Consider the following 72,089-nt stretch of genomic DNA (forward strand, 5'->3'; position numbering starts at 1 on the left):
AAGTTACCATTGGGCCAATAGAAACAGTGAAAAGACATGGAAAAATCCATTACAAGCCCCTGCATTTACTAATCTAACAGATTTATCCTTTAATTCACTCGTGTGGCATAGATCTTGAAAATCAACGAGTGGATTAGGATTTCTATATAGAGATGAACATAATAGATTTTCAAATTACTACTCTCTTTATTGAACTATTATGCTACTAAATTGAATAGTGTTTTCAAAGCTCTCACAGTTGCAAAGTTCTACTCTCTGCACTGCTTTCAATTTTAAGATTTCAATTCATCTATGTCTCAGATAAATGGCAGCTAGATTCTTTGGATTTGATGGACTGAATGAAATTAGGTCAACATTATAGACACCTCACTCCATTTCTTTGACATGAAAGATTTTCAAAGGAGGTTGAGGACGGAGCCAATTCACCCTATAACAGAAAAGCTTCGAGGAAGCGGGCTAATGGAGACAGCTAGATTTTTTGTGGTAGTTCAAGCTCCTAATTGATTGTTGAATGCATAAGTCATTACAATCTGGACACTAAACAAATTTTGCTGCCTGATCATACAGTGTTAATCTTGATTGACAGGCAAATTGTAGTAAATTGCCTCTAGATTCCAAAGCGAGAAGAGTTTTTCAAATTGACAATAGGAGGAGCCATGTCTGAGTTCTCTTTGAATAAAATGGTGTGGTGAATGGAAAGTATGAGGTCCTAGTTCCAAAAGCCACAAGGAGCTAAAAGTAAGGTTCCTAAGACTCTTTTCGGCACTGATCTCAAGCCAAAGATCGTAGATATTATGGTTCTTTTGCATTGATTGAAAGGTGAGGTAGAAGCGCTCAACTTTGTTGAACAGTATTTCTTTTTAGTAAAAATCATCTGTTCATATACACATTATGTTGATTGGCCATATGAGGTAAGTGAGCATCTGTCCAGAGCCCTCAGTGCTGCAAAATTCTATAATACCTTCTACATGTCTTCTTTCCTTATTTATATGTTAGCTTCTCTATAATTGTGGCTAGGCCTTCCCAGAATAGAGAACTTCCCTGATGATGTGAAAAGTTATGAATTTTATCCATGCTTAAAATTACAGAATAGACATGTAAAATATGTTAGAGTTAATGACTCGTTTACAATGAGGATTTGCAAGGAACTCCAAGGATGCTCAAAGAGGAGGTTCAACCCAGAAGTGATGGTCACCATCAGTCAGTTTGGTAGCTACTTTATTCAATTCTTATCCTTTTTGTATTTGTGTCTTGCAGCTTTCGACAGATTTCCTTTGAAGCTTCCCAGATACCCTAGTGACATGATTGTGCTGGCAAAGATTGTGAGACAAGCAACTCGGTGATGAGGTTTGTGTAGTTACTTGTAATGATAAAAATTGAAAGGTTTCAAAAGGTTCCCTTGTAGTATCAAAAGGTGTGAAAGTAGGCACCTTATATCTTTGTACATTTCATATTGTTCCTTCTACTTTGATTGTTTCGGAAAAAAATGAATGTTTAGGAACAGTCACTGCAATTGAGCAGTGAGAACAAACAAATGTTGTAAATTTTGATACAGCGCTATGGAACCATAGACTTGGGCACATGAGTGAGAAAGGTATGAAATTACTTCATTCAAAGAAAGTTTTACCAAGTCTAAAATGAGTTAATGTGGATTTCTATGAAAGTTATGTGTATGGAAAACAAAAGAGAGTGAGTTTTGTGAAGAGTGGAAAGGAAAAGAAAAATGAGAAATTAGAGTTTGTGCATACAGATGTATGGGGACCAACTCAGGTATCTTCCCTTGGTGGCTCTCATTGTTATGTTACATTTATTGATGATGCAACTAGAAAAGTATGGATTAATTTCCTTAGACAAAAATCTAATGTATTTCAAACTTTTAAGAAATGGAAATGCTTGGTTGAGAATGAGACTAGTAAAAGCTAAAATGTATTGTATATGAGCAATGTTAGTATGCTAATAGAAACCAAATTTAAATAAAGCTTCTACAAACTAAACAAAATTCATAAACTTCAAGATAGACTAAGATGAACTCTCAATTGAGAATATGAGCCATTAATGGGCTCTCTCAATGAGAAGCTCTCTTGTTGAGTAGCTTTGTCTAAATAGATAAGATGTATGCTCAAGCTTTATGCTTTAAAAAGGGCTTCAAATGGAGTTGAAATTTGGGTGTGAGCGTATGGTTTTGATGTAAAATGGCTTCTTAAAATGGAATTATGACTTTACTTTATGGATTGTGTTATTTTTCAAAGGGGAAGGATCCAATTTATAGGCAAGAGGCTTGAGGGATTGAGGGCTAAGACGCAAGGATGGGAAAAAGCTCATGGAGGGCTCAGATTGCATGAGAAGAGAGCACATGGATTGTGCTTCCTTATAGCCAATCAGGGAGTGACACATGTCACAGGGTGAGAGGATGGAGGAAAGGGGAAGGATGAGTCAACAAAGGAGGCTCAAAGGATAAAATCTTCATAAAGACCCTCATAATGGCTTGTAAGAGCAATAAAAGGGCTTGGAAGAGTCATTTATGGCCTAGTGGGCTTCATAAAGTTTTATGGTTGAGATATTTTGAGGGAGATGAGAGCAATTTCGACTTGGGCTTGATTAGGAAGGTTTTAAGCTTGCTTAGGATTGTGAAAATGATTAGAGGATGGATTAGGATGGTTTAGGATTAGCTTAGGGATAGGCAAGTGGATGGCATTTAATGAGGGTGGGTGAAGGAGGAGATATTTGTTAACTTTGGCTTGGGTTAGTAAGTCTTAACCCATTTTTAGGGAATGTGACAAGGTTAGGAGGGGATTAGGATTAGGTTTAAAGAAATCTTCTAGAAGACTCTAGACTTTGGATGAGGATAAAGACTTTCTAGAATAGTCTAGAATTTCCTAGGATAAGGATGAAGACTTTCTAGAAGAGTCTAGAACTTCTTAGGATGAGGATAAATTAGACTTTTAGGAAATAAATAAAGTCTTATTTATTTCAAGGGTTTGGGTTGAGGAGATATTTATTAAAACTTTTTTAATAAACATGAGGATTAATATTTAATCTTAATTAAATATTTTGAGTTGGGATTAGGGGTAGGAAATGATGGGATTAGCCTTTAATCAAAATTAAAGAAGGATTAGAAGATTTTGGAAGAGGTTAGTGGTCTTAAGGAAATTGGCTAAGTTTTGGGCAAAAAATAAATTTTTTTATTTATTTTGGGTTTTTTGGTCAATTTATTAATTAAATAATTAATAAATAAGGAAATAATGTTTAAATAAGATTTAAACATTTTTGGAAGGGATTTCTTAATTAAATATTTTTAATTAAGATAAAGGGATTTAATGGCATAAAAATAAATTAAATAATTAAATAATTAATTAATTAATAAATGATGATGTCATTAGGACTTTTTCAGAAAATAAAAATACTTTATTTTCTGAAGGTTTTTAGGTGTCTACATGTATTAGATCTAATAATGGTGGTGAGTATTGCAGTCATGAATTTGAATATTAGTATTGTATATTTTATTAATAGAGGTCCCTCTAATCCTTTGGGTTGTGGTATTCCAGAGGAGCATGGACTGGTAAGAAGGTGAGCTATTCTTTTCTCAAAAGCTTTGGTTGTGAAGCATTTGCACATATAGATTCTAAAAATAGAACCAAGCTCAAAGCTAAGTCAAAGAAATGTGTATTTATTGGATATGGAATTTGACGAATTTGGTTATAGGCAAAAAAAGATTAAAATTGTAAAATTATAAGTAGGGATGTCATATTCAATGAGAAAGTGTTATACAAAGATTTGTTGTAGCAGCATGAGAAGAAAGAAAATGATTATGTAGTATTGAATGATACTCCAAAAGGTGATGTTCCAACAGTTCCTCATGATTTGCAACAACCACAAAAATAAATACCACACACCTTAGTGAACGTTAGATGGTCAACAAGGCTAAGTAGACTTCTACAAAGATTTTATCCTTCTTTGTATTCTATTTTACTTACTAATGTTGGTGACCCTAAATGTTATGATGAAGTTGTGCAAGTGGATAAAAATATTCAATGGGAATCTAGTGCAATGAAAGAAGAAGTGGACTCTTTGTTGAAAAATAAGACATGGGATTTATGCAAGTTGCATGTAGATAAAAGGGCTTTACAAAATAAATGGGTTTATAGGTTTAAAGAAGAGGATGGAGGTAAGAAAAGATTTAAAGCCAAGTTAGTTGTAAAAGGATTTGCATAGAAAAATGGCATTGATTTTGAAGATATATTTTCTCCTCTTGTTAAAATAACTTCTATTTGTACTATTTTAAGTGTTGTGGCTACTGAAGATTTACATTTGGTGTAGCTTGATGTTAAAATAGACTTTCTTCGTGGTCATTTGAATGAAGAGATATATATGGCACAACCACAAGGATTTGAGGTCCAAGGTAAGGAGAATCTAGTGTGTAGATTAAAGAAAAAATTATATGAATTAAAGCAAGCACCTCGACAATGGTATCTGAAATTTGGCAATTTTATGCATGAGCATGGATATAGCAAGTGTCATTCAAATCATTGTGTTTACTTTAAGAGGTTAGCTGATGACAGCGACATTATTTTATGTTTATATGTTGATGATATGCTTGTAGTTGGGTCTAACATGGATCACATTAAGGGGATGAAATTTTAGTTAGCACTTTCATTTGCTATGAAGGATTTGGGGGCAACAAAACAAATCCTTGGTATGAAAATTTGTAGAGATAGGAAGATCCAAAAAGTGACATTATCTCAAGCTGATTATATTGCGAAGGTGTTGCAATGTTTCTCTATGGAGAATGCTAAAGTTGTCAGCACACTTTACCTGGTCATTTGAAGTTGACTAAGGAGATCTATCCAAAGACACAATAAGAAGAGGAAAAGATGTCCAAGGTAACCTATGCTTCAGTTGAAGGAAGCTTGATGTATGCTACGGTATGTACTAGGCCATATATTGCACATGTATTTGGAGTTGTTAGTGGGTATATGAGTCATCCAGGGCATGAGCATTGGAATGTAATTAAATGGATTCTAAAACATTTAAGAGAAATATCCAGTAAGTGTTTACATTTTGGGGAATCTACTGCTGATTTACAGAGCTATGATGAGTCAAATTTGGCAGGGGATATTGATACTAGGCAGAGTACTATAGGTTATGTATTTATTGTTGGTGGGATTGTAGTGAGCTAGGTTTCTCAATTGTAGAATGTTAATGCTTTATCCACTATAGAGGTAGAGTATGTCGTTGCTACAAAGGAAACCAAAGAGATGATATGGCTTTAGTTCTTCATGGAAGAATTGGGACACCCACAGATGGATTACTTGTTTATAGATAACCAAATTTTCATTCATCTTGCAAAAAATTATGCTCTACATTCAAAGACATAAACACATACGGTTGTGGTACCATTTTATTCAATTAGTTTTGGGTTATGGATAGTTAAAGCTGGAGAAGATACATATAGATGATAATCCAACAAATATGTTTACCAAGGTAGTAACAAGGGAGAAGTTGAACTCCTCTTCAGCTTTGGCTGGTCTTCTAGATTGAACAAAATAAAAGAATAGTAGAGTCCAGGGTAGTTTGATATTATATGGGAGCTACAAGTTTAGTAGTGCTATGATCAGTCTCTAATTGGGAGGTTATTGGTGTAGAGTTTGATCAGTCTCCAAGTGGGAGATTGTTGTGATATGGAGCCTAATCAAACTCGGAGGTTTATTCGATGCGGCTTTCTCGCAAATTATTTCTAGAGGGGTTTGTGGGTAGGACCTCCAAGATAGGGTCAAGGGGCAATACCCCTATGGGATCCTAAGGCAGCACCCTACAAGGGTTTTTAGGGCCAACACCCCCGAAGCCAAAAATGACCTTATATTGTAAAAAGTGTCAGCCGCTACTTTTCTATTGGACGACTCCTAATTTTGTAACGAAAAAATCTTGTATAAAATGGCTTATGGTTATGAATTTTATAATGTAATGGTGATATTGTAGCTTTTTGTGACGGTATTGAGCTATAAGGGATTGCAGATTATAATCATTGGATGGTAATAATACCCAAGGATTGGGCAAACCATGTTAAATCTTGGAATCTTGTGTTCTCTTTCGTGCGCTCTATTATTTTTAGATATTGGTTATATTTGCATGTAACTTTTATTTCTATCTGAGGTTAATCCTAACAATAGGGTCACTAAGGTTCCTAAGGTGAGGAGAAGAGGAATTCAGGTCAAAAAGACCCATGAGTCTACGACTTGTCCTAACATAAATACTATAAGTAGGACTGAAGTTAGTACAACTCATACACCAAACAAGGCAAGAAGACACAAAAAAATCTAATCTATATGAACTAAAGCACAATGTAATTTAAAGAAGATATAAAGCATGAAAAGATAGATCAGAAGATAATAAAGAGAATGAGAATATCTAACTTTTAATAACAAATCTAACATCAAATAAAACATGGAAATTTCATAAGTCAGGTTCACCAACAAATGTATAGGTGGAAATGTGAATCAATGATATGTAACCTAAATTCATTGCATAACCACACATTACATAATAGAGGGATGGAAATGAAGGAGATAGCTCCTTTAAATCCCAATTCTAAAGAACTAGATATAGAAAAATTAGTGCTAACCCAACAAGAAAAGAGCATTAACGCAAACTAGGTCTAAGGAAGAATAGAGGAAAAGATAACCAAATCCTTTAAAACTGTAAGAATTTGGTATAGCTCTAATACCATATAAGATTTGTCTAAGGCAATAATTCAACACCAAGATCAAGAAGCTCAATAATAGCACAAGAGAGACAAATGATGATCAAATGAGAATGGATATCAGATGATTGGATATCAGATACTTGGATGAATACAACATAGAAGTACCTTGTATATAAAGGAAACTAATATGACTAGGAGTCGGCAAAGAGATAAGCATACCATCTAAGCACATGTCCACCAAGAGTGGATTATCCTCCATTGTGCATAAATGCACATGCAACAATGAGAGGATAATAATGCAAAGGTGTATCTCATAAAGAGATGTAGCAGACAACATGTGCTCAATTGGAGTGCAAACTACTCTATTGTCTACATGAAAACTCATGTGAATATGCAAACTCCTAGGTGTTTACATGACAACTAATATACTAATGCATTAACCTAAGTAAGCTTAAGTAAAGTGTAATTAGTAAATTCTTAATTACACTAAGACCCCCCCTTAAGTGCAACTTAGGAGAATGCACTTAAGCTCATAAAAGCTATATGATAATGCAATATGGATCCCGGCTACTAGGCCATATTAGGTACCCATGTAAAAAATTTAAAAAATAATGCAAGCTCTCATAAAGTGGAGAAAGAGAGAAAATCTCATGGGAAAAACCCTCCCCCAAAAAGAGAGATGAAAAAGAAAAAATGCATGGATGGATGGAGTAATTAACACCCCCCGATTACAACATACATCATGTATATACAATATAGAAGTATGAGAAGAACACAATCCCAAAAGAGGAAAAGGTCCCCCCATAAGAGAGAAGAAGTAGAAGAAGAAAGGAGATAAGGTAGTCCCCCCTCAATATAGAATGCCTCAAATGAAGGCTTAGTGAAGGCACTTCCCATGGTCAACTTGTGAGTGTTGTAACTCAAAAAAAAAGATGCATACTCTGAAGGTAGCCTCTTCAAGATGTGATGAATCAATCTATCATCCTTCATGGGATTACCACAATCCTTAAGTAGTGCTCTCAATTCATTGGCTTTGTTGAGATAGTCTTGAATTGTGTCAAAATTCTTAGGATCCAATAGTAGTAGATCATCCTCAATTTAGAATCCCTTTTCCTCATCCACCTTACCATACAACCCTTCAAGTTTTTCCCAAGCACCCTTGGCATCCTTAAAGCTGGAAATGTGGAAGATGAGATCTCTATGAACACAACTCCTAATAATTCCTAAAGCCTAGTTGTCTTTAACTTTCCAATCAACTTGTACATTAGCATCAGTGGGTTTTACAATTGTACCATCAACATATAGATTTAAACCTTTTTCCATTAGTATACTCCATACAATATCTTTCCATGTAGTATAATTGTGTGAAGTTAAAAGTGGAGTTTTAGGTGAACACATGATGCAAAATTAAAAAAATCACAAGAGAGAAAGAGAACAAGAACACAAGACACCCCCTCAAATTACTCAATCAAAGAACCCCTCTGAAAGAGATGATTTGGCACTTTATATTTAGTGTGGGTACAATAGCCACTTGCCAATTTTGGGCCAAAGTGGAACTCTAATTTTTAATATTTACAACTGAAAATATGAAGCTATCTATGACTCAACAAGATAAGACAAAAGACCTCTCAAGGATCTAATTAATTACAAGTGCTAAAATAGGCCAAAAATGACCAAATGTTGAAAGTACTATGTCCACTCAAAATTACTCCAAATTGATACCAGATCTAGAAAGTAGAAAAAAATTATGCACTTTCAAAAAAATAGCACCTGAATATGTGTCCATATGAGCCTGAACAAAGCCTCTAAAGTTGTAAAAATTACGATTGGCAATTTTCAAAAAAAATTAGGAACAGAGATCACAAACAACATGCACCAATGTGTAGATCATGAAATTCTACCCCGAAACAAAAAAAAAAGCTCAAAAAAAGGAGTCTATATGAGGGAGATATTGTTGTTTGAAAATCACCTCTATAATTATTTTTCTTGAATCATCGTCATTGCAACTTCAAAAATCAAATGACTCTAGAATTCACCTTGGATGTTTGATTTTGATAAAATAATAGTCGATTTGGGGGTTTTTGGACCTTCTAAATGTGATACCAATATCTGATTTGCACCAGCAAGCTCCAATCTTGACATGCAAAAAAAATCTCTCCAATGACTATGCAATGAAATTCCTATGGCTCTAATACCATGTAAGAATTTGGTATAGCTCTGATACCATGTAAGAATTCATCTAAGGCAATAATTCAACACCAAGATCAAGAAGCTCAGAAGATAGCACAAGAGAGACAAATGATGATCAAATGAGAATGGATATTTGATGATTCGATATATTGATGATTGGATGAATACAACATAGAAGTGCCTTTTATATAAAGGTAACGGATATGACTAGGAGTCAGCAAAGAGATAAGCATACCAAGAAAGAACATGTCCACCAAGAGTGGATTATCCTCCATTGTGCATAAATGTACATGCAATAATGAGAGGATAAAAATGCAAAAGTGTATCTCATAAAGAGATGTAGTAGACAACATGTGCTCAATTGGAGTGCAAACTACTATGTTGTCTACATGAAAACGCATATAAATATGCAAACTCCTAGGTGTCTACATGACAACTAATATGCTAATGCATTAATCTAAGTAAACTTAAGTAAAGTGTAATTAGTAAATACTTAATTACACCAACAAAAACCCTAGATGTTATGATAAGCTAGAGATAGATATAGTTAAATATATTGAAAAGAAAAAGAAGGTAGAGAACATACCTTTAGAATCTATTTTTATGATTGTTACAATGATCCGAATGGATTAAAATTATCGAATTTGGGCCTAAAACTACACAATTGACAAAACCCTAAAGTCGTTTGGCAATCTCTTAGGACCAAATTGGATGATTAGGGGTGACTTGGTCACCATTGATGCATCAAGGGTGACCTAGTCAACCCTAATAGAATGAGTGTGATAATGACTCTAGAAGGGTGCAAACTTAGTGGACACCACCTCACGACCGTGGTTTTCACCTTAATCAAGTTTCCATGAGATAAATAGATGTTATTTGATTATATTGTTATATTGTTCATCTACTGATTGGTATATCTAGAGGTATGTTTTGAGTAGATAGGTTAATTGTTAAAATCTTCAAGTTATTCATATTATATTGATTCACTCCCCTCTTAGTATAATTAATAAATTATAAACCAAAAAATACAATAGTGAATTCAATGGCTTTTTCAATCACCTCACTTCATTAGAAACAATAGCTTTATAGTATTTGGTCTACTACTATTAAGCCTAAGCTAACCCAGTCCATGTTGTATTATTTTCAAAGGATTGCCTTTGGACTCTTTCTTTCGGCATATGGGCATTCCTCAACCCCTTTCCCTTTTAGTTGGAAACCAAAGACTTTCAAACGTCTATTTTGGTTTCACCATCATGCTTGAAAATTATGGAGTTAGACCCATGATTTATTTTATCCCTTTTGGCCCAAACCATTTTCTTCATGTATGGATCTCTAAGGCCAAAGGTTTGGTTTCACATTCTCTTCAAAGTTAACCAAATTTACATGTGTTTAGGATGGAGATTGTTAGAATATATAGTCCATTGATATAACTGAGAGAGGGGTGAATTAGTTATCCAACTAATATCAAAATTATCAACCTTAAACAAACTTAACCATATGAGTAATATAAATTGAAACTACAACAAGATACTCATACACAATAACATCAGATATGTTAATTAGGGAAACCCTTGATCAGAGGGAAAACCCCAGTGGGGATGGTACCCACAAGATGATGTACTTATATAGATTTTCCTTGTTAGAGGATGGACCTTGTTAGGAGTCTATGAATACATTCAATACATATGAGTCCCTGTTAGGAGACTTTGAATCCCTATTAGGAGTTATGCCAACCCTATTAGGAGTTGTGGAAGATAGTTGGACCCACTGCCCAAATAGCTTCAAGGGAAAGACCAATGAACCCACTGTCTAAATGATCTTTCTGTTATTCCTTGTGGAATAATAAAATGGTATTGTATTGTTCCTTCCTCTTTCTTTGTCATGTCAATCGGACCTCTACTCCTTCTGATTTTGTAACCAGATCACAAATCTCACATCCAATGATCCCTTGGATTACTTACATGTGTTCAGTAAGCACTCTGCTCCTTTTTACATTTCTCACTTCATACAATGATCACAATACTTGAATACGTACTACAATCAAGGATAACAGTTTTCCTTTATACCATATCTTCATAATAATTTTTTGAGTCAGCCTTGAGGTTTTCCCAATTAATTATAATAAGATAATTAATTAATTACAATTACAATAGAATTGTTGGTTCATAGTATATACAAAATTTTACATGTGCAATACTAATATCTTCAGTAGACTGTCCTTTGTCATTGTTTGACTACGCAGCTCTTCATTACATCCCAAATGTAAGATAGCCAACAAACATCAGGAATTTTTTTTTCAATACTCTGTCTTTGAACTACTCTCTATAAATCATGTGCAACTTACATATGTCTTTGACTCAAACTTTGTGCACTTGACCATGTCATTAGAGCACTGTGCCAAACATGTTCATATTTGTGCATCGCTAGACAATCAAACCATTGTCCATAACATCAAGATCTTTGTCTATTACTCAACTAATCTTTATAGAAACTGTGTTATGTTGACATCAATGACAAACACAATCATGAATGCAACATGTCAATACTCTCCAATGCTTAGAATACTACTCCAAGGTAGTATCATCAACATTCATGCTAACAAAGATCATCTTTTTTATGGAAAGATAGAAATGTTGTTTTATTTTCAATGACTATTAATATACATGTTTCACTTTTTAGTAAAGCTTGTATATACAATAATGAGATGTTTTGAACCAAAGTCTAGGTAAATAAAGTGGCACTAAAGGTGTCCCACCTCTAGATTTTTCTAGAGAATTAGGGGAATGCCCACCATATGACTTCCAAAGATTGCAGTTGGTCTCTACTCCATTATCATTAGCATGGCCAAAGTGGCATTGTAAAATCCCTACAGTCTAGACTCCTCATCACCAATTCGATGTTGGGACTAGTGTTTCCAATTAACACTCCACCTCTCCACTACATGAGGTATTTTCCTTTGGCTGGAGTACGGGGGGTGCAAGGTTGTCTAATGGAGATGAAAATGGATATTTGTATTTTGATAAATGTGGTGGGTGGCCCAAGTCTTCTAAATCATTGGTAGGTTGGTGTTTGCAATCTTACCCACATGAGAAGACAAAGATGGAGAGGAGATTGGTATTGATGAGGGTTGGTATCTTCATGATGTCACCCCAACACCACTAATGTATGGGGTAAGTCAGATGGCATAAGTCCTTTGGCATTTCCTACTAGTATTTCTATTGCCAATTGAGTTGTTATTTTCAGCTTATCAACTCTTTAGGCTCTACTCACATTCTTGGTTCCTATATCTACCCATGTGTATATTGATCTCTAGAAACTACTTGTATGACTCTTGAGGAGTGGCCTTGGGTCCCCCTATTTTTTTTTTGAATAATGTATTATATTTAGTATTAATGAAAACTTGATGTACTATTGATTAAAAAAACCCACATGAGAAGACAAAGATGGAGATGAGATTGGTATTGATGAGGATTGGTATATTATTGATGTCACCCCAACCCCACTTATGTATGGAGTAAGTCAGATGACATAAGTCCTTTGGAATTTCCTACTATTATTTGTCTTGCCAATTGAGTGGTTTTTTTTTTTTTGTCAATTCTTTATGCTCTACTCACATTCCTAGTTCCTATATCTACCCATGTGTATATTGATCTCTAGAAACTACATGTATGTCTCTTGAAGAGTGGCCTTGGGTCCCCCTAATTTTTTGTGAATAATGTATTACATTTAGTATTAATAAAAATTTGATGTAATATTGATTATAAAATATGGTCTACCATATCTAAAAGAAACACATTACACCATTAAAAAATAACCAAACCTTTAAGAAATATTCTATATGAAAACACTCATAGAAACTAATATGTCACTCAGATACATAATATGTTGACCACGATTGATGTATTGAACTAACTATAACGAACATAAATAATACCATATGAACATAAAGACACAAAGAAACAAACAACTCAAGCCCCTAATGAGAAACATGGCATACCATAAATTTTAATAAAATACATTACATCATCATATAAATGGTCAATCCTTTGATTAAAATATTTTGAAGTGACACGAATTATAGACACTATAACTTTTCACATAAAGATTACATTATTAATGCACGTGAACAATTAAATCTAACTAAAACTAATATGAATGACACAAAATTAACCAAAACAATAAAAATAAACAATTCACTTATTTGATTCCACTACCATCTAATACTGATTACACTATATTTGACCCAAATATAAAAATATTAATATGGTTTAAATGTAAAACAAGTATCCTCCTCCCTGAACTTCTCTTTAAAAGAGACTTCACATCATTTTAATCTCTATAAGCTAATATGTGGTAGCTCTCCATTTGTCAAAGCCTATACAATATATTAATAGTTGACTTTGTGGAGTTAAATTCATGATATATGAGTTAGATTTAGTGGGAAAAAAATGACTTTCAAACATCTCTTTTGGTTTTCCTATAATGCTTAGAATTTGTTGAGTTAAATTCATGTTTTCTTTTTCCCTTTTTGGCCAAAATCATTTTCCTAACATGTGGCTCTCTAAGGCTAAAGGTTTGGCCTCATATTCCCTTCAAATTTACCCAAGTTTGGTATGCTTTTAGGGTGAAATCCTTTCTTTTTTTATGGAAAGATAGGAAGGATGTTTTTTTTTCACACAACTCTATTGATATACATATTTCACTTTTTACTAAAGCATGTATTTGTAATAATGTGATGCTCTAAATCCAAGTCTAGGAAAATAAAGTAGCACTAAAGGTGGCTCCCACTACTAGGATCTTCTAGAGCATTGAGGGAATATACCTCACATGGTTTCTAGATCTTGTGACTAATATCTTCCCCACAACCGCTAGCATGGACGAAGTGGCATTCTCAAAGCCCTGCAATCTAGACTTCACATCCCCAATTTGATACTGGGAGTGGTTTTTGTAGTTAGCACTCCACCTTTCCACTGCATGAGAGCATTTCCTGTAGTTGGAGCTCAAGGGTGAAAGGACATCTAATGGCTATGACAGTGGCTATTCAGCTTTCAACAAAGATGGTGGGTGCCCCAAATCTTCCAAATACCTTTGTGGGTTGGTGTTGGCAATCTCGCCCACATGAGAAGACAAATATAGAGAGATGGTTGCTACCGATGAGGGATGGTATCTCCTTCACATCACCTCAACCCCATCAAATGTATGGAGTAAGTTGGATAACACAAATCCTCCACTGATATCTACTATTGTTTATCTTGCCACTTAAGATGTATTTTTACTGTTAACTCTTTGGGCTCTACCCACATTTCTAGTTCTAAGTTCTCCCCATGTGTATTTTGATATTTGGACACTAATTATATGACTCTTAAGGGATGACCTTGGGTCCCCCCATTTGTTTGTGTGAATAGTCTATTTACTATAATGGAAATTTGATGTGTTATTGATTAAAACATGTCTTACCATATTTAAAAGAAACATATTACACCATTAAAAAATAACTGAACCTTTAAGAAATATTCTAGATGACAAAACTTACAAAAACTAATATATTACTTAAATGATAAAATGTTGAGCACAATTGATATTTTGAACTAACTATAACCAACATAATTGATAGCATATAACAAAAAGACAAAGAAATAAACAACTCACACCCCTAATGAGGAAACATGTCATTCCATATTTAAAGAAAGCACATTACACCACCATATAGATAATTAAGACTTTGATTAAAATATTTCTAAGCTACATATAAGAAATAGACACTATAATTTGTCACTTAAAGATTAAATTTATAACACACTTAAATAGTCTCATCTAGCTATAATCAAAATAAATGATACCAAGCGACAAAAACAAACAATTTGCTCATGTAATTCCACTATCATCAAATACTAATTACAATATATTTGATTTAAACATAAAATATTAATAATATGGTTTAAAATTAAAATAAAGAAGTGGGCTAAGTTTATGATAGAATATCCCATAAACCATTCAGATCATAAAGAATTCATCCTGAAAATTTGATAACAATTTGTTATTTTTTCTAAATTTCAAAAACTAACAAGATTTATGTTATAGCTCGAGTCCATGCCTAATGTTAAAAAATAGGGATTGTGTTCTGCAGATTATTTAATAACAATGTTTAATCATGTTTCAAATATTTCTAAGAAGATGGATATAATGATTAAATTGGTGAATATTACAGTTACATAAATATATAGGAAGAGTTTACTTTTTATATTATCATATGTATGTGACCAAGACAATCAAGCCTAATGGGTTGGCATGAAGATCAGAAAAATGAAACCATGATACTCATTGGATTTTGGTGATGACTTTATTTAGAGGTGACTTCAAATTCATTAAATAGCTTAGTCCACTTATATGCAAAGGAGGAAGAATAAGTGCGACATGAAAATTATCATTTTAGTGCTTATGAAACAAATAAAGTGATTTTTTCTATGCAGTAAAAAACAAAGGAGGTATGTTAATTAATAGGGATCCTAGATAATTTATTATTAAAAACCTATGATCACACGGGAGGAGTTAACATTATGTTTAGCATGCATGCAACTAGATTTATGTGTATACTTATTCTTTTCTCCACTTGACATGTGTTTCTTTTATATTGATGGGGAAAAAACTTCCTCATACAATAAAGAAATATCACCTTCAAATTTTATGGTTTATACATATGATTCCAAATAAAAAGTTCCACTTTTTTAAAACACTAATTTGTATAATATTAATCTAGAAAATAGATATATGCTAATTTGTACGAAAAGTGGACGAAATAGAATCAATATAAAAAAAGGTTTAGATAAGGGATATATTTTTAAATAGTTTAAACCCAAAAACATAATTATGGTCAAACTGCTTTGAAATAAGAGTTGTTGAACTAGTCAAAGAAACTAGTGGATAGTGAACAAAATTTTCTACAACCAAACATCTATGAGAACACTAGCTTACTCTTGATTTTGTTTCACATAAGTTGCATACATCCAGCGTAAGATAATGAAAAGGAAATTATGTGAAACATAACGATGACAAACTGGCTTGTCAATACCAATGAATGCAGTATACTCCATCTTGTGCAGTCTTCAAAGGCTGAAAATTATAAGCTTGTATCTTTGTTGTTTTTAATGTATATGCACATTTGCTGACGGAGAATATGAAATGTATCATCTTGTGAAATGTTAGGCCAATTTGTTTGCATATTGCTCAACTAAAGATATAAACTTTCACATGTCATTTGAACTTCTATGTGCAATGGAAAAATAGTGTGAGCAAATACAACATTGCAATGAAATTTCCAAAGGCATTTGATAATAACTTGTCTGTAAGTGTGGGAAACATGGTCAAAGGAAGAAGAAGCACTGAGGAGAGTTGATTTCCAAGACCAAGGTCGAGGGAATAATGCAGGCAAGTCAGCGAACAAAGAGTGCCATAAGTTGCGAGCATGACTACATAACCAAAATGCATGTTTAATTATTTTTTATTTAGCATAGAAAGGAAAAGTGGGCAAAGGATAAACAAATTTAAGGCGATTGCCAATAGGTGGCTTAACATGAAGGACTTTCCATGCTAGAAGTTGAGATTGTGCATTGTCTTTAGACTTCTAGATTGGGAGGTTGAGTTTATTCCTTTAGGATCGTAGGAAGGAGCACTTTCATTTGCAATTAAGACAAGATGACATGGAAATATGGGGTAGGAGTTGTTCGTAAATGGTTCAAAGGGGGAAGAAGCAGATGCCACAAGCATTAGGCCATCTCCAGTCATTCAAGAAGTTTGCATGACAATCCAATGAAAACAAGCTAAAAAGTTCATGACACACGAGCTGTTGAATATCAAGAACTATCTGTTTATCATAAGTTGAGATGTAGAAGTGTGATTTAAGGAGAGGCCATGATCTCCAATTAAAGGTGGAGGGGTCCTATAAATCTTAGAAAGTTTTAATACCTTTCTTAAAAAGATGTTTACCTTTGAACCTTCGGATAGAACTTAATGGCTTGCCATCTTCTTGAACCAACCTATTCCACCAAATAGAGGAAGAAGGGAAACTTAGCCCATGACTAAGGGACTGGTCAACCCAGATTAATTTTGTAGAAGTGATCTGTCAAGCTCCCCATATGAAATTGAAGGGTGCAAATCCTTAAGTTTTGAAGAATGGAATTAAGAGAATCTTATCTTTGTAGCTAATCGTCCCCCAAGAACTACCAACAAACGTTGTTTGAATCTGAAATCTAATTAATTTCTTCCAAGGAGCATCACCCTCCAAAGCTTTGACTATCCACTTAAAAGTTAAGCAAACGCTTTTTGTGTATGGATCAATGATTCCTAGTCCTCCTTTTTCCTTAGGCTGAATGTAATGCTGTCAGGAAGTAGTAGGCATTCTTTTTTTATTTCCCCATTTAGACCATAAGAAATTGTCGATGAGTTGGGTAAATTGACAATAGCAACTTTTACAAGACACCCAACAAGAAGATACGTAAACATGACTAGTAAGTAGGATTTTACGCATAATATACTTTCTTGCTTTCTTATATAGCTAATAGTTTTATTATTAAATTTGATATTTTGATTGGCTAGAAAATTAAAATAAATCATAAATTTTTAAAACCCCAGCAAAAAACAATTCATATGCCAGTCATAAAAAAAATATATTGGACGAAAAATAAATTAAAAAATAAATAGTAGCAAACTATAAGGATGCAGCTATCCTCCCTACAAATTGCATCATTGACTAAATTTCAAAAAAATGAAAAAACAATGAAATTTTTTGAAATTTTCAGCATTTCATCTTCATGATCTGCATATTTTGTGATCGAAAATAACAAAAAATTTAAAGAAATTTCACTGTATTTTCATGAATCTGAAAAAAGATCATGTTTAGCTTCTATTTTAATCTTTGATGCCTTTTATCTGGAACGCCTAAAACATTAGTCTCTAGAACTAATAAACTATACGTTTTGTTTGGAAGATAACAACAATGTGATACAAGTGCCCTGGACATAAAACTTCTTAAGAGAGACTTCCCATCATTTGCATCTCTCATAGGTATTATGTGTTAGCTCTCATCTGTCAAAGCGTACCCAATGTATCAATAGTTGAAAAAACAGAACACCACATGCCGCCGTACATTAGAGAATCATACAATGAAATTTTTTCAAAGCAGCGCGGGATGGTGCAGAGATTTTTCATCATCAGAGGCATGGATGAATTAAACCGTACCAGTCCTTTTCAATGCCACATGTTTTATGCAGTCTTCTCGTTGGTGTTAATGAATGAAATACAACTAATTTCCTCTTATTCTCCTCTCTCTGACATGGACAGAAAACAAAGTGAATAAATACATCCAAATTACATCATATCAGTACGAAATATGATTTGATGCATTCTGAATTTTCGACCCAACTGACGGGACAGATCATGTTGAAATGGGCTTTCACTAAATTGATTATTATCTTCATAAAATCTTTGTCAAAGAAATTTGGGCTCCAAAGAATTGTGTGTGTTCCTCTGCAACGATCTTTCAAATCTCTGTCTGCATTCAACTTGTCAATTTGAAATTGATTTCAATCCTTTTCTCAGATCTGTCTTCCAATAATATATTTGGAATATCCTCTCTAAAGACTTTATGTTTAGGATTTATACTAGAAATAAATGATGCATTGACTCTAATACAGAGACTGTAGTTGATGTATTGACTTCAGTGCATGGATTTTGATCGATGTGCTGATTCTAATTTAGTGATGAGTTGTCTACAAAAATAAAATAAACAGCCGATAAATTGAATAGATGTACTGAGAGTTTAAATTCTTTCTACACGGCCAGAAAAGTATTTTGTGTCATTTATTAAAAGTGATTATATACATATTTAGGTACATCCTTTTAATTGATAGAACAAAAAAATATAAGTTGGCTAGGATCTTATTCAAGAGCAATGTGGAGAATTTCCAAGTTATGCCAAGGCTAAAAGTTAGTGCATATAGATCTCGGGTTAATAATTTTTGTTGGGTTTTTCTCTCTTCTTTTTTATTTTGTAATTATTAAAGGTGGCTAGGATTATAAACTAAAATGTCATTATATGGAAAAGAGATTTTTGTAGTCTGTGTAATGGTAAAAATTAGATCTTTAGAAGGTAGATTTTTATTATTTTATTTTTATAAATGATTTTAAAAATAATATTTAAAAGAAAAAATTATGACGATGTGATTATAAAAATTTTAGTAGGTTAAAGTTCAAACATCCAAAAATAATATTGTTATTTTTTTATAATAAAAGTAGTAAAACAAGGGTGATGATCTTCTACAAAAAGATATCAAATAGTCCACTTACAACTCGATAAGAATAGACTATTGATATCAAAAGCCAATACATACCACTTACTAGTACATTAGCAAAATAACTAGTAACCTATAGAAATTTCACCCGGAGAAAGTGGAGAAATCTCCTTATCAAGACTCTTAGCATAATGAGTAGAATGTTGATGAGTCAGCATGTCATCCACCAAAGGCTGGAGCAAAACAAGACTAATGAGAAGAGAAGGATACACATGGCATTTTTCTAACTGATGCTTGTTTAAGAACTGATGTGTGATTTATGGTCATTTGAGATACGACAGTTGGATGTCGTTGCTGGAAGTGCTTTTGTAGATGTTCCATTCTATGTGATCTTGTATTTCTATTGGATTATTATTCCCTATTGTATTGTATTTAATTCCACAGATCTTAAGAGATGATGTAATATATTTTATGATGCATATTCTTTCAATCTTTCATACCCTGTGACCTGTATAGTGGATGATTGTGCATTATGATTATTGCTAAGTGGCATCTTGTAATTGTATATTATTTAATTGGAATTATTCCTGTAGTTATTCTTTAATTTGGGTATGTTATATATTGGTTTTAGTATTAATTAAACTTAAATGTGATTCAACATCATGGGACCCTTAAGAATTGTAATCTATTTTATGGCATGTGCTTATGTGTATGTTATTGCTTCCGCTATATTATTTTTGTTGTTGTTTATTATCTTTCAAAATAAAAATTGCTTGGAAAACTTAATGAAACTTTTGGTTAATTTCTTTTGGGTTCCCTGACAGGGTGTTACAAACTCTAGGGCCATAAATAAGATAACCATCAAATACAGGTTTTCCCTACCAAGGATGGATGATCATATGGATTGCTTGAGTGGAGCTCAATACTTCATGAAGATAAACCTCAAGCATGGGTATCACCAAATTTGAATCAGAGAGGGCAATAATTTGAAGATTGTATTTAAGATAATGGAAGGTTTGTATAAGTGGTTAGTCATGGCCTTTGGGATAACTAATGCACTGGGAACCTTCATGCGGTTCATGAATGAGGTGCTGAAGAAATTTATGAAAAAATTTGTTATTATGTATTTAGAATATATTTTGATTTTTAGTAAGGCACTACATGAGCATTTAATGCATATTCATGGAGTCTTTGAGAAGTTAAGGGATGAGAAACTTTTGGTTAGTTTGAAGAAGTGTGGCTTTTTAATAAGGGAATTAGTTTACTGTGGGTTTGTTGTCTCACCTGATGGTCTCAAAATTGACCCAAAGAAGGTGAAGGCTATCCTAGAATGTCATACCCAAGGTCTTCTACTGAGGTAAGGTGTATCCATTGTTTGGCTAGTTTTTATAAGAAGTTCATTAGAAACTTTAGTAGTACATGTCCACCCATAAATGAGTGAATGAGAAGGATGGAAAATAGTTCAAATGGATTGCAGGAGCTACAAGGGGTTTTGAATTTGTGAAGTAGAAGGTGACAAAGAACCTATGTTAGCACTCTAATTTCAACAAAGTGTTCCAAGTGCATTGTGAGAGTGGCAAATGACATTGGAGTTGTATTGAACAAAATAGGTAGGTCTATTGCATATTTCAATGAGAAATTAAATTATGCAAAGAAGAAGTATTATGTTTATGACCATAAGTTATATGCAATAGTTTAGGCATTAAATAAATGGAGGCATGATCTATTGTGAAAAAAAACGTTGTGTATACTAATGATCAAGCATTACAATACATGAATAGCCAAAATAAATTGAATCAAAGGCACTTGAAATGGGTAGAGTTTTTACAGAGATACACATTTGTTTTGAAGCATAGAAGTGGAGAATCTAATAGGGTTGCAAATGCCTTAAGCAAGAGGCAAATATTGCTAATAGAAATGCAAATTGAGATGGTTAAGTTAATGAACTCAAGACTTTGTATCCTAAGGATCCTGATTTTGTAGAGGCTTAGAAGACTTGCAAGGAACCTGTTACTCTAGATAGGACAAGGTGGCTAAACTACATGATCCAAGATGGTATGTTACTCAAAGGGAGTAACATGTGCATTCTAAGGGGTTGCCTAAGGAAGGATTTGATCATAGAGATAAATAATGGAGGAATGGTAGGACACTTTGTTTGAGATAAGATCGTTGCCATTACATGTGAACATTATTTTTTACCTTAGTTGTTAGAAGATGTGAAGAAGTTTGTCCAAAGATGTTGAGTGTGTCAGATAGCTAAAGGTGTCAGACATGATATAAGACTCTATCGACCATTTCCTCTTCCATCAAGGCCCTGGGAAGATATAAGTATGGATTATGTTCTTGGTTTATCGAGGACAGAAAGTGGAACCATTCAGTATTTATGGTCGTTGATAGGTTTTCAAAGATGGCTCTTTTCATTCCTTGCTACAAGACCCATGATGTGGTTCATATTGTTAATTTACTCTTCAAAGAGGTGATACAGTTACATGGTCTTCCAAAGAGTATAATTTCATACTATGATACCAATTTTGTTGGGTATTTTTTGAGAACCTTATGGAAGAAATTGAAGAAAGGGTTGAGGTTCAGCTTTACACATCACCCACAAACTGATGGACAAAATGAAGTAGTGAACAAGAGTCTACGTAACTTGCTAGTAGGCGATAAGCCCAAGGGATGGGACTTGATTCTACGACAAGAAAATTTGGCTTACAATAATTCTGTGAATAAAAGTATTGGTAGGTCACCATTCCAAATTGTTGATGGGGGTAGTCTAAGGATTACACTAGAACTAAGAAAGATGGATCAAGAAGGCAATACTAGTGAGAGGCAGGGAACTTCGTTGAGCATGTCAAGAACCTACACGAGGAAGTGTGCGAACATATCGCCAAAATGAACATGCAATATAAGGCTAAGGTAGATCAAAAGAAAAGCCATAAGGAGTTACAAGTTGGGGATCGGGTTATGGTGTAGTTAAGGAATTATCTATTTCCGGCAGGTATCTACAAGTTAAAGATGAAGAAATTTGGTCCCTATAAGATATTGAAATCTTAAGCACTTTGAAAAAAGAATCAGCTCAAAATATTTCATTTTTTGAAAGTTATTGCAGTTTTACGTTTATGAAGACCTAAAAAATATTTGGAGTTAAATTTGAGGCACTAAATAGTCTCATATAGTCTCGAAAAAATGGAGGACATTTGTAGGTTGTCTATAGCATTGTAGAGAACTCATAGAGCTTTCTGATGATGTAAACAATTTATTAATCAAAGTCCTAGATCAAAAGTTATACTTCCAAAAGTTGGACCACTTTTATGGAACTTTCTATTATTCACACCGACTTCTAAATTGAATTTTAGATCCTCTATTTTGTCTCCCGATCATCAAATTTCAAAATGTATCTTTTGTTCTTGTCTTGATAAAATAGGTTATTTAAGGCCCATTGTGGTGGTGAAAAAGTAGTGTTTGGGGAGTTTGGGAGAAGGTTTTGTGAGAAAAATTTTCTTTGGAATTAAGGTTTTCTGAGAAAGTTTCTCCAGGATTTGATAACATTGTATCCCATATGGCATATGGTCGAGATTGTTTAGATTGTAATGTATGTAATAATTTCTCATTTGAGATAATAGAATTTTCCTTTTCTATTTTGTTTTTTTGTTCCGTCTTTGCCTTGAGTTGTGACCTCACCAACAATCCATCACATATTGATTAATATCTAATATAGAAGGTCAAAGATTGGCTATTCTACACCCCAACTTGTAACATTGGTAGAAACCCACAAGCAAGATGATAAGATTTACCCTTTGGAGGAATTGTAACAAGAAATTTGGAAACATGAATAAAGCTTCATCCATTAGTAGTAGAAGGATGGCTTTACATAGGGGACACTAGCACTCACCTTACCAAAAAGCTTAAGAGTGGGTCTATTAGTGATGCTCCTATTGCAAATTTGGGTCATGCTCCTACTACATCAGGTCAAAATGCTTCACCATTTGAAAGTTAGTGTAATTTTAAGTTTCTGAAGACCTCCTGAAGAATCTTTGAAGTCAGATTTGAGGCACTAAATAGTCTCATATCGTCCCAAAAAAAGGACATTTGCATGTTGACCATAGCCTTATAGAGAACTCGTAGAGATTTCTTATGGTGTAAACAGTTTGTCAATTGAAGTCCTAGATCAAAAGTAATGCTTCCCAAAAGTTGGACCACTTTTCTAGAACTTTCTATTTTTCACACTAACTTCTAATTCGATTTTAGATCCTCTATTTTGGCTCACTATCGCCAAATTTCAAAATGTAACTTTTATTCTTATCCTGAAACCTAAAATAGGTTATTTAAGGTCCATCGTGATGGTGAAAGGGTAGTGTTTGGGGAGTTTGGGAGAAGGTTTCATAAGAAAGTTTTTTCTTTAAAATTTGACAACATTGTATCTCATAGGACATATGGTTGGATTTGTTCAGATTGCAATGTATGTAATAATTTCTCATTTGAGATAATAGAATTTTCCTTTCCTATGTTTGTTCCCTCTTTGCCTTGAGTTGTGACCTCATCAAGAATCCATCACATATCGATAAATATCTGATATAGAAGGCCAAAGATTGGCAAATCTATACCCCAACTTGCAACATTGGTAGAAACCCACAAGCAAGATGATGAGATTTACCCTTCAAAGAAAGCGTAGCAAGAAATTTGTAAACATGAGTAAAGCTTCATCCATCAATAGTAGAAAGATGGCTTTACATAAGGGACCCTAGCACCCACCATACCAAAACACTCAAGAGTGGGTCTATTAGTGATGCTCCTACTACAAATCTGGATCATGCCCTTGTTGTGAATCGTTAGAATACCACTCTTGCTCATACCGTTGTGATACCTCTAGCCATGTGAAACATTCCTCACCTTCTACCTATGCTCCTTTCATTGGGAGGTACCCTACAGATCACATCATCTGATCAATTGTCCTCGACAGCACAAGAAAAATGGTTCTTCAAACTCCCTTCTTCACATGTGGTAATTGAGTGACCTTCCCACTCTTGAGGGTCTACTGGCCTTTGTGCTAGTGTATCATTTATTGTGTTTTTTTTTGTTTTTTTTGTCTTTTTTTTATAGCACCTATGCTATTAATAAGACGTTGATGATCTACAAAACTTGGCCCCCATGTCTTAGTGGTGTTGTTCACTTGATGCCTTTGGGTTATATTGTTAAGAGTCAACCTCGCTTCACCTATCGATCAAGTTAGGGATTAGATTGTTGAGTGGTACAACTCAATCTTGCAAGGTCAATATAGCTACCTATCTATCTCTCAATCCACTAGATTAGGTCAATTACCTTGTACTTCCTTCGAGCTTTTCACAACATGTATATGATGTGAAAGACAACTTTTAAATCAACAACCACACTATTTTTTTGCATTTGAGCTTAATCACAACATATTGATAATGTCCAAAGCGGACATGTACATAAAGTCGCCTCTTTCTTTTTCTCATTCATGTTTGGCTAATCCCTAATAAATACTAAGTGTTGATATAACTTCTCAATGAATGAAGATCATATATATAGCAAACAAAATCTTAGATAAATAATTAGTGTAGGAATAACTTATAAATGAATGAAGATTATATATAAAATCTCAGATGAATACTAAATGTAGGGATAACTTCTAAACAAATGAAGATTATACGTATAACAAAAATAAACTAGAAGCTAGATGAAAACAAAAAAAGACCATATTATATGTAATATATGAAATCTTTATATAATTTTAAAATCGTAATTTTGAAAATCAAACACCAATAATGATTTGATTTAGACATTAATTTCATATTTTGAGAAGACTATAATCATTGCATTAAGAATTAAAGGAATTACCAATGTGAGCATTAAGACACGATACATAACAACAATAAAGAGTGAGCTTTGGTTCAGATCTTTTCAAACTAAAAGGATTTGTTACTGGCTTAAATACAATCATAAAAAGGGTTCAGAACTATTGAGCTTCAAAGTCTTGAGTGGACCTCATAGTAGATTTATGCTAAAAAAATGGACATACTTGAAAAATCATATATATAATGTAACAATTTTTATGTTCATTCTATATGATAAAATTGGTTAATTTTTAAATAAATTTCTTAATTTACAAATTTATTCTTGAAATAGCTATTAATGTAACTTTTTTAATAAGATCCCAAGTCAACAATGGCACTTCTATGAAAAAGGGAAGTTTTTACTATAAGTTGGTAAGTTAATAGTTTCTAATGATCATAGTACTAAAGTAGGGGTAGAACACGTTCATTGATTTATTTGACAATATTGCACCAATAGTTGGGACTCCAGAGTTGTTGATAATGACTACTCATAATTGAATAAAATGTATTAGTCAGTTCTAAAAAGCAACTAATCATGTGATGTCACATTAAAGTCCTAATAAAACATAACTTATACTACAAATATTGATCTCACTTTTTTAAACCCTTTTAGACACACCTTGACAGAAAGCATCTGATGCGGTATCATATTTGACAATGTAGCCTTGAAATGTTACTCGAAGGACTTGCCAAGAAAGTTACAAAAACTATTGAGACTGATTATGATTTTGAGAAGTACAATGTTGAAAGGTTCAACAACTAGGTCGAGGCATGGAAGGGTTCTTTCTCATGTATTCCATGGAACTCGTCCTTAATCTCCACTGCAATTTGAACGCCCTTCAAGACGCTGATTATTTCTAATGATTCGCCAACGATTGGCAGAGCTTTTATACAGTTTTCCAGTAAAATACAAATTATGAGTTTATGTTCAAATTAATACAACGCGAAAGAGGAGTACAACCATAGTAAGGATAATGAATACAAGAAGCTGTATGTGTCCATGATAGCTGGATTTAACATAAGTTGGGTGCCAATTCTGTTCAATTTTGATATAAGGGCAGCTATAGTTAGTTGGCTTGCAGAACGTGGTAACGTAAATTGACTGCCTGCTCAGTTTAACTCGTTAGTTGAAAATAACGTTTGACTTTCCCCAAACAAGAAATTAGGTTCACCGATCAAAAACATAAAGATAGACAATGATATATAATCTGGATTTCTAATACAAAAATCAAGCCTGTGCACACAACAAAATTGCTTAGAATGCATTAGAGGCTGGAATTTAGCATAAAACGTCCAAACTAGCTAGACTGCCAATTACACTGTAGTGCTAAATTACAAATTATATTTAGAAGGGTACAAATATTTATAAAGTGGCATTAGAAAACTACTTTCCTATGTATTTCTTGTAAAAATGTCAAGCATGGAGAACGATATTGCTAAAATGCCTTTGAATAGATTTCGCCAATTTCTCTATTTCAAAAAGAGAACTGACATCTCTTACGTGTACTTCAGTATTGAACTGCCTGCAATTACTGCTCGATGCTAATTGCATAATCATATGCCCTATTAATTTTTCTTTGACACGGGGAGGTAGACTCCCTCTGTGGCTAGCCATATATTATCTGCAGTTTTCTTTGTAATACCGCAAACCTGTAGGAACACATTATAGTTTCAGTTAATAATATACTGAATGGTCCGTAAAAAACTATCCAGACACAGAACAAAGCAATTTCATCTCTGCAGAAAATTTATATCCTTTCAAACAGTACGACAGTGTGAAATGCAAGCAGTATACGCTTCACAATTTCCAAGACGACATGTAATTTCAACATCCTCCACTAGCACCACAGAAATTACCATAATAGTGTGTGGCTTTTACATCATTTTAGTTTATCATTTGACTCAACAGAATGAATCGTGACAGCAATAGCAAACATGGGCTATTGAGTTTTACCACAGAAATTACCATAATAGAGTGTGACGTTTACATCATTTTAGTTTATCATTTGACTCAACAGAATGAATCGTGACAGCAATAGCAAACATGTGCTAATGACTTCTACTCAAAAACTAAACAGCTGAATCGTGATAGCAATAGCAAATTTCATTTCCTCACAAATACTGTACTAAGCCTCTGAAAACCAAAAAGATAAACATAGATTCATATTTGTATTTATGGACTGTCCTTTTATTTCAACTTCATAAAATTATAATCAATGTGTGTTATATGAATATCCCATTGATAAATTACATTTTTTCTTGAGTGATAATAAGAGGGTAAAAAGTCACAGAAACCTTCCTATACTATAGTTGCAAATATCATTAGAACCACCCGTATTTATATTCATTGAATCAACTTGTCCATGAAAAAAAGGGTAGTTACCGGGTTCGTACCCACAGGCCTCGTATTGGGGGTTCTTTTGTGGGGTACCTGCTGGGTACATATATATTCTTAATCAAATATTTTTCCAATATGAATTTGCATTTAATAGTTATCTTTGGCATTTGGCACTGATCAATAATCAAGTATCATAATATGAAATGATTTAGTTAGTATTCTATTATTTCCCTTGTTTTTTCTATATATATTCACATACCTATTCATACCCAAACCCCTAAAAAAATCGCATACCCATGTACGGGTTCTTGTACCCGTACCCGACCCTAAACCCGAACGGGTAACTTAGTGACAATAATATGTTTCAGAAATATCATTGGAGGGAAAGGAATTAGGATTATCACAGTATGTTTATACATCTCTACCTTACCATTACAATAGACATGCTCTCAGCATGTCAACCTCACACAGACACTAATGTTCACTCTCTTGGGGGAAGTGAATGAATTCGTTTGAATCTGCAATGCTGTTGCAAGAGCAAGATTGCAGATGCTCAAAGATCTCACTGCACTACATCAAGTCACAAAGTGTTTAATTTGATTTGTAAAGTATAAATTCATGGATATTTGAAATGTTACCCTATAGTTGCATAAATGTACTGAAAGTTGTGATAATCAGCACTCAACCTGGGTGCCAATTTTTCCATTTTAAAAATACATAATTTTATTAAATCCGTAAACACAATTTTTGAATGGTGTTTGCCAATTTTATTAGGATTAATAGCAAAAACATTATAACATAAATTTATGGTTTCTCAAATTTTTTTATCAACTATGCAACATTTATTTTCAGGCTTTCCCCATAACCCAATTTTTTCCCAATGAACAAAAAAAACATTTTTTTTTTGTTTGTCAATTTCTTCCCAAGAAAGAGTTTTGCTACGATGGTAGAAAACTTGAAGCAAGAATGCTGCTAACTCACCTTCAATTTATACCGAAGGATGCTGGAGACAATAGCAACAACTATTTTCAGCAAAACCTATGTAAAGCTTTGAGACAACCATCATAAAAAAATAAGGAAAATGCAGATTTCCATTAAGCACACACTGCCATTAAACTTTACGGTCATATTTCTCTCGGGTACTTAATCATGCATCTGTGGTGGTCTGACTGCTCTTCTATGATACACATAATTGAATATGACATGTTCATCTTATCAGAGCTTAAGTGGACCAACTGATATTAATAACCCCTTCTTTAATATGTATGCTTGTTTGTAACTTCTAAATTTCTAATGAAAGGCAAAGTCAACAATTATAAGAGATACCACTGTGTATGGTTATAGCCCATACAGAAGTAAATATAGAATGTTCATAACTCTCAACAAATCAAAGCCCATAAGTTAAAATCACTTGAAATAGTTTTACACCTATGTTTATTTGATCACAAAAAAATATTAGTTTAACAGAATAACAACACACCTCTTGCTGGCCACCAGCTATTCGACTGTATTTCTTATCATGGCTATGTAAGTAACCACCAGTATCGACATGTTGTAGCCTTATCTTCTGATCTCTCATCCAGACATTCCCTTTACCTTCTATCTCAAGTCTATAAGTACAATAAGAAAATGATACATAAACACTTTGGTAGGCAACATCGAATGGAAAGGATGTATTCAAAACACACCTATGAGCTGACAACTAATTAACTAACCTCCAATAATCACCAGTATCGGATTGAGATTCTCCTCCAAAGCAACTTACCTGCAAAGAAAATATAAAAGTGGAAATCAAAACTTGGTAGAGCGGACACTTCTAAACATGTAGCTATCAACTTAAACAATGTTTTAATGGACAGAAGGGATCTCATTGAAAAAAAAGGAAAATGACTAGAAGTTCAGCAGCCACCAAAATAGAATGGCCTGAATAGTCAATCTAATACTAAAATTTGACAACCATACAACGTTTATTTCCAGCAGAGATTAAAAGGGGAAAGCAGGTGGCCTTGAACTAGAGGAATAGTTTGCAAACACTGGTGATGATGAGAACCAACAGCTACCTTTTCTAGATAACCATCACTGAGATGCACACAATACAAAGCACTCACAGCTTCAAATTTGCCATAATTACAAGTGAATGAATTTCTGGCTAAGAGATTGTTGTGCCAATATGCTTTAAATTCAATCTTTGAATTCCCTGTGATTGCGATTAGAGCCCTAACGGGAAAATTTTGATTTACTTTACCTAAACCTATATATTGTCGATGTGGATTCACATGCAAACCTTCGAACCTATTGAAAAGGGTGATTATAAAGCCATGAGGTTCTAACCACCAAAGCGAACACTATGGGAAGCTTGGTTTCAGTATATAGCATTCCTACAAGTTCCTAAAACCTATTTTGAGTAGGATTTGGTAGACCTAATTAACATTTCACTTAACTATGTTGAGGCAATTAATTATGTGAACACTAGAGTGTCCTGCAATAGTGCTATTAAAGCTATATACTAATTCTTCCGCCCCAAAGACAGACACAGCAAATTAAGTATGACAAAACAAATTTAATGTCTGCATCTAACAATGAATTGAGGTCATGGCATTAGTTTTAACTTAGAAGCTGAAGGCAAAAAAGGGAAAATGGAAAAAAAAAAAAAAAAAACTGGATTCTGTTCCACAAAGGAATCAGCAGCAACAAAATGGAAGAGTTTAGCTCTTACCTAGCTGAAAATGAGGATCTCTTCACACCAGCACAAATAGCTGGGATCAGTGAGATTGGTGGTGGAATTAGATTCTTATACCACCATCTATAATACACACATTTTAATTTTAGCTTAATACAGAGAGCTACACCCTAAGGTAGTATCTGCTTAAAAAGAAGAATAACCAGAGATCTCAAATTTCCACAATCCATCATAATTATTTTCAGAGATTTCTGAATTCGATTGTGTGTGTGCTTTAGCATCGATGTTTCGGATCACACTACGTGATCCATCATCAGGATGAAGCAAACCAAGAGATGCATAATAGAAAGTGGGATCCGAATCCATCTCTTATTTTGCTTCATCCTGATGATGGATCACAGAGTGTGATCTGAAACATCGATGCTAAAAAACACACACAATCGAATCCAGAAATCTCTGAAAATAAGAAGAATGACATTAAACACATTTCCAACATTTTTATTAAAGAGCTTGTACAAGAACATCAATAACTCGTGACATGCACTTGAGTTTTATATAGAATCCATATTTGGATGCCTTGAATCTATTTCAATTTAAACTATTTGCTATGAAACATGAAGAATTAATGATTATTTATAATTGGTTTGTGTAATTTCACTTTATCACAGAAGCAGATCATTGAATCTCTGCTTTGAGAGAACAACCAACTATTCACCACGTGTTTAAAATTTATCCTTGCTTTCCATGAAAAATTGCATGCTTCTAGTTCTTCACATAGGATCCTTTTCAGGCCAGTTGTACATTGCTCCAAAGATTGATTAAAAAATATGAAAAAGGCTTGACTATCAATGTTATAATGTTATTTTCCTCATAACAGATCTATAGGCAAATGATATAAAAAATATTTCATAATCAGTAAGATAAGTGATCCAAGTGACTCCAAATCAGAGTTGGTGTTCTTGTCTATTGTATTTGTAGATGATTGTTTTAAGTTGGTGACAGTTGACACTGCATTGATTATGTCATATATTATTACTTGTATCATTGAATTCAAATGTGCATGAGAGCCTAAGAAGCTTTCTTGTATATCATATTTTAAGTTTTTATATCATCTTGGTTTTGTAGATAATAGTTTGGGTAGGTTACAGTCGAGACTGCATTGTCATAAATCATTACTTGTATTGTTGAATTCAAATGGACATGAGAGCCTAAAACAGTTTCTTGCATATCATATTTCCTGTTCTGACATCCTGGATCAAACACTTTTACATGTGAGATGTAATGTGTCAATTATATATGTTGACGAGGAAGTATGAAGAGTCAAGTCCTCTCATGCACAGAAAACATTGCAGGCTGGAAATGAAGTACAAATTCATAGCATGCAATGGTACAAAGTGATCACGGCAATTCTGAATTCACCAAGAAGGCTTCCAATTTGCCATTAAGTTTTGATCATCACTACTGTAGTGCCACGAAATCCTCACAGACCCACAGCTGTGGGTGGACAAAAATGGGCCCCAGATGCCATTACAAAATTTAAATACTAAACCCAAAAGGTCAAAAGTAACTCTAATTTTGACCTCTAAAGCATGCATTTGCTCAATTTATTTAATTTCATTCTTCTCTCAAGCATATTTCACCATTTTTGCTTTGTTCTAAAGCTGTAGCATTTTTCTTCAAAGGTGAATGCTACAGAGGTCTGAAACAAGATAAAAGGCTTAGGAAAAGTTTACTTGAATTTCAATTATTTTAATTTTATAAGTATCATGCTTCTAACTTCTTACTATTATCATATGTTTGATGTTTTGAACCAATGATGAATCCATTGAACATGTATGCATCTATGATGTACATATAAATTTAAAATTTTATAATGTATCAATATGTGTGTGTGTGTGCAGAACTGGAAGCCAAAGCAAACAAAAAAAACAATGTCGAACCTGTGTATCCAAACCCAAACCCGAAGTCATGTCAAAACCAGGATGGGTAACTTAAATAGGGACCATATTGAGTGAGAGAAGAACAGATCAAAATATAAGCAATAAGAGTACTAAACAATACAAAATCTGCTAATAAGATTCTGAAGTAATCTGCACTAAATTAAGTCTCTCGTGGCTTTGATATAAAATGTTTTATTTAGAAGTTTCTCAATTTGCTAAAGATTTAATCTTAATAAGCTCCGAAGCAAAATCTGCATCCAACTGTCTTTTGAACACTAATAAATGAAATTAATGATACCATTGCTGGAAAGTAAAATTCACAGTACAGAGCCAAACAAAAGGAGAGAACTTTACTTCAAAATATTCACAACTCAAGCCACAAAGGGGTGTTGTTATGTGAAGACTAATCATACTTGGAGGTTAATTTTCCCCACTTTTATCTGCATGGTTTCATCCAAGATGCTTTCACCAAGGTTTTGAGATGGGGTCAAGGAGCAGTGCCTTATATTATTGTAAAGACAAAAAATGACTTTTATTATTGTATAAAGGTGCCAAGAACTATATTCTATTGGCCAAAATATTCTAACCCTACTCTTCTAATCAACGTAAGTCTTGAGTCTTGTTAAAATGGTTTAGGGTTAGGGCTTAATGTATGAGAATTTGGTAGCTTCTTGCAGCGATATTGAGTTGCAAAAGATTGCAGATTGTAATCAGAATGACTCACTGAATAATAGTATTGGACTCTTTGTTTGGTGGATGTAACCCGACATTTGGTGAACCACATTAAATCTTTGTGTCTTCTTGCTATATTTCTCTGTTTTCATTCCTCTGCTTTATTAATTAAATTTGCATTATATACTTGTCTTTTCAAACCCTAACAAGGGGCAACATGAAGTAGTAAGATTATTGAATAACAATATCAGATTTTCACAATCCATTTTAATGCAATTTTGTTTCTGGATTTGATTGTGTATGTTTTTTTGGCATCAACACTCTGTGATCCATCATCGGGATGAGAGAGTAGGATGTAAGATAAATATGCAAGACTAGCCTTACAAAAGAAAAATAAAAGACTAGAGGAGAAAGAGCAGCATGCAACACAAAGCAAAGATGAAAGGGAAATAAAGAAAAATAAATTTACAAGACCACCAAGAATGAGAACTAAACCAAAATCTACGAACAAATTTAAAATAATAAACAAAAAGGAAGACCACATTTATACATACACGAGAGGCTAATATTTTTAATCTGGTTTCTCATGTATGAATATAAGCATTCCTTTTTGTTTATTTTTTTAGTTTTTCTTTATGTTTGTAAATTTTGCTTCAATTATTATTCTTGGTGGTCTTGTAAATTTATTTTTTCCTTATTTCCCTTTCATATTTGATTCGTGTTGTATGCTGCTCTTTCTCCTCTTGTCTTTTTACTTTCCTCTGTAAGGTTAGTCTGCGTATCTATCTTACATCCTACTCTCTCATCCTAATGATGGATCACAGAGTGTGATCCGAAATGTTGATGCCAAAAAAACATACACAATCAAATCCAGAAACAATAATTGCACAAGGTTATTGAGGCTAAAATGCATCCTAAGGCCCATGTATAAAGACTACCTCCCAAGGCATGATGTCATTTCAGAGGCCAAAGAAGCTATATATATATAACCACTATTTGCATTATGCAAGTAGGATAATTACTTATACAATACCTGCCATTAACACAACTAAGTAGTGTTCCTATTTATGTACACATAATGAACTCTCTCTAAAACATTAAATTTTAAAAAGTCATCATTGTAATTGGCATCAAAGAAAAAGGTACCTGCCATTCACATTATTTAGAAAATCTTGGAAGCAATTCTGATGCATTGTTTCCTATAGGAATTGCCAAACAAAAAGAACAATGTATACTCACCTCCAAGTTACCGCTGATAGGGGATGCATGCAAATGACTATGTAGCCATTTACGAGTCCTCATATGTTGCAAACGAATGATTGTCCCACTCTTGATTGCATCACCTTGCTTAGCAGATGTATCAGGTATGGGAGTTACAATCTAAACAATGACATTAACACATAAATTAGAAAATAATATACAGTTTTTTGCATACATTTTCATTCTTATGAATTTACACAAAAAAATTGAATCCTTCTTATAAAATTGACTCTGCACTTAATCCATGAGATCAAACAGATTCCCCGTTAATATTCATGTTCTATGACAGTGACCAGGTGCTGATTACAAACAGGAGCAAACTAGATCAATGCCCTCTATACTGAATATGGATGCATAAGCTTGCATATTGCACATTAATTAACATGGTGTGGACACTAGGCAATATTGAGAAGCATTAAGGATAAAATGTTAAAAGCAAGTTGCAACGGAAATGCAAAATGATATATCAATGGCTCTATTCAAAACATGTAAAAATAGATTAGATGGATACAGTTCTCGAAATTTTAAAGAATTTTTATACGTATTCAGAATGAAATAAATTGTCGCTTTTCCTTTGAGGAATGAAAATTTAACTATTATAGTTAGTATGATGACCTTAACAAAAGTGCCATATCCCTAAATATCAAACAATAACGAATTAGTAATTATAATTTGATACAGTAGTTTGTTTGTCTGTGAACATAAAGAGTAGTTTTGTGTTATGATCCAATGATGGTTGTCAGCATTAAATACCTGTTAAATTGCATCATAATTCTTATTATTGACATGACTACTTTAATGCTTTAATGTGATCAACCTTGGGTTCTCATGTTTTCTTCTGATGGTGATAACTAACAAATTCAACGTTCATGTATGCTGGGACAGTAACAGGTATTGAAAAGAAAGAGCCTGGAGGAAGAGATGGCATGTGCACGCACACAATACCATCCAGTGTCTCATTTTTTAATTGCATATATAGGATGACTGTACATTGCATTTGCTTGGCTTTCATGACATTCAATGTATGTCAGCATGACCTATGATGTCATTATAGCACTCTTGAACAATGGCTTCAGTCTATCCTGATTGTTAACCTTAATAGACCCAAGGAGCTATTACGGAGTGCTGTGTTTTATAGCACTCAAGTTCCCTCTTTATCTCTTTAGAGTTGTCATGAGAATCAATTTCAGTGGACATCTATTCCAAGTCATGATTATTGAAATCCAAAGGGAAAAACAAGTTTCAGTCCAACTGATGAATGGGTTGTGGAATAAAAAATACAAATAGAAAAAGCTTTAGCTTCTTCCTCCCCCATTGGAACTTTCTAGGGTGCTCACAGGTCCCTATTTAATATTTTGTTCAGGTAAGCATATGCACAGTTACAACTTACAAAAGTAGGTCAGACTTGTTAAAGCAAAGGAGATTTGAGTGCCATTGGAAAGCTTGATTCTGTGACATTGTCACAAAGGGTAAAAGTATCAGTCTACTTTCTTTGCACTTAGTAAGATTTCTTTTGCGCAGCATATTATTGAAAATCAATGTTTTTCATTTCAGCATGGAATTACAAGATCATTCCACCAGCTTTTTATGTGAACATTGTGTTGAGCTTTTGTTTGATTAAGATAAAGTATGGCACTATTCATCATTTCTAAAATAAACGATGCTTATTTTGAGAATTGTTATGCAACCCCGTCTTGTGAATGCAATCAGAATACAGAATTATTATGGTTTTGGAATTCGGTGCACTGTAGAACACTATATTGGGATAGCCCTCCAAAATTATATTTCACTAAAACTACACAAGTATGGGTTATTTATATTGAATCAAAAGTATGGAGATTTAGATACTATAGTGATATGGAAACCAAGATTTGAAAACTAAACATTGACTAGGGACAGTTCTATTGTCACTGGTTTAAAGAGCAACCTGTTGGCAAAAAGGGGTAATTATTTTAAGCACTTGGCATTAAGCCAAAGACCTAGACACCTCCCTCTCCTGTCAGAGACCGAGGGCTTGTATTGTATCAATTAGCCTTGCTCATATCAGTACCCCTCTCTCTCTCTCTCTCTCTTTCTGTATGCGCGCACACGCGTGCCTGTGTGTCTGTGTCTGTGTGTCGGTGTGTGTAATGAATGTTCTTCTTACTTGAAATCTGTTGTTGATATTTTACTCTTTGCCTGTATCTTACATCACTGGGATAGGTACATCAAGAATCAACCAAACTAGTTTAATTTTATTAATTTGTTGGTACAGCAACTTTTCCATGAGATAGAACCTGAGATGGGAAACTTAAGCATGAGGAATCCTTAGATTCTTGATATCCTTATGGGAGAGTGAAAGAATAGTGGATAATAAATCTAAATAAGGGGTTGTGGATGACAATGTGTCTAATGTGTCTCAATCAATATTATGAGTGTACCAGAGTTTGACTCTTCAATTAGCACTTTGTTTTACTTAAGTCATTTTCTCTGATTGCAAAATGCCAAAACCCAATGGCTTCTAGTTCATCCCCTGATAAGTACAGTTGTAAAGGAATTTTGAACATAAAAAGGAGAATCAAGACTCGGTATTAGTGAGGCAAAAATCAGAAGTGGCTGCCTTCTTAAGACTATGACATGTTCATGAATTGGTCAGAGTAGCGAGACCCAACTGCACTTGCCAGGGCTTGGTGAGACTAGAGCAACCAGGATAGTCGAGTCTGGAGACTTGCCAGAATCGCCAAGTCTTGGAAAGTCCTAAACCAGGGATTCAGGGAATTAATTTAAAAATCTTACAAATTACAAAAAAAAATTGTTTATGGCATGCCCATCTAGGAAAAAAACATGAAAACAGTGTGCAGTGTGCACTACCACAAGAAGTGCTACCCCTCAACCCATTTTGGTGTTGTCAACAAACCCCTATCAAACTATAAGTCCAAGCAAGAAATAGGCCAATGATGAATCATGATCATAAAAATCTATGAAATTGTATGCTTGTGTGATCAATGTATATTTGCGTATGTGATTGAATTAGCTTTTATTTGATGATGGTATGTGTCTTTAAGGTTTATTTGCTAAAGGGTGTATGAAACAAGTTTTAAATCCTCAACAAGGCAAGAGCCTACAACACAACGGGAAATTGTGAGCCTCTTAATGAAGAGGTCTTGAGTTCAAATCTACTTGCACTTAATAAAAATAATAATAATAATTAATCACAACATGTAATAATTAATCTTGGCTTCGGCCTTTTACCGATCAAAAAAAAAGTTTTAAATCCTCAACAATATCTGAATTTCTTGGGTTTTTCATTGTCAAATGTTTGTCAATTTTTTGCCAAGTCTAGATGCCAAATGTGAGTCAAAGTCAAAAAACAGATTACCAAGTTTAAGCCAAGTCAAAGTCTTGTAACTATGAAATTAATCAATGGCCAAGGGGCTGATATCATTAGATTATCTAAAATAATTGGATGGTTCTCTTTTTCTCCCTGATGACTCTATTACAATAATAGATAGTTTATATTATTATTATTTATTATTTAATAGTTATCTATTGTAATCTCCTATAAATATTAGAATGTTTCTAATTTTTAGTTTCCTGTATCTAGAATAGTGTTTCTATTCTTTATGAGTGTTTCCTAAGGAAACAACGTTCATTCTTTTGTATATATTGATCTCTTGATCATTGTTAATATCAAGCAAATATTTACCAATTACTTCGTAATATGGTATCAAAGCCAATTTTGTGAATTTATCTAAAATATTATAATCTCTTGTTCAAAATTATCAGAGAAATGTTTTTTGAACTTATTTCTTGTGATATCTGCTTCGCACTAGGGTTTATCTGCAACACATGGCCATTATTCTACAACTAGTGTATGTATCCCTACAATTTTTTGCTGCTCACGTTTGGAAAAATCAAGCCATTTTATCTGGTTGTTTTTCTCTATTGGGCAGCATTTTTGGGTGCTATTACCTTTGCAACTCGCATGTCCCTACCTGTAGTTCATCCTCTGCAACTCCCGTGGCATTTTTTCGGCTCAAATCATTGTTTTTTGAGCCTATATAACCCGCATTTTTCAGCTACTGTTTTTACTTTTTTTCTCTTTGCATATCCGTGCAATTTTTCTTCTAAACAGCCATTGTTGGAGGTGATTGGGGTTTTAACACCTTCTACTATTGATTTACAGCTCCAATCCAGCCCCGTAACTGCATTTTTCTGCAAATCCGCCATTGTTTTAACACCTTCTACTATTGATTTACACCTCCAATCCAGCCCCATAACTGCGTTTTTCTGCAAATCCGCCATTATTTTGGAATTTTTTTTGCAGCTAGGGTCATTTTTGTTCAAAACTCTATTTTTCTGTACAAGGTCCAAAAATTTTCACAAATTGAGCTCAACTAGGCGGTTGACCGTTTTTTCTAGGTATCTTGATTTTTGAGCCTCAATTTTCGAGCTAGCAAATAATCGACAACATATTCCTTTTAGGTTTTTCAGGCTCTCTTCTAGGTATCCCTTCATTTTTTCTAGAGCTTCCTCTTTGTTGCCTCAAAGTACGTACCTTCACAAATTTTCACACTTTTCCACTGGAAAACGTGTTATGGCATCTCTAACTAATATTCTAGTCAAGGGTAATTAGAAGTTCAACGGTCACAATTATGGCACGTGGAAACAACGGATACTAACCATCTTCGAATATCGAGACAGCGATTAGGTGGTCTAGGTACTACAACTTGACCTACTCAAGCTAGTTCTGATGAGATTGCATATGATTACCATAATCAAGAGGTGGTGATGCTTCTCAAATTATATGTAGCTGATGATCAACTCCCTCAAATTCCATCCAACAAGACAGTTGTCGAGATGTGGGAGCATCTCAAGAAACTTCATGAGACTTCAAACAAAAGCAGAGCCTTCTTTCTCAAGAACACTTTGTTTTCTATTGTCATGGATGAGCAAAAATCGCTCCAGGAACACTTCAATAGGATTCAGGAAATCCGTGATTGTTTTCTATTGTCATAGATGAGCCAAATCACTCCAAGAACACCTCAATAGGATTTAGGAAATCCGTGATCAGTTGCTTGCCATCAGACGCAAGATGGAGGAAGAGGACATTGTGGTCATAACCCTCTAGAGTTTACCAATGTCTTGCGAGCATTTTATTAAAACTCTCAACATCACTTCTACTGGTGTTGATCTAAAGTTCACAAGTCTCTACACACTTGTGCTTCAGCAAGATTGGTGGAAACAACCATTCAATAACAGTTCCAGCTCCACCTCCACAAAGCAAGTCTTTACTACTAAATCCTTTCAAAGGGATAAAGGCAAGTTTCATTCACAATAGTCTTCTTAGCAAAAGTCCTTTGTTCCAACTTCAGAAGGCTCCAAGAAAAAGAAAATTCAATGCAACTATTGCCACAAGTATGGTCGCATGAATGTTGAATGTTGGAAATGCTTAGCTGCCCAATCTAAGCAATCTAGTTCCCAGCCCAAAGCGAATAGTGCAGAGCACACTGAGCAGATAAAATCTGCATTTTATACCTTCATGGCTAAAAGACCTGCAAATCATGTGAAGTTATCTACCTAGTACATTGATTCAAGTGTCTCTCGCCATTTCATCCACCACAAAAACTCATTCACTAACTACCAACCTCACTCAGATTCCGCTATTTTTGGTGGAGGGGAAGAGTACACCGTTGTCAGCAAAGGCAACATTCAGATTCAGTCTGCTAGGAGCAATCTCATTTTCCTCAATGTGTATTACATTCCAGGGATGGAACTAAATCTACTCTCAATCAGTCAGTTGTTGAGACACTCTCCACAGTTGGATGTCACCTTCAGTTCACATCAGTGCACCATCACTAATAGGGTGACTTAATCTATTGTTGCAATGGGTCTTGAGAATCATGGTCTTTTCAGACTTACTGATTCTGGTCATTCTCGGGACTTAGCTATGGCTGCTCGGCAATCTTCTGTCAGCACACTTTGGCATTAGTGGTATGGGCACTTAAATGTGCACTACCTCTCTCAGCTTGCTCGAGAAGAGCTTGTCCTCAAATTGTCAAAGATTCAGATCCAGCAACTTGGGAGTTTGTGATGCATGTCTGGCTAGGAAGCAACATCGATCACCTTTCACCAATAGCGATTCATGGCAAGCTTCTTAGGTACTTCAAATTGTTCATGTTGATATTTGCAACCCTGTGGCCATTCCTTTTGTTCTTGGGTCCAGGTATTTTTTGTTGTCTATTGATGATTTTACTAGAAAGATGTGGGTATATCTTCTTAAAAAAAAATCAGAAGCAATTACTATATTTCAAAAGTTTAAACTTTTAGTTGAAAAAGAGTCTGGGAAATCTATTATTGCTCTTAGGTTAGACAATGGGCGAAGAGGGAATTTTGTTCTAATGAACTCTCTAGCATCAAGCACCAATTATCCACACCACAACAGAACGGTGTAGTTAAGCATTGAAACAGAACAATCACCAAGATGGCTCAATCCATGCGGGAACACAAACATGATCCAAAGAAGTTTTGGGCAGAAGCAGTTAACACTGCAATTTATCTTTTGAACCAGTTACCCATAGTGGCAGTCAACGGTAAGACTCTGAACGAGGCCTAGTCAAGTCACAAGCCTAGAATCACTCATTGATGGTTTTTGCCTCTCTCGCTTTTGTTTGGATCCCTAATGCATCACCCACTAAGTTGTATGCCAAGAGTTAGAAACTCATGCTTGTTGGATACAGTAGTCTTCACAAAGCCTACCACTTGATTGACACTAAGACATATCGTGTCCTGAACAATCGTGATGTAGTCTTTCATTAGCAACAAGGACCATTCATACCTATTTCTCATGTTCCAATTTCCAGTAAACCAGCCTATCAAGGCTTATGATTTGGGAGTTTGGCTTCCATTAGGTCCACCTGATAAGAGGGCTTTAGCAACTCCTGCAGCTCCAATCATATCAGTGATTCCTATACAAACACCTTTGGCTTCTCCTGCAAGAACACCTAGATATGCAGATGCTTCACCTAAATTTTATCACAATTCTTTTGATGAGAAACCTAATCATAGAGCATCTTATACTAATTTTGGTCATTCCCTTTCCAGCCTAAGTGGTGGGCTAAGACACTTGTTGATCTTCCAAATAATGAACTCATTAATGGGAGAACTGCTTGGAAAAAAAGGAAACCAACTGAGTCAGTTAACTTTGCTCTCATGGCCAACATTCACAGTGTGTTTGAACCTCAAACATATTATGAGGCTAAAGGAATTCCAGGGTGAGAACAAGCCATGTCATCTAAACACCAGAGCCAACTAAAGAATAACACTTGGGTCCTTTCTAATCTTCCATCAGGAAAGAAACCCATTGGCTACAAATGGGTTTACAAAATCAAATATAAGTCTCGTGGTACTTTGGATAAATACAAAGCTCATTTAGTTGCAAAAGGTTTTTCTACCATCAAGGCATTGATTATGAGGAGACCTTGGCTCCTACTACAAAGATGAGCACAATCAGATTGGTCCTAGCCATGGCAGCACAATTTGGCTGGAAGGTCCATTAGATCAACGTCAAGAATGCTTTCCTAAATGGTGACCTACAAGAAGAGATTTACATAATGCAACCTCCTAATTTCAAGTTTGTTGGCAAAGAACACCAAGTTCTTAGAGTGGTGAAAGCTCTCTATAGTTTGAAGCAGGCCCCTAGGGCATGGTACATGAAAATTGACAAGTACCTCAGTGATCAAGGCTTCAATAGAAGTTCTTTAGACCCAATTTTGTACATCAAGACTACTAATAGTGACATCATCCTTTTGGCCATTTATGTGGATGATTTGATCATCACTGAAAATTTGGCATCTTTGATTCGAGGAATCAAATAGAGTTTATGTCAGTCTTTTGATACGACTGACCTTGGGCTCATGCATCATTGCCTAGGTGTTGAGGTTTGGCAGCAATCTACTGGTATATTCATTTCTCAGTCCAAATATGCCAAGGCTTTGTTAGACAAGTTTCATATGTAGGATTATAAGCCTGCATCTACACCCATGGAGAAAGGTCTAAAGTTCCCAATCAAGTTAGATTCTCCTCCAATTTATGATAATACATACAGGCAACTAGTAGGTAGCCTCATCTATCTTTCTACTACTAGACTTGATATCAACTTCGCAGTCAACTACATCTCACATTTTATGACAGCTCCTAAGGTTGATCATTCGATGGAAGCAAAGCATGTGCTTCGTTATGTGAAGGGTACTACTGATTATGGACTTCTTTACTCTCGAAGTTCTCATCCTAGACTCAGTGGGTTCACAAATTCAGATTGGGTAGGTTTTGTTGATGATAAAAAGTCAACTTTTAGATATGTGTTCAGATTGGGTTTTGGTTCCATCATATGGATCAGTAAGAAGCAGCAAGCAATATCTCTCTCCTCTACAAAGGCTGAATACAGAGGGACAGTCAAGGTAGGTTGTGAAGTTGTTTGGCTTCATCGGATGCTTGGGGATATGCAAATGTCACAAGTAGGCCCGACAACTTTGTTTGTTGATAACAAGGTGTTATCAACTTAGCTTGAAATCCAATCTTCCATGAATGGACCAATCATGTGGATTTTCACTATCACTACATACGTCAGCTAGTTGAAGACGGGACAATTGACTTGTAGTGGATTCCTACAGCAAATCAAACTGCAAACATTCTCACCAAGCCTACTAGTCCAAATAAGTTTGTCCAATTCAGAGGACAGCTCAGTATTGTGGATAGATTAACCATTAAGGGAGGGTATTACGATAATAGATAGTTTCTATTATTATTATTTATTATTTAATGTTATTATTGTAATCTCCTATAAATATTAGAATGTTTCTAATTTTTAGTTTCTTGTATCTAGAATAGAATGTTCTGATTCTTTGTTATTGTTTCCTAAGGAAACGTCATTCATACTTTTCTATATATTGATCTCTTGATCATTGTTATAATCAAACAAATATTTACCAATTACTTTGTAATAGACTCTTCATAGTACACCATCATTCTTTGCTTCCATAGCTCTACCAATGGTGACAAACGTGTCTATGGAGAGAGTAGTGCATCCATAGAATGACAAGACATCATAGCATGATGGATATTGTACATTAGATAGCAATAAAGAGATAGAGAGTGGTGTTGCTTGCTGACTTGCAAAATGTGCTTTTAGTAACTATCTTAGAATTCAACCTAGGCAGTCATCAAGATTGTGTGTTGCTTAGCATACTCCAATATTGGCAACATCCAATACGCTTCATTACTGTAGCCTTGTCGCCAGTTATGACATGGATAAGTAGTAGTTATTTTCCACATCAAGTCAAATTGTGATATTTTTATCAAGATTCAACTATGTAGTTCTTTTAGTCAAACTCATTGACCATGTTTCATGAGTAGTGGTTGGTGGGAATCCATCTCTCATGACAATGAATGGAATACTTAAAAGTTAGTACTCATTGCATCTAGGTGATGCTCACAGAGGTGAAGCACCGAAACTCCCCAAAAGGTCACCCAAGCATATAAATTAGGCCTGGGGCATAACTGCATAGTGTACCAAAGTTTGCGAGTGTGTAGAATTGCATAAACTAAATTCTAGGTGGAAAATTGCTTCTGCATGTACCAGAGATAAAGGCCACAATTCTGAAAGAAAACTAAACTGAGCACAACAGCTCATAGGTACAGGTTGCACCAAAAGAGTAAACCAAAAACACAACATTTCGGTCACAAAGATTAAAAAATGGACCCAAAATACTGGATACTAAACACCTTAAGTTCTTGCTCACCTAGCCATCTAGAATCCTACAAACTAAATTCTAGCTGGAAAATTGCTTCTGCACATACCATAGATAAAGGCCACAATTTCAAAAGAAAACTAAATTGAGCACCAACAGCTCATAGCTACAGGTTGCACCAAAAAAGAAACCGAAAACAAAATACTTCAGTTGCAAAGATAAAAAGAAAAAATAGACCCCAACACTAGATACAAACACCTCACATCCTTGCTCATCTAGGCATCTATGTCTACTTTGACTCTATTCAAAGAGCTAATAGTTATAGAAATCAAAAAATAATGAACAATTGGAATAACTCACTGAAAAACAAGTAACTTACCCAATAACTATTGGCATCATCAACATTTGGAAAACCAGTAACGGACTGCTGCCCACTTCCAGAACCATATGGAACATCATGTGAGTGTAAACGGAACTTGGTGCGTTCATGCATCAACTTCAAAACAGAGCCATACGTAATCTGCAAAACCCAGATCGAAATCATCATAAATTTCCTCTATCCTGTATGTGCATCATGTCACCTATAAAGCAGTTTAGCAATATCATTCCATGCACAACATGTAACAGAATTAAAACACATACTTACAATGCAGCCCGTTTCTGGAAAGCCAAAATTTATTAACAATACACTAAAACCATTAAGTTCTAAAAATGCAAGGTTCCTTGTAAACCTGTTCCGGATGAATGTGCAGTACTTTTCATTGTTGGGGGGAGGGGGGAATATTTATATTTATTAAATTTCAAAATTACCTTTATATACATATAAGAGGATGGTAATTAATAACTGACACCAATACCAAAAAAGCATCTTCTAAAATGTCCACGATCTTGACTTCTTAGAACCAAGAACCATGCTCTGTTGAGATTTGAAAAAAAAAAAAAGATCAAAAACTGAGTGTATGGTTGAATTTGAACAGTCCTCCACTATTAAATGCAGAAAATAGGTAAAACCATCCAACTCCCCACGTTCACAGTATTCATTTGAATGTGCCAAAGAATTGACTTTGTAGAGAAACCTACACTAAAATGTTGAGTTCGATAAAATGGCACATTCAACTCACTGTTTTCAGAGTATCCAACTGGGCGCACTGGTTCAATTTGACAAATCGTGTATGATGAAATGATAAGAAACCGAGAGGAGTCGTGAAAACTGCCAACCCTTTTAATACAAAAATTGAATTGGGGAAAATGCCACAACTAACACACGTTCTGCAGATTACCCAGCTGCGGCCACCGGTCGAATTTAATAAATATCCCATTGTACAATCTTAAAATTTGATAGAAAATCGTATTATTGAAATAGTTAATTGCAGCGTGCCCAACCAAAGAACAGCAGGCGAATTTTATAAATCATAGGAATTATGATAAAAAATTTAATCAGATAAAACGCCATATCCAACTGAGTGTGTGCGGGAGTAAGCAACTGAAGAATGTCGGGTTAATTTTGCGAATCGTAAGAGACGTGATATAGTGTTAAGATTGACCGCAATACCACATATAACTTACTGGATACAGTTCGATTTCAAAAATAAAAACCGACGAGAAAGGTACCCGTTGATCGGGTCAAATAGGCTAATGCTTTAGAGTAATCACCTCCTACAAATTATTGAAGAGAAGGGCAACAAACCTCGATTGGATCTGATGAAGCCGCCCAGGCAGGGGATGCAGACGACTCATCCCACGGCAGATCAAGAAGAAGCAGCAGCGCGATCCCTAGCAAAGAGATGCCCATTACAAATAGTGTAACCAAGAACCAAGTTTGCTGCCAGAAGGGTAATTCAGAAGATGTGGAAACCGTGTATATAATCCGTGTGGGTGTGCTTGTTGACCTTATGGTAGTATTAGGCCGCCTCTGATGAAGTGATGATGAAGATCCCCCAGCAGAGCCTCCTCTCGGAGCCACCTTGCCTGATACCCGATTATCCAGAGCTATAAATGAATACCAAGATTAATTTCTACGCATTTTGCCTCGGGATCTTTTTGGGTGAAAATTTTGGTTCGATTAGGCAATGAGTCTTCTATGGGTATTTGTACATTGGAACACAGGCTATCAAACTCATCGACAGCTTTTTCGGCCAATAAGTAATTGCCAAGTAGAATTAATGTATACTTGGAAGATTATGATTCGGGGTAGCTATTTGTATGGTTTTTATTTGCTTTCATATTTTAAGCGTCTTCTTCTTGACTTTCAAAGGGATTTTGAAAATAGAAGTCAAGTTTTATTGCAAATTGAAGTCTTCCCGAATTCCTTGAGATCTCTTTTAATGCTTCCATATGAATAGTCATAAGGGGAGTTAATTAAAAGGTAATGTCTTTACAAAGCTATTAGGCACGAGGCCTACGAGCTACCAACTAGCGAAGGTCACTATTGAAAGATTTAGGAACTTGATACGAGCTCACACATGCCTGAAACCTCTTCAGCTTAGAGTTAAGGACTGAGGGGCATCCACGTCATCAAAATCACCTGGGGCACAATCTTGGCCTCATCCCTTATAGTGTCAGAGCCTTGCACTCAACAAGACTTGATCATTGGTGGGCTCTTTGTGAGCTAAAATAAGTTGTTTGATTTTATTGTTAAAGGTATTTTTTTAAATAAAAGTTGATTAATATTAAAAATAAGTGTTACCGAGTGGCTAAGTACTTCTCTACTTGTATAAGGGAGCATAGTTATTTATTTATTTTAATTATAATTATTTTTTTTTAAGTTTTCATTATAAAAAAAAATTATATAGTATTATAACGATGTTGTATATAAATAAGAAAATTTCAATATTGTTAATGTTATTATTGAAGATTTTTGTACAATGGTGAAATATATTAATTTGAAGCGTGCAAATATTTAAAGTAATGTCATGTGAATGTGAGTTACATTTAAATGAAAGACTTTAAAATTTTTGAAAATGATGATATATTTATTAACCAAAAGTTGATTATATTGGCAAAGTATAATCTACAAATAAACTCTAATGTTCATATACTTAACTAGGATTATTTGCTAATAATTAGGGATAAGGCATATCCTTAACAGAGAATATGAGCTACAAGAGTGGAATATGAGTTCAAAATTTATTTTATAAAAATACCATATCTAGCAAATGGACAAATATAAGAGCTCCAATTCATTCATCCAATTAAAGAGAGAAGTGATATATACAAATTATTAAGTAAAAAAGTTGGCATGTATATTTTAAGTAATATAATATTTATAATAAAGCGTGTAATATAACTCATTTTAATTAGTCAATTACAATTCATGTAATCACTAGTTAAATGAGTGAGTCACAAAGTGATACAATAGTACTTAGCCTATTAAAAAGTACTTATAAGTGAAGTGATGTTTAACTTTTTCAATAACGAGCTCTTTATTTTTAGTTTTCAAAATAGAGTGATTGTTGCTTAGAGTTTTTAGGAAAATTTTGAGATTGTGGTCTTGTGGAAGGGGGCTTCTTATGAAAAGAGTCAAAGTTGCATGTTATTTTTTAGGGAATATTTTAAAGTCAGCAATCTCGTGACTCAGGCAGAGGTCCTAAGGGAGGAGCTTGGGCTCTATCTTTGTGGAGCAGGTAGCTCCATGGTAATTTTTTTGGAGAAGGCTAAGGGTTTAATTGGAATCTTTTCCTGCAAAATAGGAGCTCTAACTTTATAGCCCTGTCAATTTGAGCAAGTGAAAATGGGGTGGGCCTAGATTTAGCTCTATCAACTTTGGGTTTTTTTTTTGAAACATGTCAACAATGAATTAATTATTTTAAAACTTTAATTGTGATACTAGTAAAGCAAGGACGTAAAGCGTCAAAGTTCCTACCTAAGTATAGTTTTTGTATATGATAAGTAGCAATTTAGATAGTGTTTTATACATTGGATATGCAATAGGATAAAGCATGTGATGCAATTTCTCATTGTATCTCAATAATAGTTTAATTAGCAAAGCATCTACTCAATCATGTTATACAACTTGATAGAGCAAAAGTATATCTCATAGCATATCAATGCATATATATTATTTCATTATACATATATGACACAGAGAGTGTAATTGGGTATGAGACTCATGCATATACATTATTTGATTACATGTCTTACTTTATATTGAATGGTATCTTTTGTAACTAGCATTAATTATAGCTTGATATGCCATTATAGCTATCCATGACACCTGCAAAGTCCATTTTGTGCATGTTCGTATATTGTAATTATGTCTCATAATAACTTGCTTTTCATATTTTGAATAAATGTTAATTTGTGACTAGTCATATTTACCTTTTGTTGTGAGCAATTGTTCAATCTCCATTTGCTACAACATGATTAATGGCATTGTTGTGGTTCAGTGTGAATTGACCTTTCACAGCAAAATCTCAAAGTATAAGATGAACTTTGTTTTGTCCTGTGTGTAGTCCTCAACTTTTGTGTCTTTCATGCTTGGTAGTAGTTGTTCAACAATGGACTTCTCTATTGAACATCAGATGATTTGTTTGTTTTTAGTTGTGATGACAGTCTTTAAGTATAATGAATATGCATATGCAACCTCTTGATTGCATCTATTGCAATGAGTTGTTTTGTCTTCTAGCATTCAATAATCCTCAAATTTTAAGTTGCATTGGGAACAAAATGCATGCAATGGATTTGAGAATGACTTGGCTACTTTGAGAACCCCATCAACCTGCAAGATATGTTTTGATATTAATGTAGCTTGTGTATGAATTAATTAGTTGTTGAAGTGTTGAATTATCTGAGTTTTCTTACTTGTAGTGTTGTTTGTAGCAATGCATTCAAGGCATCCAATGTTCTCTCGTCTGTTAGTGTACAAATGTATGTAGCAACCCCTGTGCAAAATGTTTTGTTCATGTCATTCTATTGTACAATGTTTCTAAACCACATTGCAAGAGTCTCACCTCTTTGCAATTGGATTTCTATTTGCATGGATTCTTCTTGGAATACAGAGTTGATTTGGAGCTAGTCATTGACAAGAGATTTGTATTTTCTACTTTTCTAACTTTGTACTCAATAGAAACATGACTACTATACCTATTGCATAGAAAGAAGGGGTATTTAGTGTGCTTTTTACTTGTACTTTGTCATCTTAATTGTTTCTGTCTTTTACGTCAACAACATATTGGGAGCATGGTTGTCATCTTGCAACTACTAGTGCACCTATTGTACCAATGGCATAGGTACTTGTGCTCATGAGTAGTTGTTTGATTGTGGTGCTTGGTATGAATTTGAATTCTTAGCAAAGTCATAATATAGTTTCAATTGTGCTTGAATCTTGGAGCATCAAAATGCAATCAAAATCTTCACGGTCATAGGTTGTTTTGTGTTATATTTGAAATCCTAACACTATAATGGATTCTTGCGAAACTATCTTATTTTTGTACTCTTGTACAAGATTCCCTATCACATTTAAAGTTATTTTCATTTCTCCTTTAATGTCTATCAAGTTTGCACGTAGCACCTCTTTCATTTTGTTGTCTCTATCTAATGTTGTTATATATACGATAAGTACGTCTCCTTCAAAAGTGTTTCCTGCTTTTCTTGCATTCAAGTCCTTAATTGGTATTGCATTGGGGTTTCCTAGTTTAGACCTGCACAAAGTATTATGGTGTTATTTTAGTATTGTAGTGGGTTGATATTTAACATTGCTTCAAATAATAGAAATTCATGTATTCATTGATCATTTTTCATGTGAGAATTCATGTTATTAGAGATGAGAAAAGCTTGGTACCTTTTTGTTGTTTGCTCTTGCTTGGCATGTGTTCCCTTTCTTGTTCTTTCGCTTGCTTCTATTATTGTGTTGCACAGAAATGTAGAACATTAAAATATATAATATTAAATTAGAGTTATTTTTTTTGATACATAAAAACTCTTAGGTGTAAGTGTTGGTGTAAATACATATTCACTCTTTACACTTACTTGAGTTTACTTAGGTTAATGCATTATTTTATTATTTTATTTATTAGCCACCTAGGAGTATGCGTATTCTTATGAGTTTTCATGTTGACAACACAGGAGTTTACACCTATTTTATGCACATGGTGTGTACAACACAGGAGTTGGCACTCTAGTTAAGCACATGGCGTCTACAACCTTATCATTCTTATCCACTCATCTAGAATGATGGATAAGGTATGTGCTTAGTTGTCATGATGCTTATTTTATCTCTTGGTTCTTTCTAGAGACATTCTAGGTGCTTCCTGAGAGGCCTTTATATACAGGCACTCCTAGTGTGTTTGCATATACTGAACAGAGCAATGTATTAGGACATACTCTGATTAATTGATTATATCTATTTTTGGTCTACAGTTGTGCTTGTGTTTGAGTTCTTAGTTCCTGGGTGAATTTTTTCCTAAGGCAAATTCTTACATGTTATTAGAGGTATACCAAATTCTTACATAGTATCAGAGCTTGGAGATTTTCTCATCACATAGCTAATTGAGACCATTAATTGCTTCAACACCTTAGCCCGAATTTGGAGTACTACAAAAATTGGGAGTGTCTAGAGCTAGATTTGACCTCGCCATTGCATCTGGAATGCTAATTCGATGAAGATCAACTATAAATTTGGCTACCTTAGCCCAAAGTCAACTGCAAGGCAAAAAAAATTGCAAATCGGCACTCGAAGGCCCCAATTTGCAGTTTGAGTATGGTCATTTGTAGATCTATTTGATTATTTTTGGATCTGTAATTTATTTATTTTCTCTGCATTTTTTTGAAAAAAAAATTGGGCCAGGCGGCCTTGCAAAGATTTTTTTTTTGCAGAACCAGGTTGTCAGATCCCGGCCCTACACTTGTTGTGAAGAATATTCGGCAGAGGAATATTCCTCTATTTTTTATTTGGCGACTATACTAGTCATATTTTGTAAATCATAGGTTAATCGCAGTGGTCATATTCTATTTCCAGTGGCAATTAAATCCATATACCTCTCACTGGTTGGCCATTCCAAACTAACCAACGGCAGCGCTTCCCCACCAATCAGGCCAGCCCTTAAACCTCTGATGACTCACTTGTTTTTTATAAAAGCGGTGGGTTTCCTTTTAAAAAGTCCACAGACTCAACTCCCATCGCATGTGGGATAATGTTTTAACAAAATCAGCCACTAAATCTCTTTCCGACATGTGAAAGTTAATTCTGACCACCAAAAAGGTTTTCGGTCGTCCTGTCAACCCAAAACCTGTTTCCAATGGGAAGACAAGTTTTTGACGTCATGGACCATCCTTCCCAGCGAGCATTTAAAGTTCTCGGTGATGGTGATCGCATTGGAATATGCTCCAAGATACTTCGGCCCACACAGATTGTTTCCCGCTAGCAGCATTAAAATTCAACCCCACGCGTGTTTTTCCCGGTGGCAATTTTGGAGTTCTAGCCCTGACATGTAGGCAACACATGGAAAAATACTCCCATGCGATTACCTATGTCACACCACGACAGCATCCTACGTAGACTGTCCACATCAACTGAGCCACCTTAGCGTACGACTGTGACATGTCAACTCCCCTCCATGTCAGTAATGCCATGTCATCAACTAACTCAGCCTGACATGTCACCCGCTGTACTATGCCATGAGTCCAAAATTCATACAGTACAGTATGCCCAATCACTTGCCACGTCAGCCCAAGTGCTAATTTTTTCGCTCACATCATCCAAGCACGAGGTTAAATTTGATGATCGTCTGACCATCAAAACCAGTGCTTTTTCAACTACTATGATGGCTAATTGACTATCAAATTTAAGCACTCAATTTTTCTCCTAGACCCCTCTCTAGATTTTTTTTTTATTTGGCAGCCTGACTTTGCAAGCCCATAACTCGGTCATCTGGACTCCAATTCAAGTGCAATTTTTTTTTATTTCCTAAACTTTCTAGTGGTGGTGTTGTTTTCTAATTTTGGTGTAAGGATTTTTTAGAAATTGTGTTTTTTCGTGTCTGTACCTACATAATCCTACATTTTGCAACTTCAAATGCTTCGTATGGGCTCATCTGGTCACCTTTTCAGGTTCTATTTTTTTGAAAGTGTGTTATTTTTTGTCTACTTTTCAGATCTATAGTCAAATTCTAGGGTTGTGTGGACCAAAGTCTCACTTTCAGAACTAGGGCTTTTTCTACATTGTAAAACTTTGATTACTTTTCAAAATTGTTGTATATCTGAGCTATAGTGCTTAGTAATAGATTTGGGCCTCAAAAGGCAATTGTAAAAGCAAAATCATAAAGTCCACTTTGTTCATTTTGACAAGTGGCCCATTGTACATGCACTACTTATAAAATGCCAAAACATTTTTTTTTGAGGGGGGTTCTTTGATTCTTTGGAGGTTACATTGCTTAGTCCATCATGGAAGAGGAAGATTTGATTCATTTGACCCCAGACAACTATCAAGAATGGAGTCAAATTGCTAACAAATTTCTCAGTCAACACAATGCACTACCATATGTGAGAGGACTTACATATGATGTTGAGACTTCTTCCCTCATTGGCACTATTCTCTTTCTACATATGGATATAGACATTTTGGATTCACTTATTGATCTTAAGGCAATTGATCATTATAATAATTGGATGTATCTGTGGGAGACGTATGGAGATCCACACATTCCTCCATTCCCAAAAGATCTCATACCTCCAGTTGCTGCTAACTCCTCTTCAGATCAGATTACACCTCCAAATACTCCTGTTGCTCCTATTGATCCTGTTCTAGCCACAAATGCTTCAGATTCAGTGCAACAGGACCCTTTATGTCTTCCTACTCTACCTTCATGCGACGACTTCCTTTTTTCCCTTACAAGCTTGTTCGTGGAGTCTCACATTAAAGATGTGGGAGACACTATTGATGATATTTGTCTTCTCTTTGAGGCAAATACTTCTTTCATTATTGTAGTGACAGATTCATGTACTTCAGCACAACAAGGTACACATGGTCTTCCAGCCTCAGGTGATGACTTCTTGCCAGATATTTAAGCTCTGTTCTTGGAGTCACACACAACCAATTTGGAAGACTTCTTTAATGATCTACTACTTCTCTTTGTTGAGAACGATCCTTCTATAGTTGTTGTGAGGGCCAACTCTAACCCTCATGTCCATTCTCTACATAATTAGTCTTTCCAGGATGATGTGATTGTGGATACTTATGTACAACATCTATAGGAGGTCTCTTTGTCATTTGAGAAGACTATTGGTTTTTTGAAATAGGTTGTTCGATCTACACTTCTTCTCAGCAGTTTTGGAGGAAGCTATCATCAACATCGACACAGGGACACTTGAACAGGTTTCAGAGACACTGTTCATCTTAGAGATTCCTTCTCCATATAAGGGACGCATCTCCTTTGTACCCTTACAGTTGTTTCTTCCAAAGGGGAGGAACATCATTTTTAGGTCATGGATCAGCTTCTATGTCAGAGCATTTCTCAATGATCAACACACTACCTTTGGGGGGGGGGGGACTACCTCGTCTCCTTCTTCTCCTTTTTGGGGGGGACTTTTTCCTCTTAGGGGTTTTGTCCTTCTCCATTTTTCTCTTGTATATACTTGATGTATGTCGTAATGGGGGGGTTTCGATTACTCCATCCATCCATGCATCCCTTATCATCTCTCTTTTTGGGGGAGGGTTTTTCCCACGAGATTTTCCCTCTTTCTCTGCTTTATGAGAGATTTGTATTTCATTATGTACATGGGTACCTAACATGGCCTAGTAGTCGAGACCCATTATGCACTTCATCCTAGTTTTTGTAAGCTTAAGGGCATTCCCCTAAGTTGCACTTAAGGGGGGGTGTTGATGTAAATACGTATTCACTATTTACACTTACTTAAGTTTACTTAGATTAATGCATTATTTTATTATTTTATTTATTAGCCACCTAGGAGTATGCGTACTCTTGTGAGTTGTCATGTTGACAACACAGGAGTCTGCACCTCTTTTACGCACATGGTGTCTACAACACAGGAGTTAGCACACTAATTAAGCACATGGTTTCTACAACCTTATCATTCTTATCCACTCATCTAGAATGATGGATAAGGCACGTTCTTAGTTTTCATGATGCTTATCTTATCTCCTGGTTCTTTCTAGAGACATTCTAAGTGCTTCCTGAGAGGCCTTTATATACTGGCACTCCTAGTGTGTTTGCATAAATAGAGAAATGTATTAGGACATACTCTGATTAATTGATCATATCGATTCTTAGTCTACAGTTGTGCTTGTGTTTGAGTTCTTAGTTCCTCGGTGAATTTTTTCCTAAGGCAAATTCTTTCATGGTATCAAAGCTATACCAAATTCTTACAGTAAGATGTATTTGCATTACTATATGTATTTTTGCTATTTATTTTTGTGTTTGGTTCTCTATGTATTAGCAATCTAGAGTGAAGTATGGAACCTTATGAATGTAGCAAGGTGGTCAGTCCAGTATGCTTCTGCTTTGTAAGAACAGCATATATTACTTGAGTTTGTCCAAATGTGATCAATTGATGGGTTGTATACATTTTGTGTTTTTTCTATGATGTAATTCATGTTGTGGTCTTGCATGTACTTTTCAAGATTTTCTTTCCTTGCATTTCTTGTTGACATATCAATGTTGAAATTGCCTACAATGTATAGATTAATCATTGGTTTGACATATACGGTGACTTGCTGAACAATAGTGGCATATTATTGAATGGGTAATGGTCTTGTATAAAGATTACATATATTTAGTTCATTGCTTTTGATCAAAGTTGTTAGTGTAATAGATTCTATATTTGTTGTGTTGTATTGCTTTATCTTTGAAATGAATAGGTTTTTGTTGGCTAGTGTCATTATACCATGTATGTGGTAGGCATTGAAGTTGTTGAAATGTTGGAATTGGTCATTTATTTTAGGGATTTTCATGTGTACTTCTTGAATGCAAATGATTTCAAATGAAATTATATCATAGTCATTAGTTATGTCATTTATGTGAGGCTTTAAACTACGTGCGTTTAGTGTGCATAATAGTATGGATAGTGTGTTATGAGAACATGTATCGTCATTCTCGAATTGTCACTTTGCACTTGATTGTAGGTAGGACATTTCAAGATGTATTCTCTATTTGATTTTTTTTTTTTTTTGATGTTAGAGGTTTTAATTAGGAATAACGAGTCAATTGTTTTAGTTCATAATAGTGTTGTGTATGTTAATCCATGTTGTCTCAGGCCTGTGGGATCAAAATTCATTGCCTCCATTATAAGCCCTTGTGACCTATGTATTGTTCTTGCACATGCTATCTATATAGGAAATTTTTTTCGTACAATAATTTTATTTCTAATCGATGCCTTTTGGTATAGCATTGTATGAGTTTCTTGCGTTGTTATTGTCTGATTGTATTATTGTTAAATCTTATGCAAACTATGTCAAAATCATTATATTTTGTGTGTGCTTTGAATATGCCATTTGATCCATTACTAAACCATCTTTTATGTTGTAGTTTCCTGCATATAGTTCTACCAGAATATTTGGTTTGAGATGTATTTGATGTGGGAGTGAAATTGTTCATTTGTGTAGGCATACACTATTATTTTCATCATGTTTGTCAATGGCATTGAGGATGGTCATTTCACCAAGAACTATTGCAAGCATTTTTGTATTATGAGCATCGACATCAATTCTTCTATAGAAAAGGAATGGTAGTGTTGGGTCCAATGGTAGTTTTCTCACACATTTCTCGTTGATATAGTGCAGACCTTCATTTGTTTGCATACCTATTCATATTTTATTGAGAGCATCAATGAATTTTTCATCCTTTTGCCTTACTGTGCGTGTTAATGAATAAATTTTAACATTGTCTATCTAGAAATCATAAGGCATCAATTCTGACATAGTTGCTTTATTTTCAAATACGATTGCGTCAAGTACTAGTTGTGCTTGGTACAAGTCTTTGTAGAAAATTATATCAACATTTCAAAAGTATATAGTGGGTATTTGCATTATTTCACGCAATTGTTTTTCAATGTAACATAGGAATGTGGCACCAACTAATGATATCTCATCAATGAGAAGTACATGTATCTAATCATAGTACTTTGACATTGCATCTATTATGTCCCTATTGAGTGGCAAGAAGTCAAATGTGATAAAAGGTACGTGGAATGTTGAATGTAATGTGACTCCACCTACGTTGTATGATGCTTTTATTGTGTAAGCAGTTATTAGGCCCTTTCATTTGTTGGGATCACTATCAATGTACTTATTGTAGATCCGAAGGAGAGCTTGTTATATAACTTTTGCAGTGAAAGTCTTTCCAATTCCGGCTTTGCCTGTCAAGAACAGATGCAATGGGTTCTTGTTGTTTTTATTTTTTTTTTAACAATATCTTTGATGATTTCTTGTTGTTCTCTATTTACCATTTGCCTCAATTTGTAGTACTCATTGTTGTCTATAATTTATGGATGGTGGTTGATTTTTATAATGTATGTCGCTTTGTATCTTCTGTACCTTCTTTTTGTATGTCATATTGCTTAATTTGCTTGTGTTTGTTGACTGTGAGGGTTTGGCCATCCATGCTGTCATTTTCAGTATCTAGATCCTTGACTATGTTTTCCATATCACCCCTTGTAGGAGTTGTGTTATGATTAAACTTTGCTTGATTCGTTATGTTTATTTGCTGGTAGTACAAATGTGCTTGTTCCCATGATGCAAAAAAATGTTTCAATGTGCTCTCATTGACTGTAAATGACACATAGAGTATTGGTTGTTCTCTACAATACTTTTCTAGGTCCATATATTTGTTGAATTTGATAAATCATTTTATACTTGGTTTTACTTTTCATGTGTATTTTGTGCCCTTTTTGTGGAACTCGGAGACAAATTTTGCAAGGCATATGCTATGAAGGATTGGAGGCTGAGTTAAATAGTAGTCCACTAAGGATTTAGAGAGGACATTTTCTGACTCATCAAGTTTTTTAAGCAATTATTTATTGCATTTGAGTATAAATGTACGATTGTGATAATCTCTTGTGTCTATGAATATGCACTTTCTTGAGCTATGATTTAGTGACAATGATAGAACTATGTGTGCTACTTGTTGCAATGACATTTGTTCTAAATTTAGAAGTGCATTTCCTAGCTTTTTTATCATTCATATTGCATCAATACTATCTTGTTGGTAGTCATTGCATATTCTTTTAAATGTATTTGTCATTGTTTTGTCCACTTTTGTCATGTATGAGCTACAATACATTGTTGCAGCATATGCATTCAGTACAAATTGTGCATCAGTATTGGCTTTCCATAGTTGTGGAATTTTCTTCGCAAAGCTATTGTTCCAAATTTTTGATGGCTTTCGTTGCAAGAAGAGCATTTATCATTGTAGAGTTGATATTAGGGGCAAGATATATTCTTCTTCACTAGTTCCAACTTCATCTAAGAACATTTGAAATGTCTATGATAGGTCATAGTTTACCTTTTCTAATTTTACAAAGATACTTGTTGCTTCATTCTTCTCTGACAACGGTTCAAGTATTATTGTCCTTTGGAGGGGTGGAAAAGGAAAATTGTATCTGCATGAAATCTTTCTTAGTCTTCTATATCACTTTGTGTGGAGGTGCTTGTGAATTGTACAAAGACTAGGCTCTATATGTTCAATTGTACAAGTAATGAGCTTGTTGATAAACTCTATGATGGATGTATTGCTATCCATTCCATATATTGATGCATTTTTTTATCCAAAGTAGGAAATAATCATGTCCATTTCCTCAATTCTGGAATTTAGTCACTAAGAAGTAATACATTTCCAAAGAATGATTCATCAATTAAAATTAATTTCTTCATTGCACCTATTCTATGCCTATAGTATCATGCACAAGTCACTGGGTCTTTCTTTATTAGATTGAATTTGTCACCTTTTGTTTCACACTCTTGTTGTTATTGATTTTTTTACTGATGCACATTGTGGAATTGTTTGAGTGCACTTAATAGTGAATCCCAATTTTTTTATGCACTAGTAAAAGTAACAAAAAAATGTTGGAGGCCCTAGTTGGCATATCATTGTGAAAAACATTTTTCTTAAGTTGGTGTATGTAGTCTAGAGATATTCTTATTGTTTTCAAGTCAATGTATCCAATGTTCGATTTGAGAATTCTTTCCAAGTTGGGTTTTCGCTTAACATCTTTTTCTTACAATTTGCATCCTTTCAATTGTCCCTTTCATATTCTTATCCACATTGTGGAAAGTACCTGTTATACCAATATCTTGATAATCTTGAAGAAGATATTTGTTGTGTGGTATGAAAAGTACCTTTTTTATTGCAGGAGTTCCCATCATGCAATCTTTTGGTAAGAAAATCTTTGAATGATGTCTTCATCACGTGGTTTTCCAAAGAATAATGTGGGAAAATTCATTTCCTCAGCATATTTGTCTTTGAATATTCCAATTGGGTAGGTGCTCTTGTGCAGGTGTGATGTCAATTATCTTATCTTGTATTTTATGTATGGATCTAGATTTAGATTTGGTGAATCCATGTTCCAAAGTTTCTAAAGGCTCATTATGTTCTTCATCATCATCTAAATGTCTTGCATTTTCATTGACCGGAGATGATGTTTCATCTTCACAACTTGCATATGTCATTTCATTATCAACATTAATCTCAAGAGCTTTTTCCAATCATCTTTTATTTTAACATTTTCCATTATGTATAGTAGTGTTGTGAGTTTTGAGAGTGCTTGCATCACTACATTTGGCCACACCATTCCTATTTGAAATGCATTTTTGTATTCCAGGCACCTTTTGAGAGCAACAACAATAGTTGTTTTACTATTGGTTACTTGTGATAGTGCATTTTGTATGATGTCCATGTTCACAAGAACATTGATAATAGAACCTGTCAGTCTCACTTGTGATCTTTTGTATCCCAAGTCCCATATTTGAGCAAATGCAATTCTGATTGACACTAGTTGTTCTTCTAGTTGTGACAAGATTTGCACATCTTGTATTGGTTCATTAATTCTAATATTTTTTGGTTTACTATATGTTGGGAGCTTGAATTGTTTCAATGCAAACAAGCATGTTCCACAAATAAAATTATTCAACAATTTATATTTTATTTGCGTCAGAGTATAATATATGTTCTTTTACTTTTGTTTCATTGGTCTAATGCCTTTCATGAAACACAATCATTGACAAATTGAGAATGTGTGTTTTGGTGTATCCTGGATTGTTGTTTCAAATATCTCTATTGGTGACAATCCAACTTTTTTTAGTAGACAACATTGTCCTGCCTCTTTTTTTTGCTCTTTGGATTCTAGATGTGCATGTTGACTTATTTTGAGTGTTCTTGCTTTGATTTGCATCATTCATTGTATCATTTGTGTATCTCTAATAAATTGCTTAAGATGACATAGTCAAAGTGCATTTGTTGTATTTTTTGTATTATTACTTGGAGAATCTCTCATAAATCTCTTGAGGTGACATAGTCAAAGTGCATGCTTTCTATTAGGGTTTTCTAGTTTGATATTTTTAATGTGCACCTTGTCATGTCCTATATTATTTTTGTTTGAAAAGTCTACAATGTGTTGTGCATTATGCTCTTTTATAAATCTCTTTAGTTTGTTGTATCGCATATGTTCTCGATGAATGACTTTTTTTATTGTAATCTTAGTAGTGGTTCAAAGTAACCAACAATAGGATTTGTATTGTGAAAGAGGATTGAGTATGCCTCTTCTTGTATTGATTCATTGAAGTGCAGGTACTTTTTTCTTGTTGTCGTTGACCAAATACATATTTGTATGTTTGACCACTTGGATAAAGAATGAATATAGAATATATCTCCCCATAGTCTGACTTCTTCATTGTGTATGTTTTGCTTTGCAAAAAGTCGCATTCTACACAAATAGGTTTCTAGATCATGTAATTGGTATAGTTCATATAGAGTTTGTGGATGAAGTTTTATACTATACAAATGCAATGCTTCTAATTCACCTTCTTGTTTGCATTGTAAGAAATAATCAATGGTCCCATTTCTTAGATCAAGTGATGTATATCTATAATTTATTAGGAATTCCAAGGAATTCAATAAGTAGTTTCCTATGTTGTACTTGAATGTTGGTACTCTGCATAGTCCTTCATTCTCTAGTATAATGTCAATACTGCAAGTTCTATCTTGACATGTTCGTTTGTAATGCTCTAGGTCTATGATTTCTATTTCATTTTGTATCATTTTATGTTTCAAGAAGGATTAGTACCACCTTAATTTTCTTGTCACTTGTATACTTGCGCAATGTTTCTTTTCTACATGCGGATATTTCTTTCCTGCATGACAAGATGCATATTTTCAATATACTATTTTTAGTTATCTTGGAGTATTTACTTTGATTTTTCTATTCTTTAAAATTGCACATGCCATAAGAAACTATACTGTACATTGCAATATTTAGCCTCATTTATTCACAAGTATCAATTTAACTTTCATAGAATGATTTAGATTTAGACTATGGTCATCGTGACAAGAAAAGTGTACTTCCACATTGATATTTTTATAGAGGAATAATTGTATACACTATTTGACAATGATAAACGTTAACTTGAAGACATGTAGGCAATAAAAAAACCTATACTTCTTATCTCTTCTACTATAACATATTAGAAAAAGATAGATTATGATACTAGATTAAAAAACACATAACATGTTGCATCATTATAATTTATTGATGAAATATTCAAAAAACAAAATGCTAATAGAAAACACAAGTAGCGAATACAAAAATTGATACTCCTCTTGTTCTTTGGTCATGTCTCTGTGTTATCTTTATGCTTTTTTCACCTTTCCTCTTCACATCACCACCACAATATTAAACATTCATTGATGAAATATTCAAAAAAGAAATATGCTAATACAAAACACAAGTAGTGAATACAAAAATTTCTATTATTCTTTTCTTTGATCATGTCTCCATGTTATCTTTATGCTTTTCTCACCCTCTCTTCACATCTCCATGTCAAATATGATATGTTGACTATTCATTAAGCAATAGAAATAATATAGAGAATGCTCTATGTCTATACCATTTGAATCATAAATTCACTGGTGAAGCTCAATGACATTATTATCAATTAGACCATGATATTCAGGGCCTATATATTTTGATGTCACATGAAAATTGGAGAAGTCAAATGTGTCGTGGTTAACACCATGCATGTCTATATTGTTAGGATTGGTAGCAAGATTGTTTGGAAATGAAGGAACATTTTCATTGGGAACATTACTAGCATATTTTTCTATAATTGAATCCATGTTGAGAATTGAAAAATTCCATTTTTCGTGAGATAGGTGCATGGGGGAACATCTTGTTGCAATAGTTGCAATAGGCATGTGTTTATCAAATTTGAGGGATGTATATTATGATAACTCATTTCAAAATTGGGTAGTCTAGTTACACTAGGATAAGTTGATTCAAATAATGGATAGTGAATTTTTTGTGTCCCTTTCTGAAGAATACATGTTATCTATGCTAGCAGCAAAAATGGAATTGATATGTTCTTTCAATGAAAGATCTTGTACTAGATTTCTATGAAAACTTTCAAGGATGTTAGGTTTCATGTGCATCATAATTAGAAAGTGTTGGTTCTCAGTGATAGGTATTGTATGAAATCATTTATATAGACCATTGATAATGGACCATTTCTTTCTATTTCTATTGGACATCATTCAATTTGAGAGATACTTTCTCTAAGTTGATATTCCTCTAAGTGAGGTATACTTTTTGTTTCATGTATCTTTGCATCTGGACACACAATATTTGTAATGGCTTTGTATCCTTTGAAGGACATTATAGCCATATCATATGTGATAGAAACTTCCTCTTTGGTATCAAATGTTCCTAGCCATTTTTTCTTTTGTTGTATAGGATTCCACACTTATGCAACATAACAACCACTTGAACATTTTTGAACACCGTGATATGACTTTTATTTTATACAGATTTTAGATCCATTACAAAATGACGTATATCCTTTGCTTTCTTCAACTTTTTTTAGTACATTCTTGCAATTTAGATAACTTCATGAATTTATTTTTCTTCCTATTTGATCTCATTATAGTCGAGATATGAGTACTTTGCACATTGCAAGGTTGATTATGAGTGTATAGTTGGCATGGCAAAAGTTGGTGTATGCATTACTGCCTCTCATTGACATGTTGGCCATGTCCTATGCAAAGGTCACTTGTTCTACTGTGTCAAATGTTCCTAGCCATTTTTGTCTTCATAGCTTGGGCAATGTTATCTCTGCTGAAAATTGACTAGATGCTTTCTTGCAAACACCCCTATATGTCTTCTCCATTTCTTCTTTTGTGTTTCGATATCACAATTAAACTTTTGTTAAGACATGTTGCAATACACACATATTTACATTACATTGCAAATGACCAATCCTCTCAAATAACAATTTCAATTATAAAGAAACGAAAATGATATGCAATTCAAGAAAATAGTAGCTAAAAAATGACTATTGTCATATTCTTCACAATCATCTTTTGTTAATAGTTACTTGTAGGTTATCTCCATTATAAACATTATTTTCATACTATGATCAATCACAACACTACTAGCCGATAAATAGTAAATGTCATTACTATTATCATGGCTAGTGACATTACTATCATTGTACATTGTTCGGTTACATACCAAATGCGTACAATATGACTATCGTACTCACTACAATTAATGTTACAAACCATAGAGTATTTTCCACTATGAATCATAGTGTATAATCTACCAATATTATCAAGATTAGTGCCATACATGCCTTTGTTACAAGTTCATCATAGGTAGGCACATGCTTAGTTTTGTTCTCAGCCAACATAGTCATCATGTTCTATGGATATGCTCCATTCACTACAAGAGGGTCACCAATCCAGAGACACAGTTCAAAAAGTGGAAAACAAAATCTTAGATTGTGGGTGATCTCGACCTACAAATGTATATATGTGTTGTAATCTATTCTATGAGGTTCTATTTGTAGATTTTGTAAGCTTGTCAAGAAGACAATACAATTAGTAAGTTTGCATCTCTGAGATCTATTCAAGGACATTGTTTCTTTAACTTTTTTTGTTAGCAATCATTACTTTGAACATAGAAACTTATGCCAATAGAGATCTTATGAAATGCTAACATGGATCTTAAGGAAATAATACAGAAGGAAACAAGTAGATTTTGGAAACTTGTAACTTTGAAATTTTTGGATTCTAATCAAATGTATAACTTTACTTACTATTTTGTTCTTCACACAGTTGCCAAGCTTGTGTATTTGATCCTCGTTGATTTTCCTGGTTTGCAATCAAAGTATTGTATTAAGAAAAGCATAATCAAACCTTCACAACATTAGATGTAATTAATTAGATCAATAGTTCTTATTCTACACATGCGAAAATAATTTATTGTGTAGCATAATCATTGTGCACACATTAAACGTAGTAGATCAAAGTATTTTATTTTTGTTTTGATCGGTAAACGGCCAAAGCCTTGATTAATTTTATTAATTTGAAATTAAGTGTTACAAAGAGTCCCCCATTCTGACGGACACTGGTAGGGAAGAACAGGGAAAGAAACCCTCCAGTCTTGCCCGGGACCATAGTCCTATATTATTACATTGATAAAAGGGTCATACCCCAATTTTTACATTGATACAAGGGGCATACCCCAATTAGTAATATTGCATTTAATCTTTGCGATCGATTATAGGGCATACCCCTATCTGTTTACATTTTATTACAATTACTATCCATAAGTCGCATTCTTTGATCCAAATTTGGAAGGAAGATCTCAAATAAGAAGTCTGCTCATGTCCATCTTAGTGTCGTTTTAATCTTTCCTATTAATTTGATACTCTGTCTATTAAAACGCATTCCTTCCCATTTTGTAACAAATTCACCTTTCTTCTAAAAATCTTTTCAATAAACTGGTTAGTAACATGTAATCTAAATTGAAAAAGATAACCTTTCACAAACTTCACGAAATCCAAAACTAAGAACCTATCAAAATTGTTCCAATACTATCTAGATTAAAATTCCTATATAGAAAGTTGATTTTAAATTATAGCACCATAATAGTATGTCTCCCAATAAATTGCATGAAACCACCAATTATTGAATTAAACAATATACAATGGTGATGACTTTACCAAAGCAATTCATATATACCTCAAAACATCCTTATAAATATATTGATCTATAGAGAAGAAAGCTACATAGATAAATCCTAGCATCGTTAAAACTAGATCTTTCACTTATTAGGCGACAAAATGCCATTATGGACCATACCAGTAGCCTAAACCTCTATCTTAATCCTAAGATATAACTAATAATCCATTCGTTCACAAACCAGAATAAATCAAATACTCTGTTTCAATTATCAGACCAATACCCTGTTCTGGCCTACCGAGCTAAAATTAACTACTCCATAACTTTTTACAAGGAATCAGCAGGCATTACTAATCCGAATAAATCCACTTAAAATGATTGTCTAGATATCTTTATATACTACCTAATCCAGCTACAAAGAAATTTAAAGAATCTTAGGCTCTAAAATCGTCCAGAACACTAAATGTTTTAAAGTAATCCCATATACCTAATAAAAACATCATCGATTTCTAATCGTAGTCAGTTTCTCACAAATCGATGTTTCCTTATTCTAAAATATGATAATGTCCAAGTCCCATTTCCTTTTTAGGATCTAGAGAGCAAGAGATACTTCACTACCAAATTAGTTCAGAACCTCTTGCAGTACCAATTCAGGAATCACTAGCCCTATTTCCCTGAGAGAAACTAATTTCAAAATCATAAAAGCTTATACTTAAAATAAGTTGTGATTTAAATTATTTACTATACAATATTAACCGACACTATCTGATACCCATTCTTTAAGGTCTATGTACAAAATCCTAGAATGCTACCAAATCCAACCAAACACTAGAATACTAGAAGCTAAAACAAAGCATTCTACCTAATTACAGTATGTTCATGATTTATTCCTGTTGGAACATACCACAACCTGAGCATATATATGACGCTAATCTTAAAAACTAAACAGACTTATCTATCCCTAGATATATAGACCGACATAAGAAAGACCAAAATAAAGATAGACCAAAAAGGCCAACCTTGCAGAGACCTCTGTTACTTTTTCCAATAGATCATTATTACTTCCACCACATCATTTAGATTTTCCACCTTAAAGAAAGGAGGGAACTCGAAAGAATTCTTTTCCTTGCTGGTCTTTTCGATGTTCGGAGTGCAAAAGATAACCCTTTCCAGATTTTCAAATGAAACCCTCGGATGGATGTAGGCCTTATGTATCTTGAGGTACCTTATCAAACAGTCATTCCCAAACACTGGTGTAATTTCCCTCCAACCCATTAGAAAATGGAAGCATGGTTCCATCTTTATCCAAGCTACTTCAAAAGTAACCCTATCTCTGATAACTAAAACAGGACGCCTTGGAATATTGGCGATACTCAGACTCCCTGGTGGATGCTCCATATACATCTCCGGGAGCGGAACACACAAATGCTCATCCAGCCCCATAATAGCCTCCATAATTCCTTTGCTACATGTTGGTTTGAAGATATTCAGACACAATCTAATCATTGCCCACTTTCGAAAACCAATTCTTGCCATGCATCCTATAAATGTGCCAATCACATCACTATTCGTCCTCCAAGAATGATCATACTTGAAAATTCCTTCTCCCAATGCGTGACTAATTGCGATTCTAGTCATTCCATCTACTGATCTAAGGATTTTGTTCCAGCGCTCTGGCTTCACATTCCCCATGAATGCCATCATTCTTGGTTCGGTCGAATGAAAAACACAAATATTAGTGTCCATATTCACTTTTTCTAATCCTTCCTTTTGCTAACATAGATAGTTTAAAAGACCCTAATCTGGTAGAAGAAGTTTCTCGAATTAACCTGAAACCTGTATGAGGAAAGCCATCTTCTCATAATGTTGATGCAGTTTGTCATCCATTTGTTACTAATTCACTACTCTTAATAATTGCTTTGTCCTCTTTAAGTGACTTAAAGAAACTTCTAGAAATGCGATCGAGAATAAAATCCATAAAAATCCTAAGCCTATGGTTAAAGAGACTCTAATACTTATATATATTTAGCGATTAAAACATCCTAGGACAAGTAATAAATCTATTATGTTTGTTGAGTTAGTAATGAGGGTAAATAATAATGAACCTTCTAATTATTTTAATCAAGAAAAACTCTAAATCTTATCGGTAAACTATATAAGGGAAATTCTTAGGATCTGAATTTAGTTACATAAAATCCATTCACCCCTAAATTTGCTAAGAGGTCAGCCTTTGAATTCCCTTCTCTATAAATATGACAAATCCTAGTCTCTTCGAATTTATCAGATAGAAGTAAAACTTCTTGCAGCCTAGAATTAAGAATCCAGTTAGGAGTTGAACGTTTCCTAATTGCATTTAAAATTATATGTGAGTCTCCTTCGATAATTAGCTTGGAGATTCCTAGTTTAAGACAAGTGTTCAAGCCTTCTTCCAACGCTAAGAATTCTACTAGGTTATTTGTAGTTGGATTTATGGGTTTTGCCTTTTTTGCTAACCACATACCTGAATCATTGTTAATGATACAACTGATTCCAGCCACCCCCGAATTTCCTCTAGCCGCACCATCGAAATTGAGCTTGGTCCAACCCTTCAGGGGTGGTAACCATTTACAATTTCTCCTAGCTTCCTTATACACCTTAATATACATTTGAGGAGGATTAATCAGATTTGGCCAACGTTTCTTGATTGACCCATCCCAAAAGGAGAAAGAACCTTCTATCATTCTCGATTTCCTAAGGAAGGAATTCATGATTTCTACTATATTAGCTTCAATTTTAGTAATAAGATCATTGACCTTCAATTTTGAATCACAAAAAATCCTCCTATTTCTTTCTTTCCATATCTCCCAAGCAATAATGGACGGGAAGGTATTCCAAAGTTTACTATATATACCTTTACATATGTTATTTGGCCATCCAATGAGGAAATTCTTAAAATCTACCGAAAAAGGAGAATACCAACCCAATTTATGAATGAGCCATTCCCAACATTTGCTAGAGTAAGGACAATTGTAGATTAGGTGATCAACATCTTCACACTCTCTTTTACAAAGAGGACATCTGGACGGTCCTGCCACTCCAAATCTCCTTAATCTATCTACTGCCAAAATCCTTTTTTGAAATGCTAACCATAGAAAAAAACCAGCTTTTGGTAAACATGCAGGATCCCAACATAACTGAAGGGGAATCTCTACTGACTCCCAGCTTTGGGAGTTAATGATGACATTATACCCATTTTTGACATTATATTTGCCATCATTAGAAGCTGCCCAGATTAATTTATCCTTTTTCTTTGTATGTTTGATCATCCTGGTTGAAATGATCTTATTATATTCCAAGATCTCTTGAGGAGCCATATTAATTCCATCAAGAGATTTCCACTTCCATATATAATTGTTATCAATGATGGACTCTACCTTATAATCTTTAACTTTCCTACCCCACAGCTTCATCAATTTTTGTTTGAGGCTGACTGTGGTAAGACTGTTGTCAATGGGTGGGAGTCCATCCCACGAGTCTTCCCAGAAAAGAGTATCTTCTCCATTCCCTACATCCCAAGTTAAAAATTTACTAATTAAATTTTGACACTTACTGATAAAGTTCCAAGTTTCTGATCCCTTTGGAAGTATCTCGATTCTAAAAATTGAAATCAGATCCTCAAAATATAGATATTTATTAAACAAGATTTTAGCCCATTTTTGCCCTCTATCAGAATACAAGCGCCATACTAGTTTAGCCCCTAAGGCTTCATTTTTCCATAGGAGATTTATTATACCTAAACCTCCTAGCTTCTTAGGTTTACATATTTTATCCCATTTGATAAGCGCCAATTTTTTAGAATTTGGACAATCTTTCCAAAGGAAGTCTCTCAATTTCGCTTCAAATTTATGAAAAAGATGTTTTGGAAGAGGAAGACAAAAGAGGGGATAAGTCGGGATGACTGATAATACTGATCTAATCTTAATACTCTTTCCTGCTTTCGTTAGCCACTTATCTTTCCAATTATCAATCCTAGCTTCCATTTTTTCCAAGGTATTAAGCCATATCTTTCTCGAATTCGACCTCCTTTCTAGGTCTATACCTAAATACTTGCATGGAAAGGGACTCTTTTATATCCCATAATTTGAAAATTTTGATTTTCCAATTTTTCTTTCGTATTTAGGAAGAAAATTTCCGATTTGACTTCATTAACTTTTTGTCCTGAAGCTTTCATATAACTATCAATAATAGATTTATACTTAAAAGCCTCCTTTCGAGAGCTTTCCCCTGGTAAGATCGTATCATCTGTGTATTGTTGATGTGTAATATTAGGCATATTTCTAGTAACTGTTACCCCTTTGATTTCTTTATTCTTATATGCTTTTGTTATGGCTCTTCCAAAAGCTTTCGCCATAATGATGAAGAGGAAAGGGGATAGTGGATCCCCTTGTCTAATTCCCCTTGATACTTCAAAAAAACCTTCCAACGACCCGTTTACTAGGACCGAAATCCTAGTGGTAGATATACATTTGAAGATAAGATTGATCCATTGTCGAGAAAATCCAAAGGCTTCTAATGTTTTACAAAGAAATCACCAATCGACCATGTCACAAGCTTTCTGAAAGTCCAGTTTCATAAGCATACATGTTTCCTTATTCTTCATAGCTGAATGTATAGTCTCTTGTATGGTGATTATTCCGTCTAAGATGGATCTTCCTGGAACAAAGCCTATTTGTTCTTCCGATATAATTTTATGCAAGATTAATTTAAGTCTAGTTGCTAAAATTTTTGAATAAATTTTGTATATGGTGTTGCAAAGGGCAAGTGGTCTATAATCACTAGGTTTTTTTGGTTTTGAATTTTTTGGAATTAACGTTATAAATGAGTGATTGATCTCAGACAAAAGAGAACCTCCCTTTCTAGACACTTCTAATGCCTCCCAAAGATCTCTGCCAAGGATATCCCAACATTTTTGATAGAAAAAGACCTGAAATCCATCTGGTCCTGGAGATTTCTGAGGATTCAAATTAAATACCACATTTCTTACTTCCTCTAGTGTTATCAGCAAGTTTAATGTTTTATTGTCTTCTGGCGTTATTAGCTTTGGAATTACTTCAAGCATTTCATCTTGCTCTATTTTGTTAGATCCCTCCAAGTTATTTAAAAGTTGCTGAAAATGATCTACAAAAGTTTCTGCTATAGCAGATGGGTTTTCAGAGACTTTATCAAACTGATTTTTTATCCTAGTAATGGTATTCCTTGATCTGTTGTAGAGCGTAGAGTTATGAAAATATTTTGTATTCCTATCTCCTTTGTCCAGCCACCTTTCTCTGGATTTCTGTTTCGAGAAGACTTCTTCTTTAGATAGGATATTTTCTTGTTTCGCTAATAGTTCTTTTTCTAGCTCATAACTCTTATAATTCATACCATATTTTATGATTTCTAGATTTAAGTCTTTTAATTTATCCTCAATTTCTAATTTTTCTTTAAAAATATTCTTAAAATGATCTCTATTCCATTTAAGGATATTTTCTTTAAGCATCTTCATTTTAGAGACAAAAATAAACATTTTTGACCCCTCAAATTCTCCTTGAGACCACCATGCTTTGATATTTTCTTAAAAACTAGAATCCAAAAACCACATTTTTTCACATTTAAAAGCATTTCTAAATGGTTTGTGAGGCTCAATCAACTCCAATCTCACCGAAAAGTGATCTGAACTAGAAAATGGCAAAATCTCGGACTGGATGTTTAGATTGTTTATTTCTAGTTCTCCTTTAATGAAAAATCTATCTAATTTTTCAGCTATATATGCAAAGTCTTTTCTCCTGTTATTCCATGTGAAAATACCATTACAACAAGGAATGCCAATCAAATTAAGATCTATATACCATTCCTTGAATTCCTTCATTGGTTGAGAAATCCGTGAAATTCCCCCAATTTTTTCATTCAAATTCATAATTGTATTAAAATCTCCTCCTAGAATTATTGGAATGTTTAGAAAGTTTTCCAAGTAGGTGTTGATTTCTTTCCAGACTGTGTTTTTCTCAGAAGTGCTTACTGGTCCATAAATGTTAAAGAGCATAAATTTTATTTCAGATTTAACACTATTAACCATGCTACAAATCCAATTATTTTTCGAGGTTATAATATCTAGAGAAACTTTCCTATGGTTTCAAATAAACCCTAAACCCCCCAAAGCACCTCTTGACTCATGCATGCTACAGCTCCAAGAACCTAATTTTTTACCTAGATTGATTCCTTCTAATTTATTTAGTTTAGTTTCTTGTAATAAAATTATATCTGATTCAAAAAAATTTATGTTTTGTTTTAAAATTCTTTTTTTGTTAGGGGCATTTAAACCCCGAAGATTCCAAGTTGTAATCTTCATAACTCCATGGGAAGGCACTTCCCCTTCCCTTTATTAAACAAATGACTAATTTTTTGTTGTTCTCGAACTTTACCATCCGCTTCTCTGAGCTCTTTGAGCGACTTTTTGCCTCTCTTTGCTGGCATCCTCCCACAGTTAGAAATTTTATTTCCTTCCAAGTTTTTTAAAATACCCAGCTGAACTAGGTTTTCCTGTGCATACTTTATTGTTTCTTTTTTTGAGCTTCCTTCCTTTTCTATCTTTGCATCTATAGCAAGTTCCATTAATAACTACTCTGATAGGTCTTTTTGAGTTACAATATTTACCTCTTGTTGTTCTTTATTCCATTTTTCAAATTCTGAATAATAATCATATCTGTCCTCTTGTTCAAATAGCTACAAGTCTCGTCTCAGATCTGTAAACGTGTAATTTGCTCCACCCAGCTGTAAGACTTTCTTTAGAAGTTCCTCTTTTTGTGTCATATTTTCCTTCTCATCATTTTCAAAATCGAAGACTCTACATAATTCTTCTGACAACTGTTCTATATACACGATCTCCTCCTTCTCTAACCTTTCTATCTCTATTATTTGTCTCTTGTCCTCTTTCTGATTTAGGAACTTTTGAAATTCTAGAGTGGGAATATCTTCGGAGATACCTTCTGTGGCTCCTTCCACTCTCTCTAAGTGATTCTTTTTTGGAGATGGAGTTTGCCAAAATTTGGTCAATCTTTTGGCAAAATCATTTTCATTAGTTTCCTTTGATAATGGAGATTCTATCCTTAAATCCTCTAGGATTTTATCTTTTTGTCCCCTGTCATATGCTGCTATGGGCTCAAAAAGTAGAGCTTGTTCCCTGTCCTCTATACTTCTTGGAGAAGCTTCTGGTTCCTTATAAACCGCTATGTTTGATTTTGCCTGTATTTCTTCTTTGGTGTCCATTCTCTTGATTGCCCTCCATTTCTTTGATTTCCTATCTTTTTTCTTTTGTTTCTTTCCATCCACAATTTTAGTTTGTAATCTTTGTCTTTTAACAACTTTCAAGATCTCTTCTGCCGGAGTAGCACATTTCTCTTGAACTGGTTGTTCCAATGAGAATTTCTTAACCTCTTTGCTATCTGGCATATTATCTGTCTTTTTTGAGAATTCCCTATTTTTTTTCTTCCTATTTATCACTCTTAACTTTCTGTTCTGCTTCCTCAAGACTTCTTGTCTCATAATTCTTTTTGCCATACTTATCCTTTAAATCATTTGCTTTAAAAGTTTTGGAGTCAACTTTTGTGTTGGCTATCCATATGTCCCCTAATATCAATTCATCCCTTTCAAATTCCTTTTGTTTATGACAAATTTCAGATAAATATTGATCTAGATTGGAGGCTCTCGGTAAGAATCTGAATGATGAATTTCTGTTATCATCAAGTCTGATGATTTCTGAGATTTTGCCCTCATATTTTTGAAATTTAAACTTATATGTTGATCTATTTGTGATTAATTTTAAGTGTTTAGGGTTTGAATTATTCATATTTTGTTTGATTAGCAGTTTTAGATTGTTACAACTTTCAAAGGTAGCATCCACCCCTATTAGATTACCAACCACTCTACCAATATGTCTAATAATTCCTAATAGATTAAGCTCTAGAGGAAAAGAATTGAAGACAAACCATGTTGGAATATTTAACTCTAAGTTATCCTCTCTGCAATTGGGGATCCAATCAAAGAAACAAATCACATGACCTTTAAATAAACAATCAGAAATCTTTAAAAATTATCTTTTAATTTTACTACTACCACAGAATAAATAAATTAATCTATCGGAGTATTGAGAAATACTTACCTGGCGGTCACAAAGATCTTCCAGCCGGTCAATCAGATTTATAAGTTCTGTTTTGGGACCATTCCAGTATGCGAAAAGTCCAAAATCTTGACAATCTTGCCAACATTCCTTGCTCTCTTGATTGCTTATAATGAGAGTATT

General features: G+C 34.2%; 1 protein-coding gene across 1 annotated transcript; it reads right to left on the reverse strand.

Moving 5' to 3' along the window:
• Window positions 1-26,208: 26,208 nt before the first annotated feature.
• On the reverse strand, window positions 26,209-45,709 carry SDF2 (stromal cell-derived factor 2-like protein precursor). Its single transcript, XM_089833300.1, has 6 exons — window positions 45,337-45,709; window positions 44,029-44,169; window positions 33,901-34,041; window positions 29,085-29,134; window positions 28,850-28,979; window positions 26,209-26,681 (listed from the first exon to the last, which is right to left on the reverse strand). The coding sequence occupies exons 1-6, from the start codon at window positions 45,439-45,441 to the stop codon at window positions 26,598-26,600; spliced, it is 651 nt and encodes a 216-aa protein (XP_089689426.1). The 5' UTR covers window positions 45,442-45,709; the 3' UTR covers window positions 26,209-26,597.
• Window positions 45,710-72,089: the final 26,380 nt, after the last annotated feature.

This window comes from Cupressus sempervirens, chromosome 5 (assembly GCF_028749045.1).
Source record: "Cupressus sempervirens isolate cs-2001-9-10 chromosome 5, ASM2874904v1, whole genome shotgun sequence".
NCBI classification, from domain to species: Eukaryota; Viridiplantae; Streptophyta; class Pinopsida; order Cupressales; family Cupressaceae; genus Cupressus; species Cupressus sempervirens.

Coding starts and splice junctions, on each gene's coding strand:
- SDF2 (XM_089833300.1), bottom strand. CDS start 45,441: ATGGGCATCTCTTTGCTAGGGATCGCGCTGCTGCTTCTTCTTGATCTG. Junction 29,135..33,900: donor CTATCAGCGGTAACTTGGAG/GTGAGTATACAT, acceptor TTTTCTTTGCAG/GTAAGTTGCTTTGGAGGAGA. Junction 26,682..28,849: donor TAGCTGGTGGCCAGCAAGAG/GTGTGTTGTTAT, acceptor GTGTTCCTACAG/GTTTGCGGTATTACAAAGAA.